The sequence below is a fragment of the Equus asinus genome, chromosome 16 (assembly GCF_041296235.1).
Source record: "Equus asinus isolate D_3611 breed Donkey chromosome 16, EquAss-T2T_v2, whole genome shotgun sequence".
NCBI classification, from domain to species: Eukaryota; Metazoa; Chordata; class Mammalia; order Perissodactyla; family Equidae; genus Equus; species Equus asinus.
Genome location: NC_091805.1, coordinates 22,266,500 through 22,338,588, shown reverse-complemented (window position 1 = coordinate 22,338,588; position 72,089 = coordinate 22,266,500). Strand labels below are relative to the sequence as shown.

The 72,089-nt window shown below is 39.2% G+C and overlaps 2 protein-coding genes across 2 annotated transcripts in view; both read right to left on the bottom strand.

Moving 5' to 3' along the window:
* Positions 1 to 1,790, bottom strand: part of LOC106824676 (calcium-activated chloride channel regulator 4-like) — a 25,183-nt gene extending 23,393 nt beyond the window's left edge. Inside the window, exon 1 of the mRNA XM_070486759.1 lies at positions 1,571 to 1,790. Within this exon, the coding sequence (XP_070342860.1) occupies positions 1,571 to 1,729 (159 nt within the window). The 5' untranslated portion in view covers positions 1,730 to 1,790. The remainder of the gene's footprint in view (positions 1 to 1,570) is intronic.
* A 32,317-nt stretch (positions 1,791 to 34,107) lies between these two features.
* CLCA1 (chloride channel accessory 1) lies at positions 34,108 to 62,168 on the bottom strand. Its single transcript, XM_014831121.3, has 14 exons — positions 61,969 to 62,168; positions 57,479 to 57,619; positions 57,162 to 57,309; positions 54,647 to 54,752; positions 50,162 to 50,339; positions 48,690 to 48,908; positions 47,907 to 48,134; positions 44,220 to 44,394; positions 42,304 to 42,410; positions 40,102 to 40,317; positions 39,260 to 39,521; positions 38,007 to 38,177; positions 35,475 to 35,714; positions 34,108 to 34,647 (listed from the first exon to the last, which is right to left on the bottom strand). The coding sequence occupies exons 1-14, from the start codon at positions 62,128 to 62,130 to the stop codon at positions 34,259 to 34,261; spliced, it is 2,742 nt and encodes a 913-aa protein (XP_014686607.2). The 5' UTR covers positions 62,131 to 62,168; the 3' UTR covers positions 34,108 to 34,258.
* Between the last annotated feature and the right edge of the window lie 9,921 nt (positions 62,169 to 72,089).

The window sequence follows — 72,089 nt, the reverse complement described above, 5'->3', positions numbered from 1 at the left end:
GAGGTCATGCCCATCAGCTTCTGGTGGATAATAACACCCATGAGAGGGCTAAAGCAGTGAGTATAAGGACACAGTAGTGGAGGAATTGAATATAAGGAAGTAGTAAATGTCAGGGACGGGGGACCTAATTCACATGTCTGTAACACCAATCTCTTTCTTACATGGAATGTGAGAGGTGGAAGAAACTGCAGAAATGGAGTCCTTGGTTCAGTCCTGGAGACTCTCTCTTCTCCATCTGCACTTCCTAGTGAACTTTATTCTCATGGCTTCCAATCTCGCCCACACACTGATGACTCCCAAATTTTCATCTCCCCCCAGATTTTCCCCCTGAATTCTGATTCCTGTCTCTATCCACATGGGTGTCTAATAAGCATCTCAAATTCAAAATGTCCAAAAGTAACTGCTGATCTCTCAACTGCCAAATTTTCTCCTCTTCTCAATTGCTGATAATTCCATCCTTACAAGTGTTCAGGCCAAAACCCTTGAAATCTTCTGTGACTTCTATCTTTCCCTCCTTCCACCTCTACCCCCCGCACATCTAAACCATCAGCAAATTCGTCTATGCTACCCTCAGAATATGCTCAGAATCACCCTCTTTAATGATCTCTACCACAATAGCCCTGTTGCTAGTCACCATCACTTCTGACCTGCGACAGCTTCCTACCCAGTGTCCTTCTGCACCTCTCTGCTGCAACAGATCCTATACAGGATGAGCAGAAGTGGAAACCCTCTCCTGAGTTTCCTCAACACTGCCTTCAGAGTGATCCCCGAATATGCAGGAGACAGCACACCCCTCCTCTGCTCAGAATCCTTTCATGGATTCCAATGGCACTCAGAGTAAAAGCCCCAAAAGTCTTTCCAGTGCTCTGGGCCCTGCCACCTCTCCAACTTCAGCCCACTCCGCCCTTCCTCCTGCTCATTCGCAGTTGTGTCCTTGGTCGCATCAAGCATGCTCTCACCTCCATGCCTCTGCGCCTGCCGTTCCCTCCCCGGGGTTTTCAGTGGGCTCTTCCCTCACTCATCTCAGGTCTCTGCTCAGATGTCACAGCAACAGTGAGGCCTTCCCTGAGTACCCGACGTGAAACAGTAACCCACATTCTCCCCTACCCCAGCCCCACCAACACTCCCTATCCCCCTGGGCTGATTTATTTTACTCCACAGCAACTTACTACCGTCTGACCTGCTACACAGTTACATGTTTCTATTATCTACAGCGGCTGAAAAGAGTGTACACTGCACGAGGGCAGGGGCTTTTTATTCACTCTTGTCTCCCCCTGACATGCTATAAACATTCAATAAATAATTGCTTAAAAATGGACAAGTCCAACTGCTTATTTACTGATAAAGACACTGAGGATCAGAGAGGCCCTGTGACTTGTCTTTGGGTTATGCTGAGACAGGGTAGAACCCCATCTAGAACCTTCAATTCCCACTGACATTGTAGCATTGTCTTCACTGCAGCCCACTGCTTTTAAGCCCCCTGAACCATTCAGAACTTTCTATAATAATTAACTTTTAACTTCTTGTCTTTTCCACAGTTTTAACGGAAGTAATCCCATTTCTTCCTTACCTTTATCTGTTCTATTATTTTTCCATCTTCTGGCACAGCAGGGTCTATAGCAATGATAACACCTTCGTAGCCATTGTTATTCAGCTGAACGAGGGAAGTATCGGACCCCTGCAGAAGGTGCAGCACTAAGAGGAAGAGAAAACTTCTGAATACCCTCATCGTTCCTCTGAGTTGTCCTGAGCCCAATGTCGGTTTGTTCCAGAGGCTTTTCTTTCACCACCTCTCTCTCTATATATATATATGTACACTCCTAACCATTATCTTTGTTTACTACTGTGGGATGTTGAGTGTATAAAGGTCAATGTTACATGTATGGGAAAATATTTGACTTTAGTTTACAGAACGGTTTTATTGTATGTTACTGTGAAAGTGGATAAAATATAGAAGATATGAGATCCTTTTATAAAATACATTGCACGTTTTTATTTGGGAATTCTTTTCTATTCTTGCTAATTTCCTAAAGGTAGACATCTTCTTTTATTTTCTATAGAGTGTAAAGTGAAAATTAATAAAATTTCATAGTGAAACTAACAGAAACAGTAATGTTAATGTTGTTCTTCAGTATTACAAAGAAATTTAACTATTATTTAGATTATTTACCAAGGATTTAAATAATAGAAGAGGATGTAAGATTATTAAATATAAGTAACACCGAATTAGGTAAGATGGCTTTGAAACCTAAATTAAAATTTTAAATACTTTGAGAAAAGAAGATTTCATAAAGTTATTAGAGTAAATTAAAAAAAGTCCTGCCCAATAAAGAATGTTTTTATACATATATGCTGCTTGTTTTTATACAAACATATCAAAAATGTCTGGGAGTATGTTGGTTACTATTGAGGCAGAGTGAATAATATTAATAGTGAACATTTACTCAGTGCTTACCAGGGCAAAGATTCTCTCACTTAATCCTCACTGCAACTGTTAAGGTAAGATTGAATAGTATCTTCATTTTATGCATGGGGAAACTGAGGCACACAGTTTCAGTATCTTGTCAAGATCACATAGTTAGTAAAAGTCAGAGTGAGGATATGAACCCTACTTCTTACCCTGAGCCCACGTATTTACGTGGGAGTGGGAGTATTGTTTCAAAAGGCAAATAATATAATAATATTTAAAAGAAAAGAGAACAGGGGCTGGGTTAGGAGTTTTGATGAGCCCACGTATTTACGTGGGAGTGGGAGTATTGTTTTAAAAGGCAAATAATGTAATAATATTTAAAAGAAAAGAGAACAGGGGCTGGGTTAGGAGTTTTGATGATAAATCAAGAGTGTCTAGTCCTAAAGCAAAAGGAGCCAGTACCCAAAATCCCAAAAAAGAACTGAAAATAGAATAGAACAACTTGTCCCATTCTAAGATAGAGGCTTTATGATACCTGCCCAGACTCTGCCTTCTTAGGCTGCATCCCACACCTTCCTTCCAGCCCTCAAGTACATTATGGGATAATTGTACATTCATGGAATTAATATGTTTTTAAAGATACCGGATGGAGCTGTTACACTGGCAAACCCAGCAGGACTGTGATTACCTGGAGTGGGTGGGCATGGGTATTATCAAATACATCCTGGGCAGTCTTGTCCTGGTTGCCTCGCTGACCTTGCTTCCTATGCCCTCTGCCTCTCCCTAAATTCCAGCTTGGGGGCTTCAAGCAAACCAAGAGTGCTCCCATCCCATAGACTTGGTGCTCAGGAAAGTGGTTTTGACTGAGGGACTGACTGAGTTAGCGAATGATTATCATTTTAACGACCTATCACAACCCCTAAACAGAAACTTGTCCAAGGCCTTTGAAATGTTGGAGAAACCTGGGGACTCAGATCCTCTCCATTGCCTGGGGGGTATCTAGGTTATTTTGAGGAGATGCCATTGCTCCCTCAGTAAAATCAGGAAGCTCATGGTTGTGAGGTTAGAAGAGAGATCTTTCCTCTTTGCCAGAGGAGTTAGAAAAAGCTCCCTTCAAGCACTGGGCACATGCAGCCCCATGAAAATAGACGAATATTTATAACAGTCCCCATCTACTTGTTCCTGGGGGCACAGAAAGGAGTGATGCTTCGTGGAACCTGAAAAAGGACCTTTGGAATTGGTGACAAATGTATGCCCTTGGCTGGTTTTCCATCTATCTCCCTTGCTGAGTGTGTAATACTCTTCCTAAAGGGAGAAGTGGGAGCTGCCGTGGTGTCTCAGAGCCATCCCTGTCCATAACTAGTCTGCCTCTTACAAGGACCACTGTCTCCATCACCTCAACCTCAGGTAGACATTCTGGACAGACACTGGCTGGTCACAAATCAGAAAGGACTGTGCTAAGTGGGTCTAAATCGAATCCTGCTCATGGAAACAGGCTCATGCAGCGCACTCAAAACCCAACTGTAGGTTGTTTTTTGGGACAAGGGACAAGGAGGGGCTTTGAAAAAATTTAGTTGTTATCCAACATATCAAACTTATGATTTCACTAATGTTACTGTTATAACGATACCACGGTTGTTTTTTCTTTTTTCAATGAGTTGAGTTAAGATATATAAAGAAAATAGTAGACTGAGTCGATGAACATGGCAACAATCCTGAAGTTGGTATGTGCATGCATGAGGTTAGGAAATCATGTGTATGGTAGCTCATATAATTATCCAATTCACCTTAAATAGTAAATATAATTTTATAATATAGATTAACAATAATTTAAGAGTTCCCAAATTGATGAACATTTATAAGTATTTAGATTTCCAGTTTGGGGATTTCACAATGTAAGACAAAGTGTACTCCCTATACCTTCACTAGCCCTGGAAATTAGACATTTAAAACTTATTTCTGCTGCTTTGGGTTATTCTTGTTGGTGGTGCTCATTATTTCATTACTTCTTCTCTTATCATTAGTCATTGCTTTCATTACTTTTAGATTTATAATGTAACTCTTTTTCTAGCTTCTCAAGTTGATTTATAGCTAATTTATTTTATTTTATTGTTGTTTAAGAATAAATGCTCAAACAAGTGCACTGAGTACTGTTTTGGCCATGTCCTGTAAGTTTTACTAAATCATGTTCCAGTCCTGACAGTCTGTGTTGTTCCACTGATGTGTTTGACATTTATTACCTCATACTTGTAATTTTAATTTTGATATATATATATTTTTTTTTGGCGAGGAAGATTTGCCCTGAGCTAACATCTGTTGCCAATCTTCCTCTTCTCTTGCTTGAGAAAGGTCAACCCTGAGCTAATATCTGTGCCAGTCTTCCTCCATTTTGCGTGAGGGTCGCTGGCTCAGCATGGCTGATGACTGATGTAGGTCTGCGCCCAGGATCTGAACCTGTGAACCTGGGTCGCTGAGGCAGAGTGCGCCAAACTCAATCAATATGCCACTGGGTCTGCCCCTGAGTTTTGATTTTGATTTCCTCTTTATTTGTACACCAGATTGGGGATATCTGGAACATTTAATGCTGAACCTGTTTTCTTAAATTCTCCCAATGTCCTTAAATATCTTACAGTAATTTCAGATTTGATTGTTAATTTTTATTTCACTTCTTATAAGATCTCTATGTTGATGTATGCAATATTACAAGATTGGAAAATATATTTTTTTTGCAAATAAAATTACTATGCACTGTTTCTGTATGAAACATTTATTATGTACACAAACCTTTATTCAACTTAAAGTACAGTTTTTGTTAAGTTTAGTTTTCAGATCATAACCCCAAAAGGAAAATAGTTGGTAAATTTGATTAGTAATTGATTCCAGCGGGTCACAGGCTCTGTTATGTAGTATTCGCAGTTTAGGTGGGCATTTAGGATTTTAGGAGAACCTACCTGTACTTTGTTAATAATTCCCTACCCTCCTCTCTTTCTATCTCACACAGATATTTTATTGGCTGTCATATGCCATGGTGGATTCACATTTGAATGAGTAACACTGTTTTCCAAGAGCCATAAAAGAAACATAAAAGCCGTAAAAGAAATTTATCAAATTACTGGGAGAATGAATATGGCAAGTTAAGAAAATAGGATATTAATTATATGTTCTTTTTTTCTTTTTAACATCACCTCCCAGATTCTCCTCTTCTCTGGGAATTTAGCTGAACAACACTGAACTCTCCAGGGAGAGTCAGACTTCTGATTACCATGGTGACAGAGAGGTGTCCTGTTATAGGACTTTTCAATCATGAGTCAGTTACATACCAAGAGAATAATTGCTGGGTTTTTTTTTTTTTTATGAGAAGTGGCTTTGGATTATTTTTACAGAGGCAGGCATACAGTCTATGATCTCACTTTTGATTTCCTGGAAGGAATGGTATCTGTCAATTTTTCATTTAAAAAAATCAAAAGAACATCTTTTTGAACTGCAAGGCTGAGTTAACCTTATGTAATTTTCTGAAGGCAACGCTGAATTTCTGTTATTATGAGTTATTCACTATGAACACAGAATCTGGGGTATAGTAGGTTGGAATTCATCATGTGAGACTTAGTTTCTTCCTCCTTCTTGTTTGGATCTCCCTGTCCACAGTGTGTGTGTCCTGTTCTAGATTCCTCGCACTAAGCAGACATAGGTCAGGGTCCCGTCCTGCTTTCTAGAGGGAGGTCTGGAAAGCAGTCTCTCTTTCCCTGCTGCTAGTGTCCAATCTGTGTGAGGTTCTGATTCCCTCTGTACCAAGGCAGAAAAGTATCTGCTTTGCAGACTATCTTTTGGGGATGGTGGAGGGAGTATCTTTCTGAGTTCCAGACTTGGAGAGAAGCATTAGAAATCTCAGTTGTGATATTTATTAATCCACCTTCACCATTGATATAGCCAATATTTTGATGATCTGACTCCTATGTCTATTTCCAAGTCAGTTCCAAACTCTGCAAGGAAAATACCTTTTTTTGTTATTTTTATTTTGTCATTGTAAATCCCAGTATATTACATAGGGAACAATGTGAAATCACATGTTCTTGTATATTTTTGGGACATCCGACCATTAAGGGGTTCTTTTTGGCCCTTTTGCTTTAAACAGAAAGTTTGTCTGAAGAATTTTGGCCCAGGAGTGAGTACGTACAGATTCATCTATTCACGTGATCTCTATAATCCATTCTTCATGAATACAGGGAATCCTATAAGGATTAGGGAGAACTAATATTTACTGAGTCCCCATGTGAGATACTCTGATTGTAACTTTGCTTTAACTCATTTAGTTTTCATAATCACTCTTCAAGACAGGTACTATCATCCCCTGACTATAAATGGTGAAATAGACACCAGAGATGTTAGGTAAATTGTCCAAGTTCACGTTGTCTGGAGAAGGGAGAGTGTAGGATTTGAACCTGTGTCTGTCTCTACATCCTGCCATGGGCGGCCGTGTTTTGCCTGGTTGGTTACACCTTGGTAGTGGACATTCTTGGTGCTCTGCCCCAATCCCCTCCTATCCCTTCTACTCTTCCTGTATGCTCCTTCTCCCCAGGTCAGGGTGCTTTTGCTTCCAATGGCCCACACCAGCAACTCTTCTCTGAAGGATGGCTCACAGGCTACTGGAACTGCTTTGCCCATTTGTGCAGAGAGCTAGAGGGTGCTTCCGTCCTCCCAGGTGGTCCTTAGCCAATGACTGACAGGTACAGGGTTATGAAATCTCTGTGCCTTTGCTTTGTGTTGAGACAAGTCCCGAGGTGTAAGTTACATACTAGAGATCCCTGTGGGATCAGCCTGATGCCCCCTCCGTGGGACTTTGCCTGTAATCAACACCACACTTGACTTCATTTTCCCTGTCCTGCTTCACCTCCTCCTGTACCTTTTTCCCTTGAGAACTTCCTTAGTAAATTTCTTGGAGGACACAAATCCTTGTCTCAGGGTCTGCTTCTGGACCCCAGCCTAAGATATGGTGTCATATCTTAACTTCTCAAATAATAATATTTATTAGGCACTTACTATATGCCAAGCATGTGACATTTTTTAAATCTATCAACTCATTTAATCCACACAATACCCCTATGAATAGATACCATTTCTGATTTTACTATTGAAAAATCTGAGCCTTAATAATTTGCTCAAAGTCACACAGCCAGAAGATGTCAGAACCAAACTAAAACCCTAGTCTGAATCTCAAGCTGTATTTATAACCCCTATGCTGTAATCCTTGAGGACACATCATTTCTGCTGAGAAGGAGGCCGAGTGGGTCAAGCCCTCCATCTGTGGAAGAATAGTAAAAACAACTGAAGAAAATTCCAGTGCAGAAATCAAATTCTCACATATTTTACAATTTTCTTTACCTAATCCAGAAGACCTAGATTTCTGTAAGTGGGAAGAACAAGAAATCTCGTCTGGGCATAGCATATTATGAACATATCGTATAGTCTTTACAGAAGTCCCTTGAATATTTATGGAGTATTTGCTTTGTGATAAACTTAGGAGATAAAAAAGGGCTTGCCCTTAAATAATCCCCAGTTTAGGAGAAGAGTATGACATATGAAGATCTATTATACAATTTGAGGAATGCTGTAATAAAAATATATGACAGCAAGGAGGAAGGAGCGTAGAATTCTGAATCAGATGGTGGAGTTAGGAATGATATTTAAACTGGGTCTTAAAGAATGGATAGGATTATAACATTTTTCTTTTATTTCATTTTAATCTAGTTGTATTTTACTTCTATTTTAATTAATTAACTTAATTTGTTATTTATGAAGGAAGAGCACATACCAGAATTATGTTTGAAATAGAGGCCAAAATCACAGAGGTAGAAAATGATCACGACTTGTAGTTAAAATTCTGACACAAAGACCTAGATCCTGCTGCGCTTGCTCTGGTGGGCAGGATAGCAGCGCTCCTTTCTCTGATTGATCTGTAGAGTGGGCTGAGTCACTGTTGTCTTTAAATAACCCAGAATTGTTTTCCAATTAGAATTTCGCTTCCAAACAGTGATCATTTATATTCATAGCTATATTCAACATGTGACTCTAAAATCGAGGTTTCGGTTTTTCAAATGTTTCTAATCTGGACATGAGAACTTTGAGATGTTAATGGCAGCCCTGGATAAAGGAGACTGATTTCCAACCTGTGGATTAAGTTTTTCTGGGGGACTCAAGTTTATTGAGATGGACATTCAAATCCACATGCATACACGCATTCCTTTCCAAGTCACAGATATTAGAGCTCTTATCTTGTGGGGCAGCAATGAGACAAAGTGGTTGAGCATATGAGTTTGGAGTTGTGCTGTCTGAGTTCAGACCCCAGCTTTGTCATTAAGTGGGTGAACATGGTTAAGCTACTGAAACTCTCTGTGCTTCAATTTTATCATTAGTAGAGTGAGGATAATAATAAATGTGCCTCAAAGAATAGTTATAAGTTGGGGCCAGCCCGGTGGCACAGCGGTTAAGTGCACACATTCTGCTTCAGTGGCCCAGAGTTCGCCGGGTCGGATCCCAGGTGGGGACATGGCACCGCTTGGCAAGCCATGCTGTGGTAGGCTTCCCACATATAAAGTAGAGGAAGATGGGCACAGGTGTTAGCTCAGGGCCAGTCTTCTTCAGCAAAAAGAGGAGGATTGGCAGCAGATGTCAGCTCAGGGCTAAGCTTCCTCAAAAAAAAAAAAGAATACTTATAAGTCTTAAATGAATTAAATATATATACATATGGGACACTAGAACACTGCCTGACACATGATAAATGCTCAATAAATATCAGTTATTGTTATGTATGTGAATTGGGAAAGCAGATCACTCACATTCTTTTGACATTAATAATAATAATAATCCTTTCTGGATTATTTCTGAAAAAGCTAGGGATCACTAGTCGACAGTAGATCATTGCTTATTGAAAGAAGCTTATCTCAGTAGATTACCCAGATCCTTAGCTCCTCCTCCCACTCCCTTTCCTGATAGTTTTTTTGTCCATACTTCATATATTGGTACCTCCAGCCTATATGTATTCATTACAAGTGTTTTCAGTTGTAAAACCGAATTATTTGTGGCCTGACCAAATATGGATTTATTTCCTTACAAGGCAGTCCAGGCATTAAGCAGCAGATTAATGATGGCAGCAAGAACACAGGATCTTTCTATATTTCTTCTCCACCAACCTTAGATTGGTGGCTTTTTACTCCTGATCATAAGCAGCTGCTGCAGCTACAGGCCCCATATCCATGCTGTAAACAGAGGAATGTGGTGGCCCCAACAATCTTTGCTCTTTTATCAGGAGAGCAAAAGATTTGCCAAGAGCCCCAGAGATTTCAATTTCCGCCTAATTTGCCAGACCTTCTGATTGTTTAAATCATGCACTAAAAGTGTGGGCTATGGACCACTTGCGTTGGCACCACCTGGGGGCTTGTTCTCCCACCACCTGGGCGAATCTACGGTCACTATCCCAGAGCTTCTGAATCAGAATCTCCATTTTAACAAGATTCCCAGGTAACACATACGCACATTAAATTTTGAGAAGCACTGGGGTTCATCGTATTGACCATAGTTGACACATTTTTACTTTGTGCGTCTGATGTGGATGCAAATGCATTTTTATTAATCACCTCTCTGAAAAGGTAAAATAGGCTTATGGTGGCAGCCCTGGCACCCACATAATCCTTCATGCTTAACCTAGTTTCTTTGCTAAACATTTACACCTTTGCATTTCCTGTAGCTGTGGACTTGATCTTGGTACAGAGTCAGTTTGCACCATTAATGTCTTATCATGACTCTAAAAATTCCTGTAAAACCTGCTCTGAGGCTTGTCTTGTCCTGGTTGCTCCTTGCCACCTGGGGTAGGGATGGTTGGGAGCTGAGGTTCCTCTTTCAGTGAACTACTTGCCCAACTAATTGTTGGTTGGGCTGCTTGTTTTTCTTCTTTCTACCTATATGTGCTTCAAATTAATCAAGTTCAAAGTTATTATTGGGGTCCTTATTTAGTGAAATATATTACTTTGTGCATTGGATTCTCCGTCTAGATAGAACACAAAAATTTAACTTGTTTCCTGCACACATGAGATAGGAGGTTGTCAAAAAACAGATCAATTTTAATTTTCTTTTAGGCAAAGAGCCTCTCACACATGAGTCAATAAAAATTTGTTCCATTCCTTTTTAAGAGTAAAGTTGGGAAGGGACAGCGATTAAAGGAAATATATCTGTGACTTCATAAAGTTATAATGACAATAGCGTAATATAAAGTGTTTTAAAATTTGCCCCGAGATTTTTAAAAATGAAGTTGGCAAGTAATATGTTTCTTTATTAACATGCTGGTGACTCTTGGATAGCGTTGCTTGGAGAACTGGATGAACAGAATGAAAGTATAAACAGAATAGGGTCAAAATGAACTATACAATTAAATAGAGAACAGAGACTAATTTTAGGCAAACACAGTAGGAAAAGCTGTGAATTTTGCATAGTAACCACAAATCTCCAGTATGTCAGCACCTCCATATCACCATGCATAAATGAAGAGAATATTATCCTGTGGGAAGTATCCCTCATTCATATGATTTCAAGAACATTTTCTTTCAGTTTAGGACTCAGGAATAGTATGAGATTTAGAGAGGATCTAGAGTGACCAGAAAGATACACACTGGACAAAAAGCCCAGGAACTTCACAATGAGCTACGACTTCACACGCATTGGGATGGCCATTATCAAAAACACAGAAAATCACTATTGGTGAGGATGTGGAGAAATTGGAACCCTGTGCATTGCTGGTGGGAATGTAAAAGGGTGTAGCTGCTGTTGAAAACAGTATAGTAGCTTCTGAAAAAATTAAGCCATAGAATTATCACGTGATCCAGAAATTCCACTTCTGGGTGTATACCCCAAGGAACTGAAAGCAGGGACTTGAACAGTATATGTACACCCATGTTCATAACAGCATGATTCACAACAGCCAAAAATGGAAGCAACCCAAGTGTCCACTAACGGAAGAATGGAGAAAGAAAATGTAGTGAATACATACAATGGATTAATATTATTAGGCTTTAAAAAGGAAAGAAATTCTGACATATCCTACAACATGGATGAACCTTGAAACAATTATGCTCAGTGAAATAAGCCAGTCACAAAAGGACAAATACTGTATGAGTCCACTTACATGAGTTACCTAGAGTAGTCAAATTCATAGATACAGGAAGGAGAATGGTGGTTCCAGGGGCTGGGAGGAGGGGGGAATGGGGAATTGTTTAATGGCTATGGAGTTTCAGTGTGGGAAGATGAAAAAGTGCTGGATATTGATGGCGGTGATAGTTGAACAACAATGTGAATGTGCTTAATAATGGGACTGAAGTGGATATCTATAAGTGGTTAAAATAGTAAATTCTGTTTCTCTATATTTTTCCACAATAAAAAAATCAGAAAGGATGAATGAAAATCAGAAACTTAAAAGGATGAAGGTTTAACATTTTTCTCTTTTCTCACATGTTTAAGTTAATAAGTTTAGCACTAACCACAGTGTTCTTTCCTTTATTATGTAGCTTGACTGAAGCTGGGGTTGCCAATAGGTCAACGAGTATTTGTTGAGTCCCTACTGACTATGAACCAGGCACTGTGGTAGGGCTGAGGGATACAAAAACAAATCAAATATAGTCCTTTGGTTTAATGAAGTCACAGATTAGCATGGGAGACAGACAACGAGATCGATGATTGCGATTTACTGCAGTGCAATATACGACAGAAATATATATGACACTGTGGTTGAGGGTGCAGGCTCTGGAACCAGAATGCCTGAATTTGAATGCTGGAATGATCACTTTTGTCAGTCGTCTGATCTTAAGTTGCTAAATCTATTTGTGCGTCAGTTTCATATCTGTAAAATGGTTCCTACCAAACAGGGTTATTATGAGAATTAAGGGAGGTTCATATTCTAAAGTACTTAAAATAGGGCCTGGAACACAGCAAACTCTTTCAATCTAGCCAGGACCGGCATCATGCATACGGCAGTCATAGTAGTGGAATATAAGGTAGAGATTTTGTCTTTTTTATTCACTGCTGACCTCCAGTGCCCAGCAGACACCTGACACAGAGTAAGTGCTTAAGAAACGCTTTCATTTTACTGATGAGGAAAGTGAGGCTCAGAACAAGTACAGAGAAGAGAGTTTGAGGCCAGTGGGATAAGTTGTTAGAGAAAACTTCAAGAGGAGGTGATGCTTCAACAGGATTTTGACAGATGCCTATGTTTTCCTTCTGACACTGAGGGGCAGGCATTGCTGGCAGAGGGAACAGTACTGCAGTCATGCAGGTGAAATAGCATCAACCGTCTGGGGAACAATGATCAGTTTGATCTTGTTAGATTGTAAAGGATAAGATGAGGAATGGCCTGAGAGGAGGCTGGAGAGATAGAGAAGTTTATTTTTTAAAAATTCTTTAGTAATTGCTATATGCCTGATACTATGCCAGGTGTCAGGATAGCAGTAGTGACCCTGACACCGTTGTAGTCCTCAGGAGCTTATAGGAAAGACCTGAACAATGATTTGATTTTAAAAGATATGTCTCCTTCCTCATTGTATTTAATCCTGATTTATGGATGTCCAGACTGTGAGACCTGGGCCAAGATGCCACACATCTCCAGTGACACTAATTTCACCTACGCAGCTTTGAACACAGAGCCTGGTTTATCAAAGGACGTTAATAAACGTATTTGTTGGTAAGTAAATGTGTGCCACATTCTAGTTTGTGCAACAAGATTAGAATTTATAGAGTCAACCATGGAGTTGAGGAAGAACCTTGAAAAGCTTTTAGGAAAAGCTGTGACCTGGTTAGAGTGTGCAGAGGGATAGAACTCTGGCAGCAGAAGGAGAATGGACCTGGCAGGGGCTGGGGGTCCTGTTGCTGGTGCTGCCTGGAGGGCAACTAGTGATGAGATTTTGCTCTAATCCAGATAAGAGAGTGTAATGCCAGACTAAGGTGGTGTCAGTGGGGACAGAGAGGAGGGATGTGAATTTGAGAGGTAATTACAGAATACGTTCTCTAGAACTTGGTGACTGAGGGTGAAGAGAGAGAAAATCATGACTCCCACTTTTCTTGCTTGGCTATCTGGGTGGAGAGTTGGGACTCCCTACTCCCACTCACTCAAGGAAGAAAATAAGAAAGGGAGAGGGTTAGGGAGTGGGATGCAGAAACCAATTCAGTAATGCAGTTTTGGACAAATTGAGTGTGAGGTGTCAAAGGCACATCTAGATAGAAAAGACCTGTAAGGAGAACACTCACACACACACACACACACACACACAGGTAAATAAATACGTGTGTGTGTGTGAGAGTATATCTAGGTACTTGGGGGGATTCCTAGAGACAGAGTCCTGGGATTAATCAGACTAGAATACAGCACACATTTACTTATTAACAAACATTTATTAACGTCCTTTGATAAACCTGGCTCTGTGTTCAAAGCTGGGTAGGTGAAATCCTTGCCCTGGATAAGTGTGGCATCTTGGCCCAGGTCTCAAAGTCTGGACATTCACAAATCAGGATGAAATATGAGGAGGTGGAAGGCATATCTTAAAAGCAAATCACTCCTGTCCCGCTGTATTAGCTTCACCCCTATTATAACAAATTACCACAAGCTTACTGACTTAAAACCATGTTGTCTTATGCTTCTGGAGGTCAGAAGTCCAAAATGCATCTCACTGGACTAAGGAGTCGGTGGGGCTGGTTTCTTCTGGAGCCTCTAGGGGAGGATCTCTTTCCTTACTGTTCCAGCTTCTAGAGGCCACCTGCACTCCTTGGCTCCTGGCCTCTTCCCCATCTTCAAAGCCGAAAGTATAGCATCTTCAAGTCTCTCTCTGTCTCTGTTTCTGAGTTCTGTGTCCATCATCACACCTCCTTCTCTGTTTTCCTGCCTCCCTATTTCCCTTATAAGGACCCCTGTGATTACATTGGGCCCACCTGCAAATTCAGGATAACCTCCCCATCTTAAGATCCTCAGTTTAATCACGACTGCACAGTCCCTTGTACCATGTAGGGTGAAACATTCACAGTTGTGGGGATTAGGACATGGACATCTTTGGGAGGCCATTTTTCTGCCTTTCAATTTCACTTTTATTTGCAGAGCTCAAATTCACTTTGAATGGATTCACTTTTAGAATTTAGATGCCTCTCTAACTTGTCATGATGGTTGCTTACCTAGTTCTCCAAACTTGATCCGGTCTTTGTCCCACCTCAAGTAAGGCCATAACATCTTCCTTGACCTCCGGTCCAAAATATCTCTGTGCTTTGAACTCCTACAATGCTTCTACCTGTCCCATTTATTTGCATTAATCATTCACTTGTGTCAACTTTCAGTTCCAACAGATAGAAATTTACCTCAAATTGGCTTAGGGAATTAAGTGGAAGTTATTGACTCAGGGAATCCAAAAAAGGACTGAACTAGGAATGTGGGAAAGTTAAAATATAGCTAGTTTTCAGAAGCAACCAAAACCAGGGACTTAAACATTCTCTCTCCTTCCTTTGTTTCGACTTCTCAGAGTCGCTTCCATTCTCTCCTCTGAAGGCTGACCTTGTCCATATGACAAGAAACAGAGCCAAGAAAAAAACTAAGTTTTACACTTTAAAGCTTCTCTCACCAGAAACACAACCCAGAAGAGACTAAAGGGAAGAAATGGTGCTTCAATTCCCCTCAAGAGTTACAGAAAAGAAATATAATGCTTCCACTGCACGTGTAAGAACCTCTTGTTTGCTGTAGGAAGGTGGTTTTGTTCTTTGGCCTGATCTAAAGGGGTTTCCAATAATACTGGTCTTCTGTTAACTCACCTAATGCCTTGTGTGTGAGCCAAAGTCCTTGATTCCTACTTCAGCAGGAAAATAGAAGCTACTGGAGGTGAAATCCCTCCAAGGCCAGACTTCGCATCTGCAAATATTTCTTTATCTGGACTGTCCCTTCCCCCCAGCCTCAGAGAACACTGATAATGACCTTTTAAAAGCTAATCTCCACACACTAGTGCTCTTTATCCTCCAGGCTATCTTCGGCACCTTAAAGATGCATCATTTGTGCCCTCTCTTTCCTGTTTCTCCCTCCCTATTGGCTTTCTCCTCCTCTCTACTCCCTCTCAGCAGCATTGGAAAGTGATAGAAAACTTTCTCATCTTAAAAAAGAAAACTCGGTGATTTGGATGTATTCTTTCATGCAGTGGACATTTTGGAGTACTTAAACTTACTTGACCTCTCTGTAGTATTTGATGTTGTTGATCATTCCTTCTTTTTTGAAACTGCCTCCTTTCTTGGTCTTCATTACACATTCCTGATGACATTTACAAATCTCTGGCTGTTCCTTCTCAATCTAGTTCACAATGCCTTTTTCTATTTGTTTTTTTGCTCAGGAAGATTTGCTCTGAGCTGACATCAGCACCAGTTTTCATCTATTTTGTATGTGGGTCACTGCCACAGCATGGCCACTGACAAGTATTTTAATTTCGTCCCTGGGAACCAAACCTGGGCCACCAAAACAGAGTGTGCCAAACCAGTAGGCCATGGGGCCAGCCCCCACAATGCCTCTTTCTTTATCCCCCCATAAATGTTGGATTTTCTCAGGAGTTTGTTCTTGGCTCCCTTCCCTTCTCCCTCTCAATGTTCCAGTTGGTGATATCACCCCTACAATCAGCTTCCATTGTCCTCTGACCAAGTACACATCTAGTCCAACTTCTCCACAGCAACCCTAGCTACAAGAAGCAATAGAAAACTATTTTCGAAAGATTTATGCAAAAACTATTAAACCTAATATGTTAAATTATCACTTACATATTAGAGTGAAATAAAAGTAGTGTTGGAAATACTAGACCTCAGATCACCTGATACATACTCTAAAAAATCTCTTTGAGGAAATTCGCCAGCAAGAAGCAAAATAAATAAAGAGGAATCAATTAGATATGGGAACTAAATATTAATAAATAATTTAGTAAAATTTCTTATCTAAACAAACAACAACAAAAATCTGTCAATTCATAATTTAAACTCCAGAAAATACCAACATCAGGAAAGTTGGTGTTGCCGTCCAGAGAGAGACAAGAGCCGGATAAGACATTTCTGTTGGGAGTGAAGGGGATAGGAGACCAGAGATATTGATAAGCTTTTGACTTCTGTTACTATAGGAAATAAATACATGAATAATAAATATAAGAATGGATCTTCTTTGTTATTTTAAGATTGGCACCTTAGCTAATATTTGTTGCCAATCTTCCTTTCTTTTTCTTCTTCTCCCCAAAGCCCTTCAGTACATAGTTGTATATTCTAGTTGTGGGTCCTCCTGGTTGTGCAATGTGGGACACCGCCTCATCGTGGCCTGATGAGTGGTGCCATGTTCACACCCAGGATCCGAACCTGTGAAACCTGGGCCACTGGAGTGGAGCACGCAAAGTTAACCACTCAGCCATGGGCCAGCCGCTAAGAATGGGTCTTAATAAGTTGAGATAACCACCAGAAGACCAAAATTGTAATGTGGGATTTTCAAATCAGCAGAGTAAAATTAATTTATCTAATGGAAGTTAGGAAAGGTGGGCAACAGAAGAAACAAAAAGAAGATATGTGAAATAGAACATATGAAAGAAGATGGCTGAAATAGTCTCTAACAAATAAACCTATGTGAATGTGTTAGACTCACTTTTAGTAAGGTGGGAACAGCCTAGATTTTGGTAAAATGCAACAATATGCTGTCTATAGAGAAACATTTAAAATGATAATGTTATAACAATTCCAATATTATCTATGTGTAAAAGAAGATGTAAGAAAGATGGGATATTTGCAATAGCAAATGAAAAAGACGAAATCAGTTGACCCTGAAAGGTTTTATTTTGCCTCGTTAAAATCTTGAACAGTAACTCACTAGCTCAAAGATCACAATCTCTGTCCTAACAGAGCTCCTTGTCTCTGTCCTGATTCCTCCCACTATAATCCGCAGCATGATCTTTCTACTAACAGCTGATCTTGCCCCGCTGCAGCTTTTTACTGCCATTCCCCCATTGCCTACAGGATAAAGTCCAGGGTCTCTGGCATTTTATTCAAGGCCTTCCTTGGTTTGTAGCTTAGTGCTTCCTCATCACCTCCCTGCTCCTCAGCCTCCTGCCCTTTCCTCTTCCTGCTTTGGGCATACAGAAACGTTTACATTTTTCCAAATGGAACATTCATCTCTCATTTCTATGCCTTTGCGTATTCGGCTCTTTCTGACTGGAATTTCCTTCTTCCCTTTCTATTTGTGCTTCAGGACTCATATGAGGTGCCACCTCCTCCATGATGCTTTCTCCTTTGTGCTCCTGTGAGTATGTGATGTCTTATCACATCACATTGAATTACTTTGTCTGTCCCTCCATAAGTTACTGGAAGAGCAGCAACCATGTATCCCAGCCTCCAGCACAGTGCCTGCAACATAGTACAAACTGTGCTCAATGAATAAATGGATCCAAGGCAGCAAAGATTATGTTCCAGGTCCTGGATGGGGCTAGATTCAGATCAGTAGACAGAAACAAAAATTTAGGAAATAGGTTCTGTTTAGAAAGGTTACAATGGATGGTTCCTTCAGCTCAAAAAAAGATGCGAGATAAAGAAGTCATTTTCAGAAATATTAATTGTATTGGATGACTGTTTGAGGAAGCACTCTGGTTGTATGTGAGAGAAAAACCAACTCAAATAAGTTAGTTCAACATATTTATATTTATATTTGTATATTGGATGGGTATTGGGCATTTCTCACATAGCACTGCAAAGGTTCGGTGGGAACTGGGGAAGCTAGGGATGTGAATGTAGCCAGGCTTTTGCCCACCTCTTGGTCTATTGGCTTCATCATCCCATACCAGGTTCCCCCTTTCATTAGGGAAAACAGACAGACTAGTCCTGATCCTCCTCACACATAGCTTTGCTGCCAGAGAGACATTGATCATCTTCCTTGGTTCTAGTTCAGAAGTCCTGGAGAAGATCACTGATAGCTTGTTCTGAGTCAGGTGCCCACCCTGAATGAGTCAGCTGTAGTCCAGAGAAGACTCTGATCTGCCTGAGTCAGGTGTCCACCCTGGGTGAATCAATGATAGCTAAGAGGGCAAGGTCAGATAGAAAAAATATGATAAATCTGGGCAGTCTTGATCCTTGCCACTCAAAGTGAGGTCTTCTGGCATCATCTGGAGGTTGTTAGAAATGACGAATCTTGGTTTCACTCATAAGTGGAGGATAAAAATAACAACAACAACAAACAAACACATAGATACAGAGATTAGACTGGTGGTTGCCAGAGGGGAAGGGGGCAATGGGGCTAAAAGGGGTGATAGGGCACTTATGTATGGCGATAGATAGTAATTAGTCTTTGAGTGGTGAACATGATGTAGTCTACACAGAAATCAAAATATAATGATATGCACCTGAAATTTATGTAATGTTGTAAACTAATGTTACATCAATAATACACAAAAAAATTCTGATCAGAAAAAAAAAAGAAATGAAGACACTTGGGCCCCTGAACCTACTGCGACAAATCTGCATTTTAACCAGCTACTCCAGTGATTTGTATACACACTCAAATTTGAGAAGCTCAGGACACATTAACTGGAAAGGACTGTTCTCTATTTCTTCTGAGGCTGGGAAAATTAGCACTGGTTTTAATTTGTAGCAGAAAGAATTTCAAGGAAATGTTTGCAAGATCATCCTAAGTGTTTAAAACATAAAATACGATGTTTTGAAAAGTTTGGGAATTTTCTTTTGGAGGAAATTTTACAGAGAAATTTTATTCCCTATTTTCCTCTGGGAGTTTGTCACGTGTGTAAAGAAACAGACATTTCAAATTCTTTTACTGTCGTATCATTTTTATAATCTCACAGCCCAAAGACTAATAACTGGCTCCTAGAAATCCCCATTTCTATACCAGTGACCTGTTTCCTCAGCCCCCACTCTCACTATGTTTTTCACAGTTGGTCTTGATTAAACATTTGGACATTGACCACGGTAACTTCTAGAGTGGTCCTGTGGTGGTATCGATATATTTTCTGGGCTTATTGTTATCTGACTCTGCAATCTCACTGACCTGGACTATTTTAGCTGTACAGTAATTTTAAGGAATATGGTTTGTCATGTCTATGTTGAAGCATTTCTCTTTCATTTTCTGAACACATGGTCGTACTGTTTCAAAGCAGCACTTATCCATTTGAATTGTGATGAAACTAGAGTAGCCAAAGGCCCTCTCCATCCGGTCCAAAGATTTACTGGAGGCAGCTGACTTGTTTTTCCTTTGGGAAGTCCCCGAGAGAACGCGGAACCAGCTCTACAGCAGATTATTCAGGAACTGATACAGAATCAGTTTGCGGACAACTTGTTCTATCTGTATCAGAATCTGAAACTATCTGGGGGATGATTTCCTAAAGTCTGAGATGGTCTCAGGTGAAAACACCCTGGTTGGCAGATGCATTAGGCTACTATGTAGGCTGTTCTGGGAGAAGCAGTCTTAGCTAATTTGATATTTCTCACTATTCTTTGTATGGGTTTATGGTAGCCTTGATTGTCTGGCATCAGTCAGGAATAAATAATATCATTGAACTTTCCAGATAACTGAAGCCTAACTCATTTAGTTTGAAAACTTAATTTGAAGTATTTTCATGCCTGTCTTTCTAAAAGAGGATATATTGACTAGCATATATTGACAATAACTTGGGTGATGTAATGGGACCTGAGAGTGAGCGTAAGTGGCAGGAGTGTTTATGAATGCCCTCCAGGAGGCACCAGAATTGTATAATCCAAATCGTTATCCAAAGGGATGAATTTTCATTGAAGCACACAAATGTTTTCACAAAGGAAAGTGTCAGATTTTCTAATTTTTTAGTAATCAATTCCAAATATATCCATATAGTAATCAGTTATGGGGAAAGAAAGTGGAGAAAACCCATTTACTTGGCATCTTCTCTGAGTGTTTCTTGGGCTTGCCCTTCTGTGGCATCTTCTATTTAATGTTAGAATTAGTTTAGCTGCAAACTCTGGATCACCGTTCTGTACATCAACTTTTGGGGTCTCCTCTGGAGAGCAATACAATGTTCTTGGAAATTTGCTCATGTCTGTAGAGGTGTGTGATGTCCCATGTGCCTTTAGCATGGGACAGTGGTCCCTGAAGACACTGGATACATGTTGTCCTTATGTTGTAGAGCTGTATATTCTCCATTTCCCTCATTTCTGGTTCTTTTCTACCTTCCCAGTGTCTATTCTTTGTTAACATTTTGAATTTCTGGCATCACCCTTCTGTTTTCTGTTTCTCAATATGTTTTGCCTTTTGTACTATGTAGATTTTCTTTTTGTATGTAAGACTCTTTGTTCTGATTATAAGTAATACATGTGTATAATAAAAAATTTTAAATTTCAGATTTACAACATAATGATTCTGTATTTGTATACATTGCGAAATGATCATCGCAATAAGTCTAGTAACTTCCGTTACCACACATAGTTACAAATTTTTTTCTTATGATGAGAATTTTTAAGATTTACTATTTTAGCAACTTTCAAATATGCAATAAAATATTATTAACTATAGTTACTATGCTGTACATTACATCTCCAAAAGAAGGAAATTTTAGTTTCCTATTGTTTTATAAATATATATATACATATGTGTATATATGTGTATTTTTTTCTTAAACCATTAAGACAAAATATGTATTCAATTTGTAAACATCTGAAGACTGGCCATATTATAAGCATTCTACCAGAGGCCAGTTTTGAATGAGGATATAGATGATGATGGAGGTGATGAGATAATAAATATTGACTTAGTGATTCCTCTGTGCCAGACACTGTTCTAACCTCTCTGCTTATATTCGTTCAATTAATCTTCGCTTCAATCCTATGGTGATGCAGGACTGTTATTCCCACATTACAGATAAAGAAGCTGTAGAACAGAGAGATATGGAACTTGCCCAATGTTCCATAACTAGTGAGTAGATGTATATTTTTAAAACATTTTATGTCAATAAGATATTTCATAAATCCCATTTTAAACGATTGAGTAGAATTTTATCATATAAATATATGATAATTTAGTAGTATTGTTAAATACTGATATTGTTCCCAATTAGAATATCTTTCAAATAATGCTGCCATGAACCTCTTTCTTGACAACTTTAGTTATTTCCTCATAATTGAAATCTGGACACAAGCTAATGTATCAAGGGGGGAAGATATTTATGGACTCTACATTGCCAATTGCTTTCTAGAAAGACAGTGCCTATTTATAGTTCAAGAGATAGTATATGAGAGTATGCACTTCATTTCACTTTATCAGTATTAACATTTAAAGATATCTTTGTTGGTTTGCAAAGTAAAGTGTTCTAAAAATATTTTTAATTTAATAACATGGATTTTATTGTTGTTGTTGCTTATCAATGGTATGCTTATAGCATACAGAAAATTAGGGCTAGAAGATACTTTCATTCTCAGATGAGGAAATTGAATGAACTGATCAATCCTAGTACTTAGGATCTTCCCTTTGTCATTCTTGGTGACCTCTGTCACTACTTGTTTTTCAGGCCTGCTGACTCATTAACAGGTGTGAGTATTTGTTTGTGTTTTTATTATTTTACTTTTTTCATTTCTTATTTCAGTAATATTAGTTTATAACATTATATAAATTTCAGGTGTAGATCATTATATTTCTATTCCTGTGTAGAATACATCATGTTCACCACCCAAAAACTAATTACAATCCATCACCACACACATGTGCCTAGTCACCCCTTTTGCTCTCCTCCCTCCCTGCCTCCCCTCTGATAACCACCAATCCAGTCTCTGTTTCTGTGTGATTGCTGTTTTTTATCTTCTACTTATGAGTGAGATCATATGGTATTTGACTTTCTCCCTCTGACTTATTTTGCTTAACATAATACCCTCAAGGTCCATCCATGTTATCACAAAAGCCAGATTTCATTGTTTCTTATGTCTGATTAGTATTCCATTGTGTATATGTAGCACATCATCTTTACCCATTTGTCCCTTGATGGGCACTTAGGTTGCTTCCAAGTCTTGGCTATTGTATATAATGCTGCAGTGAACATAGGAGTGCATGTATCTTCACGCATTCCTGTTTTCACGCTCTTTGGGTAAATATCCAGCAGTGGAATAGCTGGATCTTATGGTATTTCTATTCTTAATTTTTTGAGGAATTTCCATACTTTTTTCCATAGTGGCTGCTCCAGTTTGCACTCCCACCAACAGTGTATGAGAGTCCCCTTCTCTCCACATCCTCTCCAACACTTGTTGTTTCCTGTCTTGTTAATTATAGCCATTCTGATGGGAGTGAGGTGATATCTCATTGTAGTTTTGATTTGCATTTCTCTAATAGTTAAGGTGGTAAACATCCTCTCATGGGCCTCTTGGCCATCTGTATATCTTCATTGGAGAAATGTCTGTTCAGATCTTTTGCCCATTTTTCAATTGGGCTGTTAGTTTTTTTGTTCTTGAGATGTTTGAGTTCTTTGTATATTTTGAATATTAACCTCTTATCAGATATATGGTTTGCAAATATCTTCTCCTTGTTAGGTTGTATTTTCGTTTTGTTGATAGTTTCCTTTGCTGTGCAGAAGATTTTTAGTTTGATGTAGTTCCATTTGTTTATTCTTTCTATTATTTCCCTTGCCCAGTCAGACATGGGACTTGAAAATATGCTGCTAAGACCCATGTCGAAGAGTGTACTGCCTATGTTTTCTTCTGGAAGTTTCATGGTTTCAGGTCTTAGATTCAAGTCTTTAAAACATTTTGAGTTACTTTCATGTATAGTGTAAGATAATGATCTACTTTCATTCTTTTGCATGTTGCTGTCCAGTTTTCCCAACACCATTTATTGAAGAGACTTTCCTTTCTCCATTGTGTGTTCTTGGCTCCCTTGTCGAAAATTAGCTGTTCATAGATGTCTGGGTTTATTTCTGGGCTCTTGATTCTGTTCCATTGATCTGTGTGTCTATTTTTGTGCCAGTACCATGCTGTTTTGGTTACTATAGCTTTGTAGTATATTTTGAAATAAGGGAGGGTGATGCCTACAGCTTTGTTCTTTTTTCTCAGGGTTCCTTTAGCTATTTGGTGTCTTTTGTTGTTGCATCTGAATTTTAGGACTCTTTGTTCTATTTCTGTGAAAAGTATTGTTGGAACTTTGATAGGGATTTCAGTGAATCTGTAGTTTGCTATAGGAAGTATGCACATTTTAATTATGTTGATTCTTCCAATCCAAGAGCATGGAATATCTTTCCAGTTCTTTGCATCTTCTTCAGTTTCTTTCAACAATGTTTTATAGTTTTCAGTGTACAGATCTTTCAGCTCTTTGATTAAGTTTATTCCTAGGTATTTTATTCTTTTTGTTGCAATGTAAATGGGATTGTATTCTTATTTTCTCTTTCAGCTACTTTGTTCTCAGTGTATAGAAACACACTGATTTTTCTATGTTGATTTTGTATCCTGCAAATTTATTATATTCATGTATTATTTCTAAAAGCTTTTTGGTAGATTCTTGACTATTTCTAAAAGTCTTTGGTGGACACATATAAAATCATGTCATCTGCAAATAGTAACAGTTTCGCTTCTTTCTTTCCAATTTGGATCCCTTTTATTTCTTTTTCTTGCCTGGTTGCTCTGGCTAGGACTTCCAATACTATGTTAAATAAGAGCAGTGAAAGTGGGCATCCTTGTCTGGTTCCTGTTCTTGGAGGGATAGCTTTCAGTTTTTCTCCCTTGAGAATGATATTAGTTGTGGGTTTGTCATATATGGGCTTTATGATGTTGAGGTACTTTTCTTCTGTGCCCATTTTATTAAGTTTTTATCATAAATGGATGCTGTATCTTGTCAAATGCTTTCTCTGCATCTATTGATATGATCATGTGACTTTTATTCTTCATATTGTTAACGTAGTGTATCACATTGATTGATTTGATGATGTTGAACCATCCCTGCATCTCTGGAATAAATCCCACGTGATCATGGTGTATGATCTTTTTAATATATTGTATTCAGTTTGCTAGTATTTTGTTGAGGACTTTTGTATCAATGTTCATCAGTGATATTGGCCTGTAATTTTCTTTTTTTGTGTTGTTCTTGTCTTGTTTTGGTATCAGAGTAATGTTGGCTTTATAGAATGAGTTATGAAGCCTCCCCTCCTCTTCAATTTTTTGAAACAATTTGAGAAGGATAGGTATTAAGTCTTTGAATGTTTGGTAGAATTCACCAGGGAAGCTGGCTGCTCCTGGACTTTTATGTTTTGGAAGATCTTTAATTACTGTTTCAATCTCCTTACTGGTGATTGGTCTATTAAAATTCTCTACTTCTTCTTGATTCAGGTTTGGAAGGTTGTATGATTCTAAGAATTTATCCATTTCTTCTAGATTATCCAATTTTTTGGTGTGTAGCTTTTCATAGTATTCTCTTATAATCTTTTGTATTACTGAAGTGTCTATTGTAATTTCTCCTCTTTCACCTCTGATTTTATTTATTTGAGTGCTCTCTCTTTTTTTCTTGGTGAGTCTAGCTAAAGGTTTGTCAATTTTGTTTATCTTTTCAGAGAACCAGCTCTTGGTTTTATTGATTTTTTTCTATTGTGTTTTTAGTCTCTATTTCATTTATTTCTGCTCTGATTTTCACTATTTCCTTCCTTCTTCTGATTTGGGGCTTTGTTTGTTCTTCTTTATCCAGTTCCTTTAGGTGCATTGTTAGATTGTTTATTTGAGATTTTTCTTGTTTGTTGAGGTAGGCCTGTATTGCTATAAACTTCCCTCTTAGAACTGACTTTGCTGTATCCCATAAATCTTGGTATGTTGTATTTTCATTTTCATTTGTCTACAGGCATTTTTTAATTTCTCCTCTGATTTCTTCATTGACCCAATCATTGTTCAGTAGCATTTTGCTTAATCTCTACATTTTTGCAGCTTTTCTGATTTTCTTCCTGTGGTTGATTTCTAATTTAATATCTTTGTGATCAGAAAAGATGCTTGGTATTATTTCAATCCTCTTAAATTTATTGAGACTTGTTTTGTGGCCTAATATGTTATGAATCCTGGAGAATGTTCCATGTGCATTTGAAAAGAACATGTGTTCTGTGGTTTTTGGATGGAATGTTAGGTATGCGTATTTGATACATGAGTTTCCACATAGAACCAATCCTATCTAGTAGCAAAACAAAACAAATTAACTAGACAACTAGGTTATGTTATAGAGTAGTCCCCCCTTATCTGCGGGGGATGTGTTCCAAGATCCCCAGTGGATGCCTGAAACCGTGGATAGTACGGAACCCTATATGTACTATCTGTTGTACACACATACCTGTGGTAAAGTTTAACTTATAAAGTAGGAACAGTAATAGATTAACAACACAAATTAATAATGAAATAGAACAATTATAACAATAAACTGTGATAAAAGTTACCATAGATCTTAGCAACCTCAGCATATGATTTTTTTCATTCTTTATTAATTCAAGAACTTTCTCCTTTTCACTTAGAGGAAGCCCTTTTCAGCATCTCTTTGGCATATCTGAATTGTCAGCATCATTACTCTTGCACTTTGGGGACCTTAATAAGTAAAATAAGGGTTACTTGAACACAAGCACTGTGATACTGTGACAGTGAAACTGGTAACCTAGCTACAAAGTGACTCACAGGCAGGTGACAGTGTGGATATGCTGGACGAAGGGATGATTCACAGCCTGGGCAGGGCGGAGTGAGAAGGCACGAGATTTCATCACGCTACTCAGAATGGTGTGCAATTTAAATTTTACGAATTGTTTATTTCTGGAATTTTCCATTTACTATTTCCTGATGTGGTTGTACAAGCATGAATAAAGGGAGACTATTAGCTTGGTTCATAGGTTATCCAGCATTAAAACAGAAAAACAAAACAAACAAGCAAGCTAGGCAGTTAACTCCGTAGGTTAACAAATTTGATTGACACTCAATTCTAAAGTTAATAGCTATGTCGAGAACAGTCCCTTGTTACGGTTCTTCTGTGAGTCAGCAGGGTTTTCTTCTTTCCTGGTTCCTGGATGTACCATAAGTGTAGAGAAGGAAGGTACACAGGACATTGAATTAAATATAAAATGTTTCCTGCCTATGGAACCTTGGCTAGGTGATAAAAAAAACATTGGGTCTATAACAGGAGCATTTAACTATTCTTTTCTGAAATGTAAAATGCAGGAAAAACTGGTTAATGTGAGGTTTTAGTTAGTTATGGCAGGTAAACTAAAATGCTATTAAACTTCCCTGTACTATTATTCTAGAAATATTTACTGGTCATCTTGTGGGTCAGTTGGCTTAGTTCCACTTGGCTGCAAGTAGACCTCACTAATATAGGGATGGGTCTATGTATAGAGAGAGATGGTTCAAAGGAGCAGAACTGCCTGAGTTCCAGAGCTGATTTTGTCATTAATCAGCTGTGTGATCTCACTCAATTTGTTGGCCTACTCTTTGCCTCAGCTTTCTCATTCGAAAACTGTGAATGATAATACTACCAACTTTATGGAGTTTCTCTGAAAAGAAAGAGATAATATAGCAGAAGGTTTTAGAGTGGTACCTGTCACATAGTAAGTGCTAAATAAATATTAGCTATTCTTATTATTACTATGAAATAATAAGTATTCTTCTTATTATTATTCTAAGTATTCCAGTTATGACTACTAAGAGCAGTAGCTTGCCTCTTCTCTCTTCGTCAAGCTAATGTTTTATGAATAGCATTAGGATAATAGTTTCTGGAGCCAGCCTGCCAAAGAATCAACCTGGAAGTGCTTGTTGGCTATGGGGAAAAGAACACCTGAGAATTTGAGGCTTGCATGGTGTTAGCCCAGTTCATAAAACTGGGCTTCTCTTTCCAAGTGGGAGTATAGTAAACTGATTCAAGAGATTGGTCTCTGGATTTTGACCGACTTCAGTTTAAATAATGCTTAAGTAACTTGCCAATTGAAATTGTAGGTGGATTATATAAGTCTGAGCTTTAGTTACCCATCCATACAGTCTTTTGATATGACATCCCTCCCCTTTAGAGGGCCCTGCACTGGCCCTTTGCTAGCTGGTACATGCAGGAACCAGGAAAGAAGAAAACCCTGCTGACTCACAGAAGAACTGTAACAAGGGACTGTTCTCAACATAGCTATTAACTTTAGAATTGAGTAACAATCAAATTTGCTAACTTAACCCACAGAGTTAACTGCCTAGCTTGCTTGTTTGTTTTGCTTTTCTGTTTTAATGCTGTTTCTCTCAGGGCTAGCTTCACCGGTGTGAGACCTGTGTGGTCACATATAGCCCTGAATTCAGAAAGGCCCTGTGCTTAATTTAATGCTCTGCTATAGATGTCTTGAAATTCTCAATAATTTTGTCTTTGGAGTTAGGTCTTATAAGTGAAGTCTGATGGGACAATGGATCATGTATTTAAGTAAAGGAGATGCATGCAACATATGTGTTCATTGTTCCTTGCTACACTGTTTGCATATAGCATTCATGATGTCCTGTGAACACAGAATTCAGGTGCACCCACAATGCATTGGAGTTCAGAGAGATTCAAAGTAAGCACAAGGTAAAATTTTTACGTCTGTGACTGAGTAAGCTGTACCCTGACAGTCCTGAGAGGCTGTGCTTTCAGTTTGACCCAGAGCTTTCTTTGAATGCAGAGAGAAGACAATGACATTCTGAGAAACACAAAAGACCAAGAAACTGTATTGGATCCTTTGTTATAATGTTATTTCTCTTTGTTAGCCAACTACTTACATTGAAAAGGATGACGTAGAAGGAAAGAGGGAAATAGGGCTACCCATAGTTCCTTTTCCTTTTAGTCCTTCCTTACTCAGTGGTGAGCCAAAAGTAGAGGGCATATATACCAAGACTGAAGTAAAAACACTTGACTCAGTTTTGTGCAATATTCTCGTTGTTCTGGCAAAAACCAAATACGTATGCATGTATGAGCTACAAAATACATATTGTGTATTCCACATACAAGTTAAATGTTTTTTTTTCTTCTTCTCCCCACAACCCCCCAGTACATAGTTGTAGGTCCTTCTAGTTCTGCTATGTGAGACAGCGGCTCAGTATGGCTTGATGAGCAGTGCTAGGTCCACATCCATGATCCAAACCAGTGAAACTCTGGGCCACTGAAGCAGAGCACGCGAACTTGACCACTTGGCCATGGACCAGCCCCATTAAATGTTATTATATTTGCATTTAGAACTGGTATTGTACGATATAAAGATGAATGGTAAAGTTCATATGAGTGCTTTAAAATTGTAATTTTTCTGTATTTAGAGCAGCTTTAAATAACAAATAAGGAACACCATGACAAGCTGAGAAAGACTATGGAAGAGAGGAAAAAGGGCCCGGCCCAGTGATGTAGTGGTTAAGTTTCCCTCCACTTGGGCGGCCAGGGACTCACAGGTTTGGATTCTGTGCATGGACCTACACAGTGCTCATCATGCCATGCTGTGGTGGCATCCCACATACAAAATGGAGGAGGATGGGCACCAATGTTAGCTCAGGACCAATCTTCCTCACCAACAAAAAAAAAAAAAGGAAAAAGCTTTATGTGTTAGTAGCTTTAACAACATTGTTTTTACTGCTACTTGAACAGGGGTCTTGCTTTTCATTTTGCACTGGGTCCCCTGAATTACGTAGCTGGCCCTATCCTCTTTCTATGGGGTGAGCAGTCCACAGGGCCAAGGGATTGTGCCCATGCACTGAGTGCCTGCTCCCTCTCCCCACCTTTTAGAACACACTTCACATGGCTGAAGGCTGAAATTCCCTGATAAATAACTGATCCTACTTCCATGGCCTGCATGGGCCAGAACTGACTTGGGTGCTGGGGTTAGTAGTTCCTAGTGTGGATTGCATCGAATGTGTGCACACTTTCAGGCTGGAGAGATAGATAAAAGGGCACTGTTGATGTGGTGTGTGGGCTGAAGGGGCCACACCTGTGAACATGAGGCCCCGCAGAATGAGGACTGGAGTCAGGGAGGGTAGGAAGAAAAAAGAGCGCACCATGGACATCTGTTCCTGAGCTGTCATGTCCCAGCATGATATTGAGAGGGGTCCAACAATTTTAAATTTGGACCTGGATTTCCAAGTCATTAAGAAGGTGTATTTTTTCAAGATAGAGGAGCAACACATTTCAACAGCTTGTTAGCCTGATTCATTATGTTTGCATATTTAGACACGTAGTATGTGGATCTCCACTTGTACTTTTGCTCCAGACCTCAAGAAGAGGACCTAGTTGTGAGCATGTAAAGAACTTAGTGCTTGGCACTTAATGAAAACTCAGTGTATAGTGGCTATCATCATATTTTATATAACAAATAATGATGGTAATAATATAACCTGAATAATGTGACTCTCTTCTTTGCCAAGGCCCTGAAACCCTGCTCACTTCTCCCTCCCCTTACAGCTCTCCATCACCCCTTAGTAGATGGAGCGATGGTGGTAACGGTAGTATTCTGCTTTCCAACTCCCAGATACTAAGGCCTTGCTCTAAATAGACTGGTTGCCTAGACCCTTGAAATGCTGCCCTGGGTCCCACAGCCACGCCCTACGAGTGGGATTAACTACGGTCCTGTGCCTGCCTGAATCTTGCATGAGCTTGTTCTGCTCTCTGCAGTCTGAACTGTGCTGTCCATTCTGCAGTTCATCACATATTTTTTTGTTTTTGTTTTTTTCCTAATGGATTTGGAATTACTTTTGAAATTTAGAAAAAAATATTCATCTCCAGTTACAGTTAAAATAGGCTAAGAAGAACCATTTAACATGTTTCCATTTTTGCATTTGGGTGCCAGGAACTGGGTGAAATAGATTTTTCTCAATTACAGTAACTATCATTGCTTAGGCTTTCTAATTCAATAAATTTTCCTGTCTCATTATTTAATTCTTACCTGGATTGTCATGTTTGACTGTTTCTGTGGAATTTTACTGTAGGCCTGCTTGAACACTGTTTTGTTGATTTGTCTTTTCTTTGTTTTAATGAATCTCTCACAAACATGCGTAGAAAGCATGTTCTTTGGAAAGAGTTTGGCACTTCTTCAAAAGTCTGAGACCACGTGAAATTATTTGGGGGTGGGTAGAATGCACTGAGGCCAGATGTCAGGTCATTTTTTAAAGGATAATTTTAAAAACATAGTTCTTATGTTCTTTCTCTTTCTCTTATTCTTTTGCTGGTGTTGATATCACTGGATTATCCTCAAGTGAGTGAAAAGAATTGGATCCCTAGAGTCACTGCAGAGCGCATCTGGCAGTAGATTTTGCCCAACATGCCAGATGTAGTAATATTTGGAATGGAGATTTGATTAGAGTAATTTTGCTTCTTTTTGTTCTCTTAGTTTTCCCTCTTTATTTTATACTTATAGCCAGACATCAAGAAAATGCAAGCATCACTTCTTCTGACAGTCACTGCATGTGGATTAGATATCATACCATGGGTTCTGAAAATAGATGCTTCCCCTAAAATAGTGCCTACAACTGTGCATTGTTAATTGTCTGCTTGCTTATTTATATGTTGGCTGGGTATAAACTCCTTTAGAGTAGAGACCCTACCTGCCTTGTTTACCCATTGTTTCCCTGGCATCTAACACAGCACTTGGGATACCCTGTGGGTACCTAAAAATATTTAGTGAATGAATAAATGTATGCCTGAAGCACACAGACAATATACTTAATGCAAAGCTAGGGATTCTCAGGGCAGTTGTGATAAGAAGCTAAAGAGATACAGGAGTTGAAGGAGTTGTCAAAAGAGGACATCAAGTGACACACCAAGACACGTATGGGATGTTTAGAGAAGGAAATAATGGACTGGGTAAAAAAAAAAAAAACGGCAATCAAATGATGAGAGGTCATTGTGAAATTACAAAGCCAGTTCAGTGGGAGTAGTAAGTGAAGAACTCAGAGGAGGTTGTGGCCAGAATCAGATATTAGATTTTAAGATTTCATAGGTGGAACTATTCTAGTCATTACTATGTCTAGACTGTGGCCTTGGAAGTATTAGGTCAAACCCATATTCCTCCTTTTTTTTTAATTTATAAAAAGACACTTTCATGATCCAATCCAATAGTTTGCTAATGTTTAGTGGTGATGGGATGAAGATCAAGGAATTTTGAGTATAAGATATGTATTGCTTCATTCATGTAGATTCCCATACCAGGCAGAGTGATTTTAGAAGGTAAGAGAGGAGGAGTCTTATGACTCAGGTGCCTGTCTTGAGTGGGATTGGTAGATGACAGTGAAGAGAAGGAATGAAGGATGGCTTAGATCAATGGCACAGGATGGAGGCTTAAAAAAAACCAGACATGAGACTAGGAGTAATGGTCTAGTTGGAAGTTGCAAATGGGAGCTTGGAGAATATTTCTCCCCACCAACCCTTGGCACTTGGGTACTGGCAGAAGGAGCAGCCTCTTCTAGGGAAAGGGAGCCTTTCAATAAGAATTCAGGCTCAGTTAAGTAAAAAGGCACAGAAGACATTCACAGAGGAAGCAGAATAAAGCTGTGGTTCCAGATGAGAAAACCTGGGTAGGATGTAGACCTTTATTTGAAAGTCCTAAATTACCAATGTCTAGGATATATTCACCAGATTTACCCAATCACTTAATCGGCCTATCAGAAACTAAAAGAACTAAGGTTATTGTGGAGTAGTGGTGGCATAAAGCAAAATTTTGGCTTATTTTATCACATATGACAATCCCAGTCCATTTTGCAGCAAGCTGCCTTATAACCCAGAGTACGTAAGAATGTTTTCCTGTGCTGTTCTCTACTTTGTGTCTTGTTTCCATGATGACATTTACCTCTTTTCTCTGAAGTAACATCACACATTCCTATGCAGTTGCCAACAATATTCCCTAGTACATTCCATTGAGTTCACCCAAATGGGATATTAAAATCTCAGTGAGTGACTACTTAGAAATTTTCTGGGCTAAACCCATGGCAGTTATGTTCTATGTGAATGAGATAGAGGCCTCAGACTCATTTGTCCACATGGGGCATGTTAGCAGCCTTCTCATCAAGCATGTGCCCTAGTTTGGTTTTGTAATTTCAGAAGAAGACTTCAATCTGACCTTCTGTCTATTTGATTGGCAAAACACCTGGATGTGCCCTGAAAAACTGGTCATAGAAAATAGCCTAAAGGACAGGCAATCTCTTCACTCCAAATTTTATCTTTGGAGCAAACTCAAGAGGTACTTGCTAGACTTGCATTGTTTGGACCCCTGTGTAATTGCTTTTCCTGAACAATGCTGGGGTGTTACTCCATTGTAACACCACTGTGAAGTGTGATTACAGTGAAGGATGTTGTGATCAGCACTACATCAAACTAGGTGTGATTATTATATGTATGTTGATGAGGCCGCAGCCCTTGACATCACAGTATCCTAACTTATTGAGGATTCATAGGTGAAACTTCACTTGGGTCTCAACTGGGAAAAGCCATGCTCCTCTTGAGCGTTTGGTTTGTTTTGCATTTTAGACTCTATTAATTTTGTTGATCTATATGTCTGCTTTGTTCTGCCTGCTTGGAAGCTCAAAATGAAATGTGTGACCTGACTGTAGCAATTGTACAGAACATTATATCAGGCATTGCATGTGCTAAACTTTCCTCTAGTTTTTATTCTATGTCCACTACAACCCATTTCTTTATTTTCTATATTTTTAAAATTATGTTTGTTGTATGTATCTCTAAGATGCCTCAAATTCTGCTTTGAAATAAGTCTATAAATAAAGAAACAAGTTTGGAGTCTATGTGGAAACAATCTCCTAGATATTTTGTTTTCAGTAAGAAAGCCACCCATATCTTGAACTCATTATGCTAATGAACTGAGAACTTGAAACACCTTTCACAAGAATACTTTCCCTTGGAGGCACTGGAGTCTGTGATTAGTCCTTGATGGGGACCACCACACTGTCAAGTCTATTTGGCTCCTTTCATCTTCTTCCCCTTTCATCTGTCGTGCTCCTAGCCTCTTCCACCTTTATTCAGTGCTTCACATGGTCCTCAAAGGCCCACTTCTCAAGCACAGCTCTGATTATATCTGCCTCCAGATTTATTAAAAAAAAAAAATCCTCAGATCTTCTTCATTGCCTTCAGGAAAAGGCCAAATCTTACACTTGTTCTTGGATAATCTAGTATAGGCCTGGAATATAGTAGGCAGCTGATGAACATTTGTTAAATGAACTGAATTGCATTACAGGAGATAATGCATACAAGGCAGAGCACTTGGCACAAAGTACACAATAAATGTTTATTTCTTAATCACTCTCCCTTCACACCTGGCCTGAACCTACCTTTCCTACCTCATCTACCACCACTGTGGCTTTAATCATGACTGACCCTTGTAATTTCATCCAGATGACAGACATTCCTATGCCTATGGAGCCTTCACCACACTGTTATTTCTTTCTACAGCAATCTCTTCCCTAAATGCATAATCTTTGCCCAAACCTAGAGAAAAGAATACATCTTCCTGGTGATGTTGGTCAAAATCTCCTCTAACAAGCCATGCCTTCTATATTTATACAGTTTGACCTGATTGGGCATTTCTGGCATCTTTCACATACAATTACATGTTCTTTTTTAATGAGCAAAGATCCTTAACATAAATTAAAACATAATTCCATTTGTTGATACGCGCACCCCTTCTTTTTGGTATTCAAAATCATTAAGAAATGACTGAGCGACGATTAAATTTTAGATTTGAATGGATAGTTTTAATACATACGTATCCAGTTGTTTAGCACTTTATTTCATTCTATTACCCCCTACAAGAAATCAAAAATACATTTTAGAAAATTTTATAATCAAAAGAAGGATGGGTGATTTATTTATCTCATGAAAACTCAGCCCAAGGCTACTGACAGCTGCAATTCCCCTAGCCACTTCCACATAACTTTTAAAATATGAATGCCAGGAATGGTGCTGGTGATATTACTATCAGGACAAGGAAGAGAAGGACTAGGTGTCTCTGGAGGAGTCTGTGGGGGAAGAAACAATGATACTTGTGCAATGTTGGAGATTTCTGACTCCAGGTCGACTTCATCAACAGCCTGAATAGCAATGAAAAGATCCGTGCCATTTTCAAAAGCAATGTTTTCTGGTTTGAAGACAAAGACTTCCTCAGAGGTGGCCTCCTTTGGGATGAGATCAGTAGTGTTCACTTGAAGCGAATCATTGAACTTGTCTCTGAGATCAAGAATATTTGTACTTATTCTAATGATGTACCTGTCAGCTAAAAAAAAAAAAAAAAAAAAAAAGAGAGAAGGACATGGCTTGTAATTCTTAAGTCTTAAAGAAGTTTTAAAAGTCTGTTAGAAACTATATCACCATCCCATAAATTTCCAATGAATAAATGTAATCGATGGTCCGTATTTATAAGCATTCGTATCCTTTTTACACTCTTGTTTGTGCATCTCAACACAGGGATAAATGTAGAACTGGATCGGGCTTGACTGAAAGCCTTGGGCGGAATTTCTGGGCATAATGCCTGGCTGAGAGAGGATGCTGTTTAATTACTGCTTATCACTTTATTATTTATAGAGCAGTTTTCAGTACCAGTGCTTCTCAAACTTTAATGTGTATACGAATCACCCAGGGATCGTAAAATACAGAGTCTGGTTCAGTAGGTCTGGGGTGGGACCTGAGGCCCTACGTTTCTAAGAAGCATTCATGTGATTCCCATGCTGCAGTCTACAGACCATACTTTGAGAGCTTTCTTCCAAAGGACAGCTCTGCTCCACAGATATCTATGCTCTATTCCCAATCCTCTCCAGGAGTCATTACTAAAAATGGAGTTTATTAAAGGACAGTTTGGCAAGATTTCAGAAAAAGGCTGAGGATTGCCTTTTCCTGGTTGGAACCTCTTACACCTAAAGTATACTAGTTTTTCAGATTCTAAACCTCTCATATTAAAAACTTTCATTTCAGAGGAAGTTCGAGATCCCTCTTGCCTTCTGCTCTCCACATGCATCACAATGTGCCTGCCGGCCTCACTCCCTTCTGCACTTCTGCTTGGCTGCTAAACTCCTTTAGAGAGAGTTTACACCACGTTCAGCTTACCCCTTCCATGATCGTAATCGTCCCCAGGAGCTGTCCAAGTCAGATTAATGAGACTGTCTCCTTGGATTTTTGCCTTCAGGTCGGTGATTTGACAAGGTGGGAAGAGATCAGGAATGGGAGCGTTTGGGACGTTGGAGGCCACAAATGAACCTCCCGAGGATGTTCTGCTGAAATGCACTTGCTTGCTCAGAAGGTCATCGATATTGATTTTAGGTCTCGGTGGATTCCATATTATTTCACCTGCGTTAAAAAATTCCTCAATATGTGGTAAGCAACACCACCAAATGTCTGTACTTCCCTCCGTTTTGTTACCGGGTTACCCTCTTCCTACTCTTCCTTTCCCCTTCATTCCTCCCACACACAAAATGCATTTCAACTGTTTGGTGTAAAGATCCCAAATCAAGTTGAATCAGAGTGAAAAAAATCAAAGAGAGAATCACAGTTAGCTCACAGGCATTTCCTGGATATTTAGTGGAATAACGTTCATAATTTCTTTTCATGATGTTTTTCCTGGAATTGTTTCTTTCTCCATCTTTTTGCCTATTCTTACCCTTTTTTTACCCTTTCTCTTTTTGCCTGATCTTACCCTTCTAAAACGTCAGTTTCAATACCATCTCAGTTCCAAACCTTGTCAGAATGCCTCAAGAAATCTCTTCCACTCAGATAATACTACAGGTTTCATTATCTTTCTTATTTATTCAGAATTAATCATCTGGCCCTTCAAGAATTTCATTCATTATTTATTCTGTGCATTTTTCCTTCTCTTTCCCCACGTTTGTGTTTTATCTTTCTTATTCGATTGCTATTTCTCATGAAATGCTTTATGTTATGGGTTCTAAAATTTTACGCTTTTGAAAAACTTCTGATTTTGTCAATGAAATAACGGGAACCTAGTTCTTGTAGCAATACCAATTTCCTTCACCTTCTTGCTGAAATATTGTGTAAAAGTAATCTTGGAATTCAAAAATACCCTGAACTCCTCAATCAGTGGAGTTCTCAGACTCTCTTTTCAATAAAAATATTCCATAATACCCTAACATAGCATTACTTAGAATTTGTTTTCTCATAAACTCTACGTCTTTAGCCCTTGAAATTTTTGCTGTAAAGACAAATTGATCTCCATACCATTAATCTGGTCTTGGGCAAATATGAAGTGAATTCTTTAGCAAGATCAGGGTTAGTATTCAATTCAACAATAGAGACCATCTCTGTTGGTATTAAGGCTCATCAAGGGATAGAGGGAGGAACATGGCTTCCTAATGCCAAGCCAGGTACTATTGTATTAGTTATGAGGACCAATAATCCCTCTAGCCTCTGTTTCCCCATCTGTAAAATGGGACGACTAGGAGAATGAGATGTACTAATGTAAATAAACCACTGAGCATAAGGCTGGATATAGCCCCCAAACCAGTCCCCTCCTGCCTTCTTCCCCTAACCCAAAAAAAAGGAAAAATGAGTGAAATATTTGAAAGAGCTTTGGAAGCAACACTGTCTTTTAAAGCATTTTTTCCCTATAAGCACTTTGGCATGAGGAGACACCTCTTGCCTCCCAGTCCTCTCTTTATCGAGCACACACCTAAGTAAAGAGAACAATGGGAAGCTTCTTGAAGGAGCTGTTTTTATTACACATCAGTGCTGGGAGAAGACCCGCCCGGACGGAGTGGAGACTGATGGGAGACAAGTCCTGGAAGCCATCAGGACCCAGTCTCTGTCCCAGTTCCGGCTCTAGTCCAGGGCAAGTGTTTATCACCAAGAGTGGTGTGGGACTGTCTGTTTCCTGAAGCATAATTTTCCCGCCTGCTTACACGTGGGCTCAGTGTGCTGGCAGGTGTTAGTTTTGTCTACTATTCTCCCTGGTCTAAGCAGGAGGAGAGAGGAGAAAAAGGAGACAGTGGGTTTATGGTGATATTGAGGTAGTTGACAAGCCCTAAATTGTTATTTTTTATTCTATGGAAAAACCTATATCAGTGAAAAGAGCTTCATTACAAAATGTTTTAAAGTTAATTAAATAACAAACATTTATTGAACACTATTTACTATTTACCAGCAATAGCTTACTAGATGTATTTCCTTGTTTATTCCTCATAACTATCCTATGAGGTAGTTACTATTATTATCCTTATTTTATAAGTGAGGAAAGTGAAGCACAAAGAGATCACCTAAAATACTTTAATTAGTAGAGGCCAGGGCTTTGAACCAAGGCAATCAAAACTATGTTCAATCTAGTTGTTTTCAACTGAGGGTTATTTTGCCCCCTAGAGGACAGTGGACAATATCCGAAGACATTTTTGATTGTCATGACTGGGGGCCTACTTCTGATATCTAGTGGGTAGAGGCCAAGGATGCTGCTAAACACCCTACAGTGCACAGGATAGCCCTCCACAACAAAGAATTACATTGCCCAAAACGTCAATAGTGCCAAGGCTGCGAAACCCTGATTTAAGCCTGCACCATTCTCCCCATAGGCTTAATGGTTTTCTCTTGATCCTAAGCCTCTTACTCAAGCCAGGGGTGTTATTACAGATTACTTACCATTCTTCATCCTCCCAGCTCTGTACATGGCTCCATTCTGCTGGGATATCCCCATTTGTCTGGCTGCGTTCACTCCTCCAAGAGCCCACACTTTTATACTGTATCTACCATTCGTATTGTAAGCCGTAAAATACCTTGAATAGATACCGTCATCCTTAGTAGCATCAGCACCTTGACACGGAAATGAAGGAATTAATGAATATCCTAAAGGTAACTTGGGATTTGTATATTTCCAAGTCATACGTGGGTAAAAAAAGCAAATTTTCGAAGCAAAGATAATCCAGCATTATCTTCAAGACAGTTTAGGATTTGATTATGTTAAGGATGAGATCTACTTCTTCTTTTACCAGTGTGTGGGGGGTGTGTGTATGTATAGTTTCATATATGTACATTTTGTCTTCCTGACTTGTCTTTCTTTGTGAAATCAGAGATCACGTCATATGTCTCTGTTACATCCAATATAGCACAATGTAACTACTCAATAAGTATCTATTGAACTGAATTGAATTGCTGTACATTACTGGAGAGAAAAAAAAATGTTATATGATTATTTTTAAAAATCCATGACTTCCCAAGGTAGATTTAGGTAGGAAATTCATTTACAGAATTTGTTCTAATGAGATTACTTGCATCACAGTAAGCAGTCAAGTTCCTTCTAAAGAAAAATGTAGAATTCTCTTTCTCTCCCTCCCTCTTAGATTTCCTAAGTCCAAAGATAATGGGCAGGATTTTCATTTTGGGGGCAAGATAATAAAGAATCCATATGGATATAAGAGTCCCATGGGACTGTACTTGACTCCCCCTGTCCTGCTTTCTACATGTGAAAGCCTCAGTTTCTTCATCTGTAGTGCAGGGATAATAATATCTCAGACGTGTGTGGTGAAGATAAAAATGAAGATATGTATCTACATATATCTTCATACAAAACACTTAACACAAAATAGCTATTAATTTTCCTCTTTCCCTTCTGGGGGAGTGTAGAATACCCTCTGACAGCTCTCAGAGTCTCTGAGCCTACGGAGCTTGAGCCACTAACGTGTGTGGGCTTTGCAGAAGCTAAAGGTAGGCTCGTCTTCACGTTTTCCAACATTTTGAAATATAGGAATTGTGGGGAAGTAGAGAGCTCTCCCAACCAAATGCCCCAGTGCTGGACTCCTTGCTTCTAACTGTCCTCACCAGACCATGCCCTCTTGCTGTCCCATGGTTGCTTCTTGAAAAAGAAAGATGTATTTTCCAATTTCTTGGGTGGTTACCTGCTCCATTGTCCAATAATTCCAAGGTAACTGTTTTTCCATCCACTGATTCTATCAGGGCTGTGACAGTGGCCCTGAGAATTGGTAAGCCTCCTTGGTGAATCTTTGCATAAACCACCACAGGGCTAGGGAATTTGCCTGTGTCTTTGTTCACTTTTGAGGTCACTGTAACTGGAGGCAAGGTAGCACTTGATGCACGGGAGGTGACAGTCAGAGTCAGGGTTTGGGAGCTTGCTTGCAGACTGTAAGTCCAGGTACCAACCTAACCAAAACAAATGGAGACATTTCCAGTTAGTAACTATAGGTGACACAGATCTGACTTCAATGCCATCTATAGGAACAGCCCATCTGATACAAGCACTTTACAAGCATATCTAAGAAGACCTTTGATACGCTGTCAGCCAAGGGAAACTTTGGTATGTTTGGACTAACTACATTGTTCTTATCATCACGAAAGTCCTAGTTGGGGAAAATGAGGTCTGAAAGCCATGTCTTTCTCTCCGTCTTGGTTTCTCAAGAGCAGGATCAAATTGATGGGTTCCTGAGGTAGAGAAAACAGTTTTCATGATCCCAAAGCTTCAAGGATCATTTTGCATCTTGACTACTACATAATTTGAAGGTTCTCCTTTTAATACCTGGAGAAAATAATACCAATTTCCTTTCTTTTGACTCGCTGTTATACTGAGTGATTTCTGTTGGATGGAGATTTTTCCTTGTTCTCTCTTTCATTCAACATAGACTCTCCTTTTGGCAACCACCCACATTTAAAAAGCTATAATTATTCAATAAAAACTTTATTTTATCTTGTCAAATAGTGGCAAGGAAGAAACCTGACCCCATACCTTGGCAGTGCCTGGGACCTGGAGGTAGGCCATTTTGGTATTTGTGTCTACTACAAAGCCATCTTGTTTCTTTCCACTGGGATCCCAGAGAAGGATTTGAGGAGGTTGTGATGTCCAGGTGATGAGAAACAGAGTGTCATTTCCCACAGTGCTATCCACAATCACTGTTCCGTTCATCCACTGACTGTTCTGGAGGGTTGATCCCCTACTCACAAGCTGGTAAAAAAACACAACTCTTTACTTTCTGGAGAATACAGCTTTCATCACATAGTCTCTTCCATTCTGCCCCCAACTCTGAGTTGCGCCATTAGAAATCCTCCAGTGATGCCTGAGTCCTTGGTTTGGTATTTAGGACCTATTATGATCTAATTCCAAATTACCTTTCCAGCCTTAGTTTCTACAATGTTGATTTCTACACCCAAACCAGACTCTCTCCCCAAATGATCCTTTGACTCTATGACTTTAACATACTCTCTGCTTTTCCTGTAAGTCCGTAGATTCATCTTCATTTGTCTAAGCCTCACCCGTCCTTCAAAATTCAGTAGGAAAATCGCTTTCTCCATGAATCTTTCTCTGATGTCCATCTCACTTACCAGCTGAAAATGATCTCTCCCTCCTGTGAGCTACCATAGAATCTTACTTCTATCAGTCCTTTGACATCCTCACATTGTGTTTTGCTTTATACCTACTAGTGTACACAGTTCATCTCATTTACTGGACTATACACCCTTAAGGGGGCTGACTAGGACTTATTTTCACCCACATATGGTTTTTCTGAATTGCAAATAACTAATTGCTAAGTCAAGTATCACTGCAGTCTCTGTGATGACAAATGAAAGAAGTCAATGGCCAAGGCTGATTTGTTTGGAGTAGAATGAAGGAGCTGTGGAGCAGGGATTGAGGTGGCAAAGGGGTAACAAGACTTGTAGAAAGTGTGATTTTTGAGGATTATCTCCTAGATAATTATTTATTATCCTTAAATTGATATTTATTAGAAGACAAGGTGGCCTGTCATGGGGCCAGACTTTCTAGTTTCATAGGTAGATTATGATCTTGGATGTGGAGAAAGTGAAGCCTCTTAGATCTCATTCTTATGGCAGGTGAGTAAATGAGTCCTGCTTATTTTTCTCTCTTTCTCTCCCTGTTAGGTTTCTTAAATACAAAAATAATGGTCAGAAACTGCCTGACTGTGAACTTGTCCTTTCATCAAAAGTTTATTACTTTTCTAAGATGCATTTCTCTCATTTCCAAATCAGGCTGAAGAGTTTAGTTTTCCAAATCTGAAGTAGGATAACCCAAATGAGTGTAATTGCTGTCTCCTTTGATTGAATAAATACTACATTGATAGGCCAGAAAGCTTATTGTTTTGAAATCTATTATTTGGCTTTGATATTATGTTATTCCTTTACTTTTATCCAAACTTTCGCAATAAAAGTTACAATTCACACATGTGAGTACTGATTGTTCACTCTCTCTGGTTTAAAAGCTCATGTGAGTAATTTTTGCAAATGTTAGACATGAGCATTTTAAAATACACCTGTCCTTTTTTTTAAATAATCTCAAGACATTTAAAAGAAAATTTGGATTTCTTGAAATTTTGGAACCAGAAGGCCCCATAAAAGTTTTATGGTTCATATCTGGCTGAGAAACTGTGGCCTAGAGAGGTGAAGCTCTTTGCCCAGGGTCACAGAGTTAATGGCAGACCCAGGACCAGGATCCAGCTGTCTGGACTGACACCATGGGCTTTTCATAGTACAAAGAACTTCCTATCCATTATATGAAAATCTTGGCAAATATTTCAGGGAGTTGAGGTAATGGGAAAATAGAGCAAGTAATCCCTGAACATATGTCCCAGAAAATTTGTGTCAAGATGATCTACTTTGGAGAAAATTTCGAGTCAATTATATTGCTATGGGTGCTTGTTAACAGATGTTAAAAAATAATTCTTGGACTCATTATATTTTATGTTGCAGATTTTTATGAGGCAGTTATTTAGTATTGTTTCCAAACAAGTAAACACTAGTTGCCTTGTTTGAATGAGCATTATTGCATTTTAGGAATGTCATCTAATATCAGGCTAAAACTTCTATTCTAATTTTAATTCACTACTAGAAGAATGTAGAACCTAAAACTTTTAGCCATCCAACTCTCCATCTTTGCTATGATATTTATGAACACAAAAAACCAAGGAGGAGCTCTGACCTGGATGGAGCGCTGAGAGACAGCTCCGTTTCCTGACGAAAGGGCTCCGAAAGCATCAATGAGGCCATTGTTCTGAGCCTGATCCGAAGCATATGTCTGTAACCCTCCTAAGATGCAATTACATTACCAGAAGTTATTTTCTAGAAAGCAAGTATTTAAAACATTTTAGCTGTTGTTAAGGTAGCATAATACATGAAATAAATACTGTTGTGTTAGTAAAGTCTTAATAGACCAACATCAAATATGTGTCCAGATTAACTCAGAAGTTGACACTAATTTTTTAATTCTACTGAATAATAGCTTCAGCAACATCTCAGTCGTCTGGCTACTTCAACTATCTGCAAAGCAGCCATGAATCTCTGATAGGCCAAAATTAATGTCAGAAAATTCATGTTTTAAAGATCATGCAACTTCATATGAGAGACTCCATTAAGCCTTACTCCAAGCCTATTGATTTATCCTTATTTTAAACATAATCCTAACAAGCTTGACTTTTGAGTTTCTCCTAAATTAGAAAAAATGTGTATGTGACAACAGCAAGAAATAACAGCTGACGTGGCACAGTTATAGAAAAGTAAAATATATAGTAAAAATGAGATTATACAACAGGACCAGCAATCCTGAGCTATTTAGAACAGATGCAACTAAGATAGTTGATGTGAAAGAACATTTAACTATTAATGCCATCTGAAGTCTAAGGAAGGTATTTCAATAATGCTGCTGGTGCCCTACCCAGATCCCCTTATCTGTGCAAGTGCTTCTCTCCCCAGCTGCTTTAAGTGTTAGCTGCTGATGGCACATAGCTACCTCTTTTCCAGAGAAGTGCCTTACCCAAAGGGGCCACCCTAGTGACAGAAATAGCATGGCCTCTCACCTCTGCCCTGCCCTGACAATCCACAGCTACTGACTGATGGACATGGTGGTACAAAAGGCCAGCTCTCTTGCTTCAAGATTGGACCAACTCTGTGATGCCATTCCTAATCCAGAGCCCTCATGGGGTCAAGCTTCAGCTAGACTGTGCACTCGTTTTCCTGTCCCAGCCTGCTTCCCTCCCTCCCTTTTTCCTGAGAGCTCTCCGATACAAATCACAGATACGCAAATTCCTGTCCCAGCCTCTGCTTCCAGGAAGCCCCGCCTGAGACAGGCAGTATTAGGAGCAAACAGTTCTGCCGGTTAGCTGCCTCAGGAGGCAACTCGGCATAATAACTGATATCCATCATGCTGGCCCTGAGGAAAAAAAAGAGAAAAATATGTCCACTATTCTGCTACAGAAGCCAGGGACACATGGGATCTATTTAACCATCTGACTGTGTATGAGAGTTAGAAGCACAATATATCAATGTTTGAGAGAGAAACTGTACTGTATTCTACATTCTCGGAGTGACCCGTGAGGCTCCGCAGGCCCTTCTCCCTTCTCCTGCTACTCCTTGTTAAACTCCCAACTCAGATGCATCTTCCGGGACCCTTCTCCTTCCCCACACACAGTTAAGGGCTCCCGACTTTGTGCCTCATTGTACTTTCTGTTGCTAATAGAGCACTTGTATTGTGGTAGTATGTGGTTAGTCGCTTGTCATCTGTGGTCCCTGGGTCTCTTGGCCAGCTGCCCACTGGAAGTGAGTGGTTAACCTATTAGATTCTTTCCAGTCCTTATAAAGTGTCTGGGAAGAGAGCCCCAAGTTCTCACTGGAGTGCTATGCTGGTCCCATCTTCACCAGACTGCCCTAATCCTAGAACCAAGGCCTTAAAATAAATGGGTGGAGTCACTTCTAATGGTCATTTGGGGTGAGGGCAGGTAGATGGCCCATAAGATTACCCTTGTCTCTCCCCATCACACCCTTCCTCTGCTCCACAGTTCGCTGGAGCTCACAGTTCTGTGGAAAAGACAATACAGTGGAACCCAGCAGACCATCCCTCACCTGTCATTTTAGACAGCTCCTCTAGTTCTGCTGCTGCAGAGGGCCCCAGGGCCACTGTGTGGATGATGGCTCCACTTTGCTTCACCTCGTTAAAGCATGCGCTTATAGTGTTGTCCTCTCCATCAGTCAAGAGCACGATTTCAGATCCATCTGTTTTGTATTTCTTCCTAATTACCTGAGGACATAATTCAGGCCATGAGTTATCAGACTCAGGGTGGCCAAGGTGTTTGGGAAAACCACACTTAAAGGGAATGAGAAGAAAAATTCCAGAGGGAATAAACAAAAGTGTCTGGGAATGGTCAAACATCTCTTTGTCTTGAAATGATACAGTTTTAAATCAGCAGTGTTCATGGAACCTGAGGCTGGTCTTTTTTCTTGGTTAGCCTGCTGCAGAGAGGGCTCTATAAAGAGGATGCAGGGCAGTTCCAGGGAGGGACAGGCCTGGAAGAGCAGCATAGAAGGTCTTTCTAGTTTCCTTCAAATGATCCCTCCTTGGCAGACTTTTAGAGGTTCCCAGATGCCTTCAGAAACCACTGTCATTTAAAGGTGATAATATTTGTGGGATATTAGACTCAGGGCAGATGTTAGCTTGTATGATGTTCCCCAGTCTGACCATGCCAGCTGTTTGTGGTTGGCATTGTTTCTGATTGGTCAGTACCCAGGTCACATGAGTTATTAAAATTTTTAATATCCTCTTTGATTAAACGGAAATATTTGTTCTTATTAACCCCCAGTTCCTAACTATCTTATGATAGCTATGTCTCAACTATTCCTAATAGATACAGATTACAGTTTTTTACATGGTGTAGAGAAGATGGTCCTTCTGCCAATGTTGGATAAGATTATGATAGAAGGAAAATTAGGTAAAAGAATAATGTTATCCATTTAAGAAGAGGAAGGCAGGAGCCAGCCTGGTGGTGAAGCTGTTAAGTTCCCGCGCTCCGCTTTGGGGTCCTGGGTTTTGCCAGTTTGGATCCTAGACGCAGAGCTCACACCACTTATCAAGCTATGCTGTGGCAGGTATCCCACATATAAAGTAGAGGAAGATGGGCACGGATGTTAGCTTAGGGCTAAGCTTCCTCAAAAAAAAAAAGAAGAGGAAGGCAGACATCCACTCTTCACCTAAAAAGAGTGGAAGGAGACACTCGGAAGTAGGAGAAATAAGCAGTCAAGCCTAAGTAACCTCCCCTCTCTGGACCAGACCTTCAGAAAGGGAAGACATCTTAAGTAGGTTGAACTGAAAGCTGAGAGCAGAGGAGACTCCCACTCCACTCTGTTTGAACTCTGAGAAAGGGCTGCCACACAAGGGAAGAGAGAAGAACTGTGACTGCTACTGTGTGAAGGGGACCAGAGCCCAAAGCCTGTCAGGTGTGGCCATGGCCTCAGACTGACCAAGCTGAAGGGCCTGGGAGGCCTGAGAAATGGCTCAATTTGGATTCACTTGCCCCTCTCCCCATCACTGCTACATGTCCTGGAAAACATGCAGAAGTTCCCACATATCCCAGAGGGAAGACAGAAGGCAGCTGACTTGAGAGTTGGCAGGCAAGAGAACAGATTGTCTTGCCATGGGGATTGAGGGATGTACAGCCTGTCCGGGGGCTGCATGGAGGACATGGGTTTGCTCATGGCACTGCTCCAGCAGTGAGAGCTGAAGTGGGACTGAGTCAGCCCAGGAGGACCACTGGGTCCTGCTCAAGCCAAGAAAACAAGCAAAGTCTAGTGGTCACACCTCCTCAGACATCACTGCCAGGAGCCCAGGACAGACCTGACCAGGGAGGGTCCTGCAGCACGGATCAGTGGGGGTCTTGAGGACAGTGTAGGATCCAAGACCATTTACCTCATCACCCTGAAGTCACACACAGGCTCCTCCCACCCCACACCTGGACTCCATTGGGCAGGAGGAGCTTCTAAATTTCACAAGTATCCCTCACACCCTCTCTCACTCATCTGAGTAAAAAATGCAAGACCAGAAGCTCCCTCTTCACCACCAGGTCATCTGGCATTAGGCATCTCCCCTCGGGTTTTGCATAGCAGGAATTTAGTATGACACATTCAGTGATTTCATTGTCAGTTTCCCTCCCTCATTTGCTTCTTTAGTCAAAGCTTGGATGAGTGGCAGAAGCAAAAGAATCCAGATGCACACAGGCATCCAGAGAGGGGTTTTGCAGCTGAGTGTGTACATGCTGGAAACCACTTTTAGGGAACTGACCTTCAACGTGGAATAGAAGGGTCAGAGGAACAGATTGCATTTGAGGAAATGGTTGAGTCTGTTGTCCACGTGAAACAGTGTGAGCTGGAAACAAAATGTTCCTGCCGCTGCTTGGGAGTCTGCAACAACCCCATTCATGTGTTGTGATCCACAGCAGGCAGAGAGCAGACCTGCCCAAGACGCAGTGGAGATTCTGAGACCCTAGGCCAGCCAGCCTCTTTCAGCCTCCTGTTCTTTGTTTCACGGAGCTAACTAGCCTCTAAATACATATATAATATTGTATTCTACATTTGGAGCAATTAAGCATCAGCTGCATCAAATAACTCAATTCACTTTTATTTATTGAGAACCTGTGTAAAAGTTATTGTGCCAGCAGCCTGGAAGGTAAAAAGATAAGTCCTATCTCTAACGAAATTTTGCTTGAGTGAAGCACGTGATTAGAAAACAAGACAGAAGAGCCTAGAAGTCACAAGAGATACCAAAAAAAAACCCACCAAAAAAAGATCATAGGATTCAGAGAGAGAGATATTCTATACACTTGAAAGGATCAGGAAAAATGTTGAGAAGTAGGTGGTGTCTGTGATGGATCTTTGAAGAATGTGTGCGATCTGACGCACAATGGAAGCAGGAGAAAGTACTCTAAGTGGGGAGCTAGCTTGGCAAAGGTGTGGAAACTCTCAATGTCAGTATCCAATTTGCTTAAATATAGGCTACCTGGAAGAGAGTCCCTGGTACTTAAGCCTGGAAAGGAGCTATATTATGAAAGAACTTAAATGCTAGATACAGAAATTTTTACTTAATTTTGTTGAAAATGGGCAGCCATTGATATCTAAGTAGAGGAATGATGGAATTGGATGGTCAGGTGGGATCTTTGGATACACCACCAATACAATTACATTTACAATTCCTAAGGGCTCCTGCTTCAATAAATAAACCATTTTCTTGCCCAAAAGGAAGTCGTATGTACCCTAAGTTTGGAGTGTTATGCTGTCTCAAAGTTTAACCATACTCCTGAGCTCATTCTTTTTCCTCTTGGAAGATACTCTCTTATATCCCTGTGGACCTTTCCTTCATAGCACTCATTACACTTTGTGAGTATACACTTATTTGTGTGACTACGTGGTTAACGTATCTCCCCCAATAAGATTATAAGCTCTGCGACAGGAGGTGTGGTGTCTGTTTGGCCCTCCTGATGTACTTAATGCCTAGCACAGAAGGCACACCATGAATATTTTTACTGTAGGCATGCATGCAGAAGAGCATGAATGCACAGATGCAGCAAAAGCACAAAAGCACAAGTGAATGAATTAACAATAGCTTTGGGGCCCTGTGTCTTTGCATCATTTGAACCATTGCTCTGCCCTTGGTTGTCTAATTCAATTAGATACCAGCCACGTATGGAAACACTGGAAAGGGGAATTTCTTAGGAAGCATAAATTGTAAACATTGGCAAACTACGATAGGGGAACTTATCTCACAGTAAAGGCTGATCGAAGCCCGGAGCAGATGGACGTTCCTCCTGAGGCCACTGTGGGTAAGCTTTTGGTGAGCGCGTCCCTATCAGTGCCACCTTTTATCTGTCTGAGTGCACTTTGTACATAGGCAGCACTGTCAAACGTCACCATTCCAACCCAGGACCCTTGCTCAACCGTCTGCAGCAGGAAAAGCTTGCCTGCTTGATTCAGTCGTTTAAGGCGGTCACCAATCTGAATGGAGAATCAGAAAATAATTAGTCGGCTTGGGTTAAAATAGGCAGAAGTAATAATGAAACAGGCTAGAGGGAATTTGGAAGTGGCTGCCTCAATATAGAGTAAAGTACAACAAGCTTTCTCAAGGCATATCCTTCTATGGGGGAAATTTTCTTCTTTATATTTAGTAGCATCTCTGGGTAGAATTTTAGGGTCTTTGTGTAAATAGCCTTAAAAAATAAAGCCAGATTAGGCTTTACTTTAATTATTGGTTCCATGCTTTAGTAATAGTTCCATAGACATACATATTGTCAGTGAAACTTAAAAAATGTTAAGGCTAAGTGATTCATCAATCTTTGCTCATAAATTGAAAGCTAATTTGTCAAATGAGACACTTGATGCTGAATTTTTGTTGAAGAAAGTTGAGATATGCAATTCTGACGGCAACGTTATCATAACTGTTGTGACCTTTGGGACTGTATTTCTTCCTAGCCAGTTCCCCGTTGTGGTGCAGATCATATGGCGCACAAATGTGAGACCAGCATCCAGAAGACCAAAACTCATTGAACGTACCGCCATGCTTCCGGATTTATCAAGGACTAAACACACAATTCTTTGTCCAATCTGCAGCAGTGAGAAAGTGGGCTGGGGTGGCTGTGCCGTCATAGGAGTGGTTTTCTTAAAGTCCTCAGAATCACGAATCACTTCCCATGTACTTCGGAGATTGCATCTCTGGTTTTGCATGTTTGGGGCTTCTCTATTGTGGTTTTCTTCTGTACAGAATTCAACCACCTGAAATTGTCAGTTGATAGAAAATGATAGAGATAGCAGTAAACTACTTACGAAAATCTTTAATAATTTGAATCTACATCTAGCATTTGGGGGATGAAAAAATGAGGCACAGTATACAAAGAAGTTCCTCCTCTCAGTGACCTTACAGTATTGTCATTCAATGAAAAATCCCAGATATTTGGGATGCTGGTAATTTAGAAAGTGATCATTAGCTGTAAAATGCTTATTTTTGTCTTTATTTGCATTTTTCAGGTTGTTTTGGTAGTGTTCCATATTATCAGTACGGCTCCTTTTGAGCAAGGAAACCTGAAAAACTTTTGTGTAAACCCCAGGCAGAGGTTCCCAAACCCAACTGTGCATCAGATTTAACTCTGTGGTTAATTTAAAACACATAATCTGGGCCGCCTCTTGGAAGCTTGGAAGCTTCTGAGTAAGTCTGGGAACAGATTGCAAAGCCAGGCTGAAGGTTGGGCCTCGTGAACCACAGTACATCACACTTTAAAAACTTACACCCTTTAAAAACTTACACCATATTGTTATTGACAGACTATTGCAAGATACTTCACCCTTTATTCCAAAAGAAACACGTAATTCTATGTAAGAGACTGGGTGATGGGAGGGGCTCGCCGCTAAAGTCAGTTGCCTGGTGCATTTGATCTCAGTTTGTGCAAATCTGCTGAAGTATATATTTAGCACTAATATAGATAATTAGTCAACTTCATTTTATGACCAGTTACTCATTTAAAAAAATTAAGTATTTTAAAACTATTTAAAGCTATTAAAACTATGTACAAACTCCCTAAAGGCACCAAGACTCTTAAAAAGATAGAAAATTTCAGTTAACAACCAAAAGCCAATTTGCAGGCTGGAAAGAGATCCCTAAAAGCTAAATTAAAGGCTAGTGATCACGTCCTTATTAACTAACAAAGAGAAGTGCCTGATGCCCATGGGTAAATTTCTTATTTAACTAAGAATTTTTGTGCTTGTCTGCCTTTAAGGACACTTGAAGTAATTCTAAGCACTTCAACTAAGGGCTAGTGGAAGGGAGGTAACAGAGAAGCAAGACTGGATCTATGGAAGGGGTGAGGGAAGATGAGACTTCATCCCTGATTCCATACTCCCAGCTTGTCCCCCAGAGAATCAGCTGCTCATTGATTTCCTGAGATTTATCCTCTCTTGCAGCTTCTGGGATAAAAACCTCACTAAATTCATAAGTGCCAAGAAAAAAAAAAAAAAAAGAACAAGGTACTTACAGAATCAATACTTTGTGAAAACATTATGGAAGCCTTCTCAGTCTGCTGTTCATCAGGTATGAACTCACATTCTTGCGCGTACAGCCCTGTTACTCTGTCGCGTCTGCATGGTTTGGTGGCACAGCTGCCTCCCTGACAGTGGTTTACCACATTTTTACCAGCAATATCTGCTGAACATCTGAAAATACATGAAGGTTAGATGTTTAGGTGATGTAATCATTTCAAAAGGTTAGACTCTGTGATCAATTTCTGACAGATGGCCTTGTCTCTGATCTCCTCTCATAATCCAAGAAACAAATACATCCCCTTACAGAGCAAAATTAATCAATTCTCATCAGAGTCATTTCTGTTTGCCAGACAGTTATCTGAGGGGTTCCCAAAATGGTATCAGAATTTGTTTCTACGCAGCTGGAAAGCTAAGTCTGGTTTATGGTTGCTGTTAGAATGAATACGGATCGACGTCCTGAGGCACCCCCTAATCGAGTCCCCTCATTCCTGGAACGTCAGGAGCCCTCTTTTATTTCCCTCAAAAGGCTTGCTCACATTCTCTGATTTGTTTTTTTCTAATTAGTTCATGTCATACATTTTTTGCACAGTTCTTGTATGTTCATAGGTATTTTGGATTTTTCTTTATGTTACATGCTTAAGACTTTTGTTGCTGTTATAATAATGCTTTTTGCTTACATCTTACTTTTTTGAATATATAAACAATATATGAACACCATAGAAAATTTGGAAAATAGTAAAGAAGTGTAAAGAAGAAAAGAAAAACAATCATGTCCCATGATCAGAAATAAACAACTGACAGGTTGAAGCATTTCCTTCTCTCTCTATGCACCAGCGTACCTTTGCACATGCAGCTGTGCTTCCTGCTTTTAAAAACTTAGTATGCTAGTATATTTAAAAATTTAATACATTATTATAGTTCATAATATTCTTTCAAAACACGATTTTAATAATTTCATGTTTAGATACGATAATATGAATTTAGCCTAATTTGTTTAATTTGGTTTCCTCCCAATTTGTCAGATCTAAGAATAAAACTCCAATGAATAAATAAAATTTCGTATAAAGTTTTGGCTCTATTTCCACATTTGCTGCATGATTGATTCCCAGAGTAAATTATCAGAACCACAAGTGTGAGTGGTTTAAAGTCTGTTGCTACAGTTGGTTCCATCATTTCCCTTAAAATGGATTTTCAAACACGAAATAGGAATCAAGGATCAAGAAATAGGAAAAATTTTAGAGATTAGATATGTGTCACAAAATTGCTTCCCAGGGAAGTTGTGCTAATTTATGCTTCTCACAACCATCTGTGAAAGCGCTCATCCCGCTGAGAGTAACTGAAAGGCAACCAATAATTCTCATCTTTGTCCAATTTGCACCTCTTTCATTACTAGCAAGTATGAACACTTTTTATATGTTTACTGGCTGTTTTTACTTATTCTTTGGTGAATTATTTATTATTCTCCTGTGTCTATTTTTCTATTAGGGTGTTATTATTTTCCTACTGGTTTTTAAAGGTTCCTTATATGTTACAATACTAAGCTTTTAAAAGCCTCGTTTTCTAATTTTTGAAAATATCTTTTTCTGCTTTTTATCTTTTTGTTTAGTTTATGTTTGATTTGTGTGCAACAAAATTTTTGGTTTATATTTAGTCAAATGTATTATTCTTTTAGTTACGTCTTTTTCCAATTCTTGAATGCATAGGAAGATGTTCACCATATAGGATTTTAATATTTATTAATATTCTAATTGTTGTTACGATTTTGTTTTTTATATTTAATGAGTCAATCTCATTGGAAGAGGGTCTGTTAATTTTTTCCCCAAACACAGTTAAAAATTGTCCTGATATCTTAAGAAATTCTGCCTTTCCTCATAGATTTGTAATTCTAGTTATATTAAAAAGTAAGTTTTTATGTATGTCTGTCAGACCACATTGTTTTAATTAATGTAGCTTTATAGTATATTTAAAATTCAATAAGTAAATGTTCCCTCTGTTACTACTCTTTTTCAAAAATGTCCTTAGCTATTATCTACTGAATGAACTCACAGATTTTAAAAATGTGGTAAAAATGGATGTACTTTTGACTAGAGTTTCATAAAACCTGTATTAATTTGGGTTGAATTTACAGCTTCCGTGAATTGAAAGTCTCTCAATATATCTTGATTTCCTTTTAAATCTTTTAGAAGAATTTTGTAGTTTTCTTAAAAAATGACTTCCACATTTCTTAGTTTTCCCTACACCTTTAATTGCTATCTTGAATGAAGTATTTTTTCCATTATATTTTTGAACCTGTTACTGTTCATATATGGGAAGGCAATTTGAACATTCATTTTATATCTCCTCACCCTATTGACTTTCCTTATCAATTCTAACTTCTATTTGTTCTCTTGGGTTTTCTAAGTGAACCACATATCATCTGCCTAAAAGCAATTTTCTCTCTTCTTTTCTAGTGGCTCCTTTTTTTTACCTCTTCAGTTTCATGTGTTATTGCATTGGCTACAACTTTCTAAATAAGGTTAGATAACTGTGCTAATAGTGGCCATCCTTTTCTTATTCCTGAGTATGTCTCTAATGTTTCCCTGTTAAATATGATGTAGGCTATTGGCTTTTAATTAATGTTCTATATCATATGAAGGAAGTAACCTTCTATTGTGGGCGGTGCTGTCATTTTTGTGATTGCTTCTAGGCCTTAAAAATAATCAAAAAAATTTGGACAAGGAGCAATATTATTAATATGTTATAATAAAATTTCTTTTAAGAGGGCATGGTCATCATGTCAACTTTCCTAATGTTATCCATGAAATAAGCAACATGCTGTATATGTAGATATTTCTAAAATATCTCTAGAAAGGAATATGTACTGATCAGCTTTTCTCTTGAGGGAGTATGCAGTGTCTAACTGTCTGGAAGCATAGACAAGAGTAGTGGGAAAGGTAGACATCAGGTTTGAAATGGCATCTTGGCTGAGATTTGGAAGGTCCATCCAACATATGATCACATTGGGGAAGTGACCCTAAGGTGTGGTCTATGTAGTGCAGAGGGAACAAGCTAAAGGAATCTGGTATTCATGGCTCCAGGAGGCATTTAGTGTCTACTTATGCCTGAAATGATGTAACAATCAGGGAAAATATAATGGAAGTGAACCAGGCTGACAGACTTTGAATGTACTAAAGAAAGGGAAAAGTGGAGAGTAGTAATGTTCCTGTGGGAGAAATGGGAAGCCAAAGCTGAGCTCTGAGCCCAGCACAGCTCCCCTTGGAAACAATTGTACCAAGTAAAGACAAGAACAGAACCAAAGCTGAGTGCATCTCCTTAAAGAGTCATCAGGCAAGCAGAACTGAAAGCAGAAGTGGAGGGGCATTGTACCAACTTCTAGTCTTTACAAAGAGATTGCTATTTTTTAACTAGGCATAAATGTGCAAGGTTATCCAATTCCTTTTGAGAATCTATTAGAATAATCATTTATTTTTCTTCTTTACTCAATGCCCTATATTAATTACTTACCTAATACCATAGTGTTTTCGGATTTCTGGGAGACTTCTTACTTGACCTTAGCATGTTTGTTATTCTCTTAATTCTACGAGATATAATTTACTATGCTATTATTTAAAATCTTCTTAGAAAGCTGTATCTACAGAATTCTTTTTCATGCCATCTGTCAGATTTTAGTATCTGAGTGATGTTAGCTCTCTAAAATAAATTAGGATGTTCCCTATCTTTTATGTTTGTACTAAAGCAATTTGTATTCACTGAAACTGTTGGTTGCAAGAACTCGCTCATAAAATCATTGCAGACAAGAGCATTTTCCAAGGATTCGATCTGCTTTCTACTGACACTGTACAGGGTTTAATTCAAATTGGGAGATGTTTTCTGTTTTGTTTTAATATTTAGATTGTCTTTCAGGTAAGTTCCACAATCTCTCCCAGGTCCATTCATACTGACAAAGTCCACATAGACATCATTCTGCCCCCAAGGCATGGAAGAGCCCACTAGCTTTGTTTATGTCACAGATTCTGATAGAGGAAGATAGAGACACTGAACATACCCCTGTGGATTTCTTATGGTTGTACACACACAAAAAGAGGCAAAAGATTTGTAGCTACAGAGTAAAGAATTCAACTGAAGCACTTGTAAAGTGAGCAAAAGTGGTAGTTTTGTGGGAATCTGAAAAAGAAGGCGCTAAGAGAGAATGAGAGAGAGAAAATAAGACAAAAGACTGATTTTTTTTTATTGTGGTAACATTGGCTTATAACATGTATAAATTTCAAGTGTACATCATTACATTTTGACTTCTGTATATCGTATGGTAATGGATGGAAACTAGACTTTTGGTGGTGAACATGATTCAATGTATACAGAAGTTGAAATACAAGGATGTACACCTGAAAGACTGATACTTTTGAAGTAATCAATTCAGGAAAAAATTGCTTGCAATTTAAAATAGTTTGGCAAAAGTTAAAACAAAATATAATACATACTTTACTGCTTTGATTTCTTTATTGGATAAGTAGAATTTCTGGTCATCATTGTACTCATTAAATAGTCCCCATCGTAGATGAGCCCATTCGTGGACAAATACCCTTCCTGTGAGAAAATATTTTAAACACCTGATTACAATAAGAATGGCAAAATTAGCTTCTCACACTGGGAGAAAGCAGTTCTTCTGAACATTATTATGCTTTGCTATGTTAATTTTTTTAGTTGAAGGTTTGAAAAGTTAAAGGTTCCTTAGAAAGAAAAATCTAATATGACAACGGCACACTTCTGTAAAATGTAACTACTTGTGTTGGCTCATCCAATGTTAAGTAGGCACCAAGTAAGCACCAGACAGCTGTTCATACAAAGATGAAACAGCTGCCCTGTTCTGACATAGCTCATGATCTAGCAGATGACACACGTGATCAGATAACTAAAATCCCTAATGATGCAGGTGTAATCGTGAAGGTCACTATGGACCTCTTATAGGAGCCAGAGCACTCACAGGGCAGCCAGGGCAGCATCCCCAATAGGTCTTCTCTCGTATGGCTCATATCTGGTCAAACCTCGAGGCCTGCCTACTCTACCTCTGCGTTTGCTTTGACCTATTCTCATCTTTCCAGTCTCATTGCCACTTACTCCTGAATTACTGCAATAGCCACCCACCTGGCCTCCATGTCTTCAGTTATCAATGGCTCCCCTATGGTGCTCAGGGTTAAGTCCAACTTCTCAACATGGTACACAAGGTCCCTGATGATACAGGCCCTGCTCCTCTTTGCAGCCAGATTTCTTGCAGTTTTCCACCCAGTTCCAAAACTCTATAATGAATTCCTGAATTTCTTTTACTTTCTAAAGCCACACCATGCTTTTGCTTATCTCTGGTCTTTTTATATATTTTTTCTTTGCTTGGAATACTCTCTCCCCATCTCTGCCTGGACAACTCTTACTCTTCTTTCAAAATCAAGCTTATATCTACCCAGAAGCCTTCTCTGACATCCCCAAACCAGTCCAGGTCACCCTCCTTTGCACTTTCATTATATTCCATTATGGCACTTGTCACATTATACTGTCATTACTGCTTACTTGCCAGTCTCTCACACTAGACACTTGTCTCCATGAGGACAGGCACCATGACTTCATTGTCATGTCTGGGCACATAGTGTCTAGAATGTAATAGGCACTCAATGAGTATTTGTTAAATTTGGATGAATCTTAGTGACTTATGCTCAGTTTTTCTGGAAGGTAAATTCCTGGGTAGGCTGAATTTGGAGGGTTATGTGAGGGGTTACATAGTAAGGAGGCCCTAGTATCTCACACTAAGGCTTTGGACTTTATTCTGTAGGTGCTGGGGAACACCCAGTGGCCTCTTAAAGCAAAGGCAAGATTGTGAGAGAGCAGATGTGGATTACAGTACAGAAAGGAGAGATTAGAAAGGAATGACATTATATATGATGACCACGATGCCCAGGAGTGGGATGGGGCAGTTAGGTAAATCAATTCAACACATATTTATTGAGCCATACATTGGGAGTTTTCTGTTCCCGTCATGGAGGTGAAATGGAGTGTTGTGGAAGAACGATAAAGAAGTATGTTTGGCAAGGCTTTATCTTTCTGATAAGGTCTGTAAGGATTTGGGGGTGAGGTCAGAAGGCGCAGGGCTCTTTCGTTTGCTTGTTTCTTTCCTCTGCTTTGACTATTTAAATGAAGTAAATCAAACTAGTTCCAACCTGTCTAAGATAGTAAAGAAACCTACTACTAGTTATCACTTAACCTTATTAGTTAATATTAATCACATTTGATTCAACTTGGAAAGTATATATTATATATACTCCATTGCTTGTTTGTTTTCCAAAGATTGCTCTGTATAGCTCATATGGGAATGAAAAAGAGTTCATTTTGTGAAGGAAAATTGGACTTTTTTTCCTTAGTTATAGGTTTTGAGAGCTGAACTCCAAGGATGTTCTTTCTGCTACTCAAAATGTGGTCCATCGTTGAGTATTATCAGCATCACTTGGGAGCTTGTTAAAAATGCAGATTCTTGAGTCCCACCCCTCACCTGCTGAATCAGAATCTGCATTTTTAACAATCCGTTCATAAATATGAATGCACATAAAAGTCTGAGAGCACTGTGCATCTGTGTCTGTCATCTAGTGGCTACAACCTGAATTTCAGGCAGGAAGTTTAATTTGTTCAGATGAGTTTCCCCACAGATTCATAGAAACCTGATACTACAAATTAACTTATTTTACAATTAATTTCTGATACTAATACTATCTGATAATAATTTCTAAAGATTAAAAATGCCATATTTACACAAGTATGCAGAATATGAAGAAATTACATTTTTAACAGAAATGCACCCTTCTGAATCCCTGTTTTAAGTGAAAACACATGCCAAAATAGTTTATTTGGCTTATATGTGCTTACTCAGAAAGATAATGCTAATTTTGATCTACTTGGAACATAAAATTATTCAATTATGAGAAACACAACAGAATATTTCACCCCTACCCATACCTTGTGGTCCATATTCATCCAACCTTTTTCCTGCTAAGAAGTCAGGAGTGAAATAAATTCTTTCGCCCTTTTCTCCGCATTTTCCCATCTGTTCAGTGTAGGGTTGATCATTGCCTGGAGGATTAGGTTCAGCAACTAGAACATCAGCCTAAAATTTAAGAAAAAGCTTTTATCATTACAAAATTTCAGTAAATGAATTGACCTTATTCACACTGGAATATTTTGAATCAATTTCATTTGCTTCTAGAACATTTTGATTGAAAAAATCTGAATCACAAAAGCAAATTGAATTTGAAAAAGGAACTTGATGTTCTCACATTTTTGTAGGTCTCGAGTTTTGGTCTCTCATACTCAGGTTTTGTCTTCCAATTTTCAGGAATCAAAATGGCAACATTTTTGAAATAGAATCTTTTTTCTGTAGCTTCAAAGAGATATGGAGATGCCTGGGTCACCATGTCCTGGGACAAAAGAAAACATACATAAAAAGCACAGTTGTGACTGAAAACAGACAAACTTACCAATCATTCAAATTTACATCTCTATTTTGCATTGTGTTTTGCATCAGAATGGGAGGGGAAAATGTGGAAATACCTTTCATTGATAATAATAACTAACCTTTTTTTAGCATTTGCCACACACTCTGTGTCACAGTATAATGGTTGACAATGCAGATTCCTGAGGCTGACACTAATTCTGGCTCCACCACTTACTGTGGGACATCAGGCGATTTCCTTGAGCCCTCTTGAGCATCAGTTTCCCCATTTATAAAATGGAAAATATTACAGTGACTAACTCATAAGTTTGTTGTGGGATCGAATGAAGTCAAAAAAGCATTTGGAACCGTGTTTACTTAGCACAAGTGTTTCTGAAATGTAAGCTATTAGTTTCATCTCGTTTGATCCTTTGAGGATCAATAAACCTTTAGACAGAAACTGAGAATTAGAAAGTATAAGTCTCAAGGTCTCACACCAAGTAGTACCGGGAGAGAAATTCAAATGAAAATGAATATGACTTCAATACCCTCTGACTCCTGGAATAATTTAGGGGCTAACCAAATGTTAGGATAGTATTTATTTTTCGTTTAGTACTAAGTGTCAGATATGAGGAAGTGCCAAAATTATGTAATTTCTTTTTAAATTACACCTAACTTCATTTCTCTACAATGAAAGAGCTGAGATGCATCATGACAAGATAGTAGAGAGAGAATTAAAAGATATTTATTATTGAAAGGGGCATTGGGTCCATTAGAAGTGAAACCACTGGCCTCAAAAGCAAGGGTAGACAGAGGAAGAAGAGGACTGAAGACTGAGTGCCAGGAGCCACCAGCTTTTAGAGGTGGGCAGACATGGAGCCAGCAAAGGAGACTCGGAAGGAGCAGCTGATGCATGGGAAGGAAATCAGAAGGCATGGGGTGAGAGTATTTCCAGGAGGAGAGAGTGATCATCGGTGTCAAATGCTGCTAAGCAATCGAGTAAGATGAGGACTAAGAACTGACCGATAGATTTGACGCCCTGCATGAGCCACTTAGTGGAATGGAGATGACAGCTCCACATGAGTGAATTCAAGAGAGGGGAAGGTGAGTAAGTGGAGGCAGTGAATACAGACAAGAGGTCAGGAAGTTTTTCTTTAAAGTAAAGGAGAATGGAGGAATGAAGCAGTCGCTGAAGGAGGACTTCAGGACGAGGGAGTTTTGTTTGGTTTGGTTCTTTAAAAAACGAGAACTATTATAGCATATGTATATGCTAATGGAAAAATCCCCAATAATCCAAGAGGAAAAAGGGATGTTGCAGGAGGAAAGTCCTTCCTGGAGCAGACCAGAGTGATTAGACTCCAGTGCCTAGTGGGGTCGGCCTTAGGGGCAGAGACAGTTCATCATTATGTGGGGAAGCAGGACTCAGGTGTTGATGCAGAGGTGAACCCTGCTGTGCCACTTCCTAACGGGATAAACTTGGGGGATTTATTTTGTCTCTCTGAGCCTCAGTTTCCCTCTTTTCCAGTAGTGATAATAATGGTTGCCTTGCTAGTTTTATAAAAGTTCTCATATTGATTTGCATGTTCTTCTTCCAAAAAGCCAGATTTTTAACAATCACTAGGCGAATTTAACATTGTATCATTTTGAAAAATAAAAACACTGAATCAGCATCACCAAAAAGTTGAAAAGTAGATATAAAACTTCCTATGTTGGAGTATCATATTACAATTTGGCTTGTGAAATGTGAATTTTCAGTGCCTCCCAGGAGGGAGACTAAGCAGCAAGGAATGCTCTTGTCTTCCGTGTTTCAATGGAAACATTAACTAGGGATCTTTGCTTTGGCATCTGTTCCAGATTTTGAGAGTGACCTCATATTCAAATAGACATTTATACTCGAGGCTGAGAGAAGGTTGAATATGACAGTTTATGGGATAGGCTGGAGATTCCTTAAGAATAGGGTTAGTATATTGTTCACCACTAGATTCCTGCTACCTGACATAATGTAGATGTTCTGTAAATACCTGTTGGATGAACGAACAAATCAACGAATGAAGCAATTATGACGCTTGGTGAACTGTCCGGGAGTGCCAAGACAGGAGGTACCTGGGCTCACACGAATTGAGGAGACCCCAGACTACTCCCACTGTGTGTCTTGTGTGTGTGTGTGTTTGTGTGCACGACAGAGAGAGAGCCTGTTTCTCCCTGACCCTCACTCCCTCATCTTATGAAGTGTGCTTTCACTGCTTCAACTAAACCTGACAGGAGCGCAGGTGCAGCGGACGGAACTGCTGCAGCGCCATCTGCTGGACTTGTAGGTGGAGAAACATTGAGGATTGTGCTGCCGAAGGAAGTATTTAAGAGCTGACTTAGAGACTTCTGTCCCCATAAGGGCACCAGGGGGAGAGTCTCCCCTCAGAAAGAAGGTTGTTGGAGCAGACAGTGAGGAATGGCCAGGCAAGGTAGCAAAGCCCAAGATGAGATCCCTTAATTCTGCAGATCTGGAACATCAAAGAGGGAGGAACTCACTTTGATGAACTACTCTCTTAGGGACTCTGACCACACTACTGCCCGTGAACGTGTTCCAGTTACAGAGAAGCAAGTGTGGAAACCAACTTATCTCATACCATGCTCATTTAGGACTCAAACCAGGAAGCCAACTTAATAGTTGTAGTGAGAAGTAGATTTCTCAGAAGGAAATCCCCAGAAATAATAGGGTGAAAGCACTTTGAAAGCTCTAAAGCACCATATAAATACAAATTGGCATTGTCATTAGAGATAAGGCATCTCTCTTCTCCTTCTGATATGTTCCTGAGCCCCACTGACTGTCTAGCCAGAGACAGAAACTTGCTAGCCACATTTTTCTCCCACATTTTCCGTGTCTGTTGCTCCAAGTGGCTCCTTCATTTTTGCTGATGCCATTTCTAAGTTTAGAAGCAATCAAAAACTCACCCAACGTTTCTGATTGTTAAGAAATTTCAAAAAGTATGAATTTTCCTTTTACCGATGGCAGTAATATCTGACAGTCTTCGAGTTAAACGATTAAACTTTCCCTCACCCCGCGACTACTGCAATTCTCCACCGCTAACCTCCTCTTGGTGGCTTCTCTCCAAACTGCATTTTTCTGGGTTTGCTCCTGCTCAGAGCAAGGAACCTTTGGGGCAACCCTTGGGGGTCCTTGCAGTCTTAACTTCCAAGTTCACACTTGGAAATTTTGCCCAGAAACAAGGCTCAGTCCCTTCGGCTTGGTTAGGACGGATGAGCCCTTTCCATCTAGAAGGATTAAAAGGGGGACTGATGACTGATTTCTGTGCCCACCATTTACTGAGCTCTTACTGTGTACCAGGCTCTGTGCGCGCATTTTTATAGTCTTTTTTTAAATTTTTGAGATAATTTTAGACTTACAGAAGATCTACAGAAATTGTACTGAATTCCCATATATCCTTCACCCAGCTTCCCGTATATGCGTGCACTATTAAATTTAATCCTCACAAAGTCCTACGAGGAAGGTACTTGTGTTTACCCCCATTTTACAGACAGTACTTTTGCTTATTACACGATACTGCCTCTGACATGCTACTGATCAGTGATAGTCTACTGATACGCTACAGTCAGACCCCAGGGTGTCTTTTATAAGGCATCTCCCTCTTATTCTTAACTGTTCAGTGTTGTACACGACCTCTCTAATCCCTCCACCTTATAACAGTTAGACACCCCTGCCAGGACAGGAAGAGCCTTCTTCCCTGGATTTCCTTCCCCCACAGAAGAAGTAACAAGCGAGATGAGGCCGCTCAGCACCCCTGAGAGGATCCTTGCATTAGGGCTGGTCAAATGCAGGGTTTCTTCCCACTGGAAGGGTCAGGGTTATTATTAAGTCGCAGATATTATCCTTGGCTTCTTTATTAGGATCACAGAGAAGGGGGTTACAATTAGGAGAATAAAAGGAGAATTTGATATGAGCCAACGGTAAAACCAGGCAAAGGAGTGTATCCTCTGCCCATCTTACAATATCTGGCAAATGTTGTAGGCTCTGCCTTAGTGCTGAACAAAATAATTTTCAGTGAAATCATCCACAGCCAATAAATGTAGACATCATTTTAAGTGCCAACCATGTATCAAACTCTAAGTTACAAACGTTGCCTTTATTTTCTCTTCTCTCAAAGAATCCTAATGGTCAAGTATTATTAACATTTTATAGCTGAAGAAACAGACTCAGACATGAAAATAACTCACCAGTGTCACACAGCTGGAGTTGAGAACTCATGTTCACTCTATCATAACGTTATGCTTAATTTTTTTTTTTTTTTAAATCATGGGTAACTGCCATTTTGAACTTACCTTTATTTGTTGAATGAGTGTTTCATCTTCTGGCACATTAGGGTCAATTGCAATGACAATGCCTTCATAACCATTATTGTTCAGCTGAATGAGTGAATTGCTCAGGGCCCCTTCCAGAAGGTGAAGGACCAAGATGAAAACAGAACTCTTAAATGACCCCATTGCTTGGATTTCTCTCCTTGGAAAACGTTGGTTTTGGAGGCATCCTTCTATACCCCTATTTATATGAATTTATTGACATACGTTCTTCCAAGTTATCAGAGGTAGTTTATCAAAGGACTTTAACCTCTTAGCCAAAATTGTTTCACTATTGTGTTTATCTCCGATATGAGGAATGATAGCTTAGTCTCAAATTCTGTGTACTTTTAAATATTCCATTTTAAACGGATCATTTACTTTGACTTCACCTGTGCCAGAATGAGGGTGGGGAGCCCACATCCGGTTCCTTGGAAGGACTCACAGGTGATAAGCAGCTTGGCTATGGAAAGATGTTTGCTTCTTACAAATGTTTGCCCATCCTGGGACACTGACTTGCCCAATGCCACCTCCAGCCCCCACCTGCCCAGTGGAGGCCTGATTGTTCTGCATATTCAGTGAGCATTCGTCAAGTGTAAATCATATCCAGTTATCCCTCATGGTGGTCTTTGTTTTTATCCTCGTTGATGTTGACATTACCTCAGCACCTCTGGTGCGCCCCTTAGACAATCCACTTGCACCAAAAGCATTAGCAAGCAACATAGAGTGGAAGTACTCAATTATAAAGCGGTTGTCCAGATGATCCAAATATGCTTTTATATGAAGATAATTTATTCAATGCTTACTGACTAAATGTATGCATTTATTGTACATGTGACATAAAAAATTTAGATTCTAAAATATCTCAGACCCCCAACTATATGTATCTTTCCTGGGTTCCCTAGAAAACAGAACCGTGAGAGTGAGGAAAGGGGGGAATGAGTCAGGGATGGCTGGGAAGTAGTGAAAGGTGAAGTGTTACTAAGCTGGCCACTGTGGAACAATGAAGAGAACCAGCAAGCCACCCTGCAAGTGCACCTGCCCTGCCACCCAGGATGTCTCCTAATGGGTTGCAAAGAAACCATGCCTTGGAACAGTCCATTGGAGGGAGGAAGGGAAAATGTTTGGCTCCTTCTCATCTCCTATAGGTGATCAACTCCACTGAACTTCCTGGTTGTGTCAACGAGCTCCTTCAGCAGTTGCTTGGAAAGAGGGATACCATGCCCTATGTATGTATGAGGTGTATGAGGAGCTAAGGCTGCCAAGCTGTCTGCTTGACCTCTGGCAGTGGAACCACTTGGCCCTGCAAGGAGTGGGTAGTGACTGAGGAGGAGCAATTGACCGAGGGTCCAGTAGACTGGTGGGACTAAGAAAATCTAAGGAAGTCAATAAGATGAGTCCAATACAATTAACCCCTTGAACTGCTCACATCCACTCATGTTCTTTCACACTATCTAGCTCCAATATTATAATGTAGAGTTTGCATTTTTTTGTGAGCACACACTCTCTCCCTTTTTCCCTGAGAGAAAGTACAAGTCCAATCATTCATAGAATCTCCTTCGAAGTGGTGGTCAATTGCAATCTCCTAAAATACTTAAAGCAAGAGAGTTGTTGAAATAAATTACAGTGTCTGCTGCTAGAGCTCAAGGCAAATAGATATTTCTTATCTCCTTCCTTCATCACCAATCTCCCTTACTTTTAGCCAGTATTTTGGCTCATCTGTGGTGTTTGTTTGCCTGTCGGTGTAACCCAACCCTTTGTTCCTGAGGGGTCTGAGCCCTTAGCTGCCCTGCCCTTGTTGGTTTGTGGCTGCTGCATTTGCCTATGACGGGAGTCATCTGGCGTGAGGGACCCAGTTTAGGCGCCTCCCCAGAATTGCTTGGCATTCCCAGCTGGCTGGGCCTTGGCTGCTTGCTCAATGGAGTCCATACTGCTGCCACAGTTGCCTCATCTCCTAACACCACCGGCTTTTCTCTGCTTTCCCAGGGAGAGGGCCCAGTTTAGCATGGCCTCCACTGGGCTGGAGTGGCAGTTCCACTCTGTCTGGTGCCCAAGTCCAGCCTAAACAGATTCACAGAGGCTTTGGCTCACATAAAGCATTGCCCTGTGGCAGCTGGGGTCTGGGTTTGTCAGAGGCAGCCTAGATGGGCCAGATGACACAACCCAGAGCTTCAGGTAGTTAATACCCTGAGAGACAAGCTTTCACCAAAGGTGTAAGGTATTTCCAGCAGGGTACGTAGGATAAGTCTCTTTTGTGCTTCCTTCTAGTCAAAAACCCCCAAATGGTAATTGCTATTCTGACCTCCATTGCACGTAGATTAATTTTACCTATTTTTGAACTTCATATAAACAAAAATATACAGTACAGTGTCTGTCTGGCTACTTTCACGTAACATTTTCTGCATGAAATTCAGCCATGCATATGCATATATGAAATTCAGCCATGCATATATATGCATATAAAGTAATATGTTCTTTTTCTATTGCATTCCATTGTAAGAATATACCACGATTTACTTACCAACTGCTGTTGATGAACACTTGGATTATTTCCTGTTTGGGACTGTTGTAAATAAAACTTCCATAGACATAAGCACTCGTTTCGGTTGCATCTATACCAAGAATGGAACTGCTACATCACAGGATATACATAGGCATAGCTTTAGTTGATCTTCCAAACACTTCTCAAAGTGGTTGTACCTGTAGCTCCACATTTCTGCCAGTACTGGGTACTGTCAGTCTTTATAATTTTAGCTACTCTGGTGGGAACGTAATCACACTGTACTGTGGTTTTCATTTGCGTGTTCCCTGATGACTAATGTTGTTAAGCACCTTTTCATATCCTTTTGGTCATTTGGATATCCTCTGTTGTGAAGGGCCTGTTCAAGTCTTTTTGCCCAATTTTTGATTACATTGTCTTTTTCTTATTAGTTTATAGGAGTTCTTTAAACGTTCTGGGTGTTGAGTGCTTTGTTGGATATACATATTGCAAATATCTTTTTCCAATTTGTGGCTTACCTTAATGGTTCCCTTAGATGAACAGAGGTTCCTAATTTTATTGGAGTCCAATTTAATCTTTTCTTTTATGGGTAATATTTTTGGGTCATATTTAAGATGGCTTTTCCAAGTTCATGAAAATATTATACAATATTCTTTTCTAAAAGCCTTATTGCTTTACATTTCACATTTAGCTCTGTGATCTATCTCAAATTATTTTTTTGTGTAGAGTGTGTGGTGAGATTCAAGATTTTTGTTTTGTTTTCTTTTATGGATAGCCAATAGCCCAGACCGTTTATTAAAAGGACCATACTGTCCCCCACTGAATTGCAGTTGTGCTTTTGTTGTGAATGAGGTGACTGCAAATGTGCAGGTCTGTTTCTGGATTCTCTTTTCTGTTCCACTGGTCTATATGACTACCCTAACCTCAGGAGCATATTGTCTTAACTACTGCTGTGTTGTAAGTCTTGATATCTGATAGTATAAACGTTCCAGATTTGTTTTTCTTCAAGATCATTTCGGTTAAGTCCTTTGCATTTCAATATAAAATTTAGGATGAGTTTGTCAATTCCACCAAAAAAAATCTGCTGAGTTTTATAAGATTGCATTGAATTTATATATCAGTTTTGGGAAAATTGGCATTTTTATAATATCAAGTATTTCAATTCATGAACATGGCATATCTCTTCATTTTAAGTTTTATTTAATTGATTTCAACCATGTTTTGTAGTTTTCAGGGCAGAGGGCTTGTGCATTTTTCACTAGATTTACTTCTAAGTTTTTTGGGGGGTGCTATTGTAAATGGTATTTCTATAAATTTTCATTTTCTAATTGTTTAGTGCTGGTATATGGAAATATAATAGATTTTTGTGTTTTGACCTTATATTTAATAAGTTTCCTAAAAATTCCAGCAAGGTTTTATAGAAACTGACAAGTTTATTCTAAACTATGTATGGAAATACATCTATATCTAGAATAGCCAAATACTCTTGAAAAAGCAAAGTTAGAGAGCTTATTACTTGATTTAGTGATTTACTATAAAGCTACAATAATTAAGATGTGTGGTATTGATGTAAGGATAGATAAATAGATCAATGGAATAGAATATAGGTCCAAAATAGACCTGCACATATATAGTCAATAGATTTTCTACAAAGGTATGTGTAAAATAATGGCAGAGGGCAGCTCAATGCATAGAAGAGAGCTCTTTTCAATAAATGATATTGGAACAACCAGACATATGTTTTGGAAAATAATTTTACTCCTACCTTATAAAAATGTGATCTCGTGATGGGTCATAAATATAAATATTAGTTAAGGTATACACTTCTGGAAAAAATGCAAGATAATATCTTCACAACTATAGTGTATAAAAATTTCTTAGAACAGAGAAAACACTAAGGATAGAAAAAGATGTAATTTATATAATTTATAATTTCTTTATCATATTTACAGTAGTTATTGTAAACTCATTGTCTGCTAATTCCAAGTCTGGATCATTTTGGATTTTCTTTTATGGACAGATTTTTATTCTTATTAATTAAAGGACACAATTCCTACCTGTTGACATTTCTAGTAATTTTTTTTATTATATACTGGATGAAATGTTGCAGAGACTCTGTATTATGTTATCCTCCTTTGAGTTATGTTCCAGCAGGAGTTGAATTATTGGTGCATCATCTTGATTCTATGGACACTTGGTTTTAGGCTTTGTCAGAGCAGATCCATTTCAGTTTAGCCCTTGTTTCTAGAGAATAACTCTTAGTCCGGGGACATGGTCCTTACCCCGACTGTGACCCCTCTAGAGTTTCACTGGAAACACAAGGTGCTTACCAAGCCCCTGTAACTTGGGTGGGGTTGAACCTTAAACTTTTTCTTTCCAGAACTGGCAGTTGCTGAAATCTCTGTTCTGCTCTTTTAGCCTCCAAGCTTTTGTTTTCTATTAGATTCCTTTGCAGCTTAAGACTCACCCCAAAATTGAAAGGATGAAGATACTTTGTGGTTCTTTCTAGGGTTTTCTTTCTCAATTTCCAACTGCTTTGGCACCTCCAAACTCTTACTTCCGGCTTGTCAATCCAGTAAGACTGCTGCTTTCTGCCTGGGTTCTCTTGGGATGTCCTGAGCAAACTGGGAATGCCTTCCAGGGGAAAAGCTGGCTCAATGTGGATCTCACCTAGATTGCTTCCTTTCTTTTAAGGGTCACATCTCCTCCAGTTTCTACCTGCTTTGTCAGTGTCCAATGCCTTCAAAGAGTTTTGTTTTAATTTTTTTCCAGAGTTACAATTGTTGTCAGCGAGAGAATTAGTTTGATATTAACAACTCTGCCATTAGTGCAATTGGATCTGTCACATTAAGTTTTAAAGAAATAATATATCTAGGGGTCAACCCTTCTAAGAATAATTACGTTATAGCAGAAGGCAAAGCCTAAGCAAATAAAATGAATTTTGGGTAGACTTTCTAGTACTAACATGCAAGTGCAAAGGCACTTTTGCGGCAGTCAACAGTGCACGCATAAATAGCAACTTGCTCAGTGCATAGGCTGTATCAACTCGTGCCCTCAAAATCTCCTATCTCTTGCTTCTCTCTCTCATTCAGACTTAACCTTCTTTTACTATCCATAAGAGAATAAGGCAAAAAACGGAGGGGATATTCTCCTTAATTTCCAGAACAAATTTCTGTTTACTGCATAACAACCACCATTCTGGCATTTGAAGATAATAATAATACCTGCATATATCACCTTCATTCCCTAGCCTTCTCTCCCCTCTCCCAGGTAACTGAGCATCTGACTAACATTTGTCCTCCTCTTGCAGTCTTGGATCAAATCTTCAATGATGTCATTATTTGTGTGATATTCCACCAGTGACCAATGCCTCACAGTTCCTTGTTCTCTTTGGCCCAACTCTTGTCTGTTTCTATTCTTTACCATTTGTTCAGGATCAATGTCAGCTCCTTTACAGTGGCCCTGTTGTATTGATGCTTGCTGGGATCTCTAAATCAATATCTTCCCACATTTATATCTTTCTTGTTGTCTGCTGCTTCACTCTCTCACAACCACTGAACATTGTTTCCTCTATCCATTTGATGAGATTGCCCTTTCTACCCTGCTATAATATATTTCATTTTGTCACTTTAACATCCTTAATCTGTCTCAGTTTTGCCTCTTCTAATTCACTAATTTCTGGACTTAACTCCATTTGTTTGTTCTTGCACCCACAAGATGGAAAAAATACAACACCACAGTGACATAAAGCTAGACTTGTTCTCCTGATAATGGATCTTGAAAGAGTTAAATATTTCTAGGCATAATCCCCAGCATCTTCCACATCTTAAATAGACAGGAGTGAAGGGACAGTAACGAACCTGGCTCTCCTCCTATATGGCTCTGCCATTCACCAGCACAGTGCTTTGAATTACTCCTTTAACTTCCATTTTTCTGTCTGTAAAATGAGGAAAATATTTGAGGAATTAAAATTCACTACACTCCATCTCAGTATTTTACCATCCCATTGAAGCTACAGAGAGACAAATCCCAGGCTAGCGTGTGTAATGTCAATAGACGGAGAAAGGACTGACTGCCAAGTAGGGACCTGAAGCTCCTACCTGTGAAAATTTAGGCGCCACGAGACAGAGTAAAACAGACCAGGTCTGGGATGTAGTGTGAACTGCAAGGAGGCAGCCTAGGCAGAGAGATTTGCTGATTGGTTTCCTCCCCAGCACTGTTCTAAGTCTCTTACTCAAGAATTCACGTTTTCTGCCTCCTTTTTTCTTGTCCCAGTTCTCTACAATTCCCTCCCACCCCCCAAAACTTAATCTAATTTTCATTTTTAATTGGTCCTGGTTATAAAACAGATCTGTTCCATATTATTGTTTGTATTTATCCAATAATGTTTTAAGTTCTTTAATACACAAAGCAAATGGTGTTATGGCTCAATAATCTTTTTAAAAAATAGGAAAAGTAAGGTTAGATGAAAGATTTTTATTTCCTTGTGACCTCCGGTTCCCTCTCTCTATTCATCCCCACCCTGGGTAGGTAAATAGCCCTTGATGGGGAAAGGATTCTTAGAGTCTTATTTAAACAAAAAAGGCATAATCAGTTAGTCATTTCCAAAGGTCAGTCTCTCCCATGTGACCTGTTCTGTGGTTGAAAATGAATAAAACTATTCCTCAAGCTTTATAAGAGCTATAACCATTTCCATTGAATAACACCCAAGGCAATAATTTGGAAAGCTGATGCAATGAGAGCAGAAACTTATAAACAATAAATTCAATAGAGTGCTGCTACAAAACGGTTGTCAGGGGACAAGGATAACACCCACATTTTTTTTAATTGCAGTAACGTTGGTTTATAACATAGAAATTTCAGGTGTACATCATCATGTGTCGATTCCTGTGTAGGTTCACCACCCAAAGATTAATTACAATCCATCACCACACACATCTGTGTAGGCATCCCTCTGGCCCGCCTCCCTCCCCATGTCCCCTCTGGTAACCACCAATCTAATCTCTGTCTCTAGGTGATTGCTCATTATTGTTTTTATCTTCTACTTATGAGTGAGATCATACGGTATTTGACTTTCTCCCTCTGACTTATTTCGCTTAGCATAATACCCTCAAGGTCTATCCACGTTGTCACAAATGGCCAGATTTCACTGTTTCTTATGGCTGAGTAGTATCCTACTGTGTATATTTACCGCATCTTCTTTACCTAGTCGTTCCTTGATGGGCACCTAGGTTGCTTCCAAGACTTTGCTATTGTGAGTAATGCTACAATGAACGTAGGGGTGCATGTATCTTCACACATTCGTGTTTTCATGTTCTTTGGATAAATACCCAGCAGTGGGATAGCTGGATCATATGGTAGTTCTATTCTTAATTTTTTGAGGAATCTCTATACTGTTGTCCATAGTGGCTGCTCCAGTTTGCACTCCCACCAACAGTGTATGAGAGTCCCCTTCTCTCCACATCCTCTCCAACACTTGTTGTTTCCTGTCTTGTTAATTATAGCCATTCTGACTGGAATGAGGTGATATCTCGTAGTTTTGATTTGCATTTCTGTGATAGTAAATGATGGTGAACATCCTTTCATGTGCCTTTTGGCCATCTGTATATCTTCTTTGGAGAAGTATCTGTTCAGATCTTTTGCCCATTTTTCAATTGGGTTGTTAGTTTTTTTGTTCTTGAGATGTATGAGTTTTTTATATATTTTGGATATAAACCCCTCATCAGACGTATGGTTTGCAAATATCTTCTTCCAATTGTTAGGTTGTCTTTTCATTTTGTTGATGGTTTCCTTTGCTGTGCAGAAGCTTTTTAGTTTGATGTAGTTGCATTTGTTTATTCTTTCTATTATTTCCCTTGCCCAGTCAGACATGGGACTTGAAAATATGCTGCTAAAACTGATGTCAAAGAGTGTACTGCCTATGTTTTCTTCTGGAAGTTTCATGGTTTCAGGTATTACATTCAAGACTTTAATCCATTTTGAATTAATTTTTGTGTATTGTGTAAGATAATGGTCTACTTTCATTCTTTTGCATGTCACTTTCCAGTTTTCCCAACACTATTTATTGAAGAGACTTTCCTTTCTCCTTTGTGTGTTCCTGGCTCCCTTGTTGAAAATTATCTGTCTATATATGTATGGGTTTATTTCTGGGCTCTCAGGTCTGTTCCATTAATCTGTGTGTCTGTTTTTGTGCCAGTACCATGCTGTTTTGTTTACTACAGCTTTGTAGTATATTTTAAAATCAGGAAGTGTGATACTTCCAGCTTTGTTCTTTTTTCTCAGGAATCTTTTGGCTATTCAGGGTCTTTTGTTGTTCCATATAAATTTTGGGAATCTTTGTTCTATTTCTGTGAAAAATGTTGTTGGAACTTTGAGAGGGATTGTGTTGGATCTATAGATTGTGTTAGGAAGTATAGACATTTTAACTATGTTTATTCTTCCAATCCAAGAGCACGGCATATCTTTCCATTTCTTTGTGTCTTCTTAGATTTCTTTCAACAGTTTTATAGTTTTCGTTGTGCAGATCTTTCACTTCTTTGGTTAAGTTTATTCCTAGGTATTTTATTCTTCTTATGCAATTGTAAAAGGGATTGTATTCTTAATTTCTCTTTCTGCTACTTCATTGTTAGTGTATGGAAACGCAACTGATTTTTGTGTGTTGATTTTGTATCCAGAGACTTGACTGTATTCATTTATTGTTTCTAGAAGTTTTTTAGTGGATTCTTTGGGGGTTTCTATATATAAAATCATGTTATCTGCAAAGAGTGACAGTTTCATTTCTTCTTTTCCAATATGGATCCCTTTTATTTCTTTTTCTTCCCTGATTGCTCTGGCTAGGACTTCCAACTATGTTAAATAAGAATGGTGAAAGTGGGCATCCTTGTCTGGTTCCTGTTCTAAGAGGGATAGCTTTCAGTTTTTCTCCATTGAGAATGATATTTGCTCTGGGTTTGTCATATATGGCCTTTATTGTGTTGAGGTATTTTCCTTCTATACCCATTTTATTTAGAGTTTTTATCATAAATGGATGCTGTATCTTGTCAAATGCTTTCTCTGCATCTATTGAGATGATCGTGTGATTTTTATTCTTCATTTTGTTAATGTAGTGTATCGCGTTGATAGATTTGCAGATGTTGAACCATCCTTGCACCCCTGGAATGAAACCCACTTGATCATGATGTATGATCTTTTTGATGTATTGGTGTATTCGATTTGCTAGTATTTTGTTGAGGATTTTTGCATCGATGTTCATCAGTGATATTGGCCTGTAATTTTCTTTTTTAGTGTTGTCCTTGTCTGGTTTTGGTATCAGGATAATGTTGGCTTCGTAGAATGAGTTAGGAAGCCTCCTCTCCTCTTCAATTTTTGGAAGCGTTTGAGAAGGACAGGTATTAAGGCTTCTTTGAATGTTTGGTAGATTTCACCAGGGAAGCCACCTGGTCCTGGACTTTTATTTTTTGGGAGGTTTTTGATTGCTGTTTCAATCTCCTTACTGGTGATTGGTCTATTCAAATTCTCTACTTCTTCTTGGTTCAGTTTTGGAAAGTTGTATGTTTCTAAGAATTTATCCATTTCTTCTAGATTGTCCAATTTGTTGGCATATACC

Coding starts and splice junctions, on each gene's coding strand:
- CLCA1 (XM_014831121.3), bottom strand. CDS start 62,130: ATGGGGTCATTTAAGAGTTCTGTTTTCATCTTGGTCCTTCACCTTCTG. Junction 48,135..48,689: donor ATAAATCCGGAAGCATGGCG/GTACGTTCAATG, acceptor TTCTCCATTCAG/ATTGGTGACCGCCTTAAACG. Junction 42,411..44,219: donor GGAGCTGTCTAAAATGACAG/GTGAGGGATGGT, acceptor ATTGCATCTTAG/GAGGGTTACAGACATATGCT.